The sequence below is a fragment of the Rutidosis leptorrhynchoides genome, chromosome 3 (genome assembly GCF_046630445.1).
Source record: "Rutidosis leptorrhynchoides isolate AG116_Rl617_1_P2 chromosome 3, CSIRO_AGI_Rlap_v1, whole genome shotgun sequence".
In the NCBI taxonomy this organism is placed as follows: domain Eukaryota; kingdom Viridiplantae; phylum Streptophyta; class Magnoliopsida; order Asterales; family Asteraceae; genus Rutidosis; species Rutidosis leptorrhynchoides.
In genome coordinates, this window is record NC_092335.1 from 670193859 (window position 1) to 670265947 (window position 72089).

At 33.7% G+C, this 72089-nt stretch overlaps 1 protein-coding gene across 1 annotated transcript; it reads left to right on the forward strand.

Annotated features, from left to right (window-relative positions):
* Positions 1-40894: 40894 nt before the first annotated feature.
* LOC139902619 (LEC14B protein-like) lies at positions 40895-41611 on the forward strand. Its single transcript, XM_071885227.1, has 3 exons — positions 40895-40971; positions 41136-41196; positions 41328-41611. The coding sequence occupies exons 1-3, from the start codon at positions 40895-40897 to the stop codon at positions 41517-41519; spliced, it is 330 nt and encodes a 109-aa protein (XP_071741328.1). The 3' UTR covers positions 41520-41611.
* The last annotated feature ends 30478 nt before the right edge of the window (positions 41612-72089 follow it).

Consider the following 72089-nt stretch of genomic DNA (forward strand, 5'->3'; position numbering starts at 1 on the left):
TTATCCAGGTATGGCTTGCATACACGATTCATGAGGTCCATAAACACGGCAGGTGCGTTGGTTAAACCGAATGGCATCACGAGAAACTCATAATGGCCATAACAAGTTCTGAATGCAGTCTTCATCACATCGCTCTCTTTCACCCTCAACTGGTGATAACCGGATCGCAAATCGATCTTAGAGTAAACACTCGATCCTTGCAGTTGATCAAAAAGATCGTCAATTCTGGGAAGAGGATACCGATTCTTGATCGTCAATTTGTTGAGTTCACGGTAGTCGATACACATGAGGAATGATCCGTCCTTCTTCTTCACAAATAAAACAGGTGCGCCCCAAGGCGAGAAACTTGGTTGGATAAATCCACGGTCTAGCAGTTATTGTAATTGGCTCTGCAACTCTTGCATTTCGGAAGGTGTGAGTCGATAAGGTGCGCGAGCTACAGGTGCAGCTCCTGGCACTAAATCGATCTGAAACTCCACTGCCCTCGGTGGCGGTAATCCAGGCAATTCTTCCGGAATGACATCGGAAAATTCGTTCACAATTCGTACGTCATCCACACTCTTCACCTCAGTTTCTAACGTTTTCACATGCGCTAAAACAGCAAGACGTCCTTTCTTTATGATCTTTTGCGCTTTCATGCAACTAATGAGATTCAGTTTTGAGCTACATCTCTCTCCGTAAATAATCAGTAGCTCACCGTCTTCGTGTGGTATACGAAGAGATTTATCTCCACAGATAATGTCAGCCCTTATCTTGGTCAACCAGTCCATACTGACAATAACATCAAAGCTTCCCAACTTAATGGGTATCAAGTCAATCTCGAAATCCACACCCGCTATGTTGATAATAGCTCCTCGGCTAATTTGGTCAACTTTCTCAAGTTTTCCATTGGCTACCTCTACAAGCATACTCTCCTTTAAAGGAACTAACGACCAATTTATCTTAGAGCAAAAGTGTCTACATACATAACTTCTATCGGCACCAGTATCAAACATAACAGAAGCTAATAGATTGTTGATAGTGAATATACATGTGACCAAGTCGAGGTTCTCACGGGCATCCCTTGCGTTTACGTTGAAAGCTCTACCACGCGGTGGTCTGCCGTCCTTTCGCTTGTTGGGACACTCATTTCTGAAGTGGCCCGTCTGTCCGCATTCATAGCACTTCCTCGGTCCATTAGGGTTTGTCTTCACATTCAGGGTGGTGATCTTGCAGTCTTTGCCAATATGCCCAGTCCTTTTACATTTTTCGCAAACCACGTTGCAGTACCCGGTGTGATGCTTGTAGCATATCTTGCACTGCAGCAGACTACCCTTGTAGTTAGAGTTCGAGCTAGGGTTTGGGTTGGGGTTGTTTCCCTTGAAACCCTCATGTCGCTTAGCCAGGTTTTGATCATAGACCCTTCACTTGTTGTTGTCCCACTTACGCTTCTCACTACTACCCGATTCGGATTTAGCCTTTTCTGGTTCTTGGCTGGTGATTTGGTTCATCAGGGTATGCACCATGCGCATAGCTTCCGGGACATCAGCTGGTTTTGAAGAGGTAACATTTCCCTGAATGGACTTGGGGAGTCCCCAGAAATACCGTTCCATTCGCTTAAATTCGGGGGTGACCATCGTAGGATACATCAGAGCTAATTCCAGATACCTTCGGTTATAACTATCAAGATCGTTTCCTACCACTTTCAGTCCCCAAATTTTAGTTTCCATCTTCTGTATCTCCGTTCTGGGGCAGTACTCTTCGATCATAGCCCCCTTAAATTCTTCCCACTGTGTAGCATAGGCCTCATCAATACCCTTGGCCTGAGCAAGTGTGTTCCACTAGGTTAACGCGCCGTCTGATAGTGTACAGGAGGCATACTTAGTTTTGTTCATCTCTGAGCAGTTGCTTACACGGAACACAGCTTCTAGTTTCTCAAACCACCTAGTCAGTCCAACTGGCCCCTCAGTACCACTGAAGTTGTGGGGCTTACAGCTTTGAAATTCCTTGTGTGTGCACCCGTTATGATTGTGCTGGATAGCCGGTGGAGCTTGGGGGTTCATTTCTACTATAGCTGCGGCCACCCGTTCGGCTATCATTTCTTCGATCTGTGCTGCTATGGGTGTTGATCTTCCATTGGCCATTGATGTTCTAAACAAAATTTTTGACTCAAGTCAAAATCCAGTATTCAAATAATAATAATACAGTATATGGTAACCAACATGGAATCAACACATCACATGTTAACTAAGCAACGTAAATAGATACAGATACCACAAAATCATCATACAGTAACGTAAATAGAACACCGTACGAAGATTAAAAAACACTAAGTTCCATTCATTAATTAAAAGTTGCATACATCCGCATAAGGTTCGTACAATACATGAGTGAAACATGAAACTACAAACGGGATTACATAAAGAAATCTAATACAAAGGCCCTATGGTGATGGTGGGTAAAGGATGTCCATCATGTGGGACACCTGGTCCTCGAGCTCAGTTACCCTAGCACGGAGGATATGTAGTTCCCTCGTCAGTTCTTCGACGACGAGGGATGATGGTGGAGCAGGCGGTGCTGATGGTGCAGGTGGTGCCGGTGGTGCAGATGATGCTGGTGGAGCTGGTGGTGCAGATGGTCCAGCACCAGAAGTAGATGCTGCGTAACGGGGAGCCTTACGTATGAATGGATCAGCACGATACGGCACAAGCCGCTTACAGGCGGTAACTCTAACCTTCAGTCCATGTGCATTAACGAATGACCTATCTCCGTTAACCCCTGGAATAACAGTACCGTCAAAACGATACTGCTTCTTCGGTGGGGTAGAGGGTGGCTGCACGGTTGCCTCCTCAGGGTCCTCGTCGGAATCATCGTTGCTAGAGTCGTTGGATGATGAGTCGTTAGATGATGAGTCGTCGGAATCATCGGAAGGTGGATGTGCTCGGCCAGTAGTCATCAGTCGGTATCTGCCGGGTGGAATCGGCACAACACGTCCATCAGGAAGGCGTCTAGCCCAATGATTATGCTCATTCCGGAAAGGAACGTCCCCATATTCCGCAGGAATCACAGCACCACCGGAATGGTGTTGTGGCTCCGAGGGTCCTGGGATGAGTGGAGCTGGAATCTCCGGTGGATCCTCATGTCCGTCTGAGATAATCAATGGGTCGGGTGTGTAGCTACTGGCTCCAGAGGACGAAGCGCCAGGGTCGCTGGAGGGTAAAGAGGACGGGATCTGTGAATCGGCAACTGATAACGCCATTTTTATACATATATTTTGGGCGTTATCTTGTTCCATTTGTTGGCATTTTGAAGACTTTGATTAAGATATCGAGTTGTTTGAGTTTAAAATGAAGAAAGTGTCAAGATATGGTTCGTTGGCTCATTATTGTTGATTTTATTGAAGATATAGCCAAAACGAAGTTAGAGTTGAAGATAAACGTGCCTCGGGTGAAAAAAATCAGTTTCCATCGCGTCAGGATGAGGTTTATCGCGTTTTGGTCATCATGATACGTGATGAAGTGCATCAGAACACGACATGGAAAAAGGGAATTCCGACCATTCTGTCGCGTTTCAATGGGCTTTGTCGCATCCTGGTCATCGCGTTACGCGATGGGATGTCGCGGATCGCGACCATGGTTGGTTTCAGCTATTTTTCCTGCTCCTATAAATAGACGAATTTTACCCCAATTTAGGGTATGCAGTTTTATTTACGAATTTTCTTTCACAGCAACATTAGTTACGAATTTCTTTGTCTTTCTTCATTATTTTACAAGGGTTTAAGCTACAATATCATTCTTGGTTAGTTTTGATCTTAAATTTACTTTGTTTGCTTTTAATTTTAATTAAGACAATGTTCATGCTTATTTATTCTTCTTATTTATTTGTTATTTGCTTTGCCATGAGTAGCTAAATATTTAGTATTCGCTTAGATGCATGAACCTAGGTGATGGATTGCGATCTTTTGGATAACGACAATTAATTAAAATTACACAATTTTATGTCTAGCTAAGATCCACCGTTATTTAAGCTTATTGATTGTTAGATCACGGAAGTTATTGATTAACTAATGACAGTTAAATTAATTAATAGCTTTTACTAGATTATTGACCGTGAATAATTTAGGAATACGTGAGATTTTATGAGGGACACCGATAATAAAATTAATCGTATAGTGATTGAGCTTGAAATTAGTTGCAATAATTGTGAGGTTGTAAGGGACACCAAACCAACCTAAGTTAGATTATAATCTTGAATAATATCATTGTGAATTGGTTAGTAACTCTAGGTTAACGACAGTTATACTTAGGTTATTAGTCTTAAACTGTAGGAATCGAAAGATAAATACAGTGTCACATCATTGTAATTGTTTACTTAACGAGTTTAACCGAGCAATCCTAGCCTAGGGAATTGTAGCTAAGTGGATACCTTTGTTTCTTATTGAGTTAAGTTTAATTTACTTTCGCGTTTAATCAGTTTTATAACAAAACTCCCCTTTTAAATCTTAGAATAATTAATAGTTCAAGTTTTCGATTAAAGGCTCTCTGTTGAACGAATTGGTCAAATACTTGTTTAATTACTACACGAACTGGTTATAGTTGCCTGTATTGTGTGATAATCGATAGGTATTTAGCTAATAATTTAGAGTACGAAATTACACATCAACTTTTTTTGGCGCCGCTGCCGGGGAGCGGTGTAATTATTGGGAATTTGGTTAAGCTTTTGATTATTCGATCTTTTTGTGAGAAGCAATTCTTGCAAAAGTTATTTTTCTGTTTTATTATTTTTGTTTGGATTTACGCGCGGTTTTGTTGTGGTGTGATCGCAGGTTAGGTACCAATAACTCTGAAACCGTCTAGAGTTTACTACACACGCAGCAAAGCTAAAGAAGAACAGGAAATCGCCGAGGATTTCGCTGAGTTACCTTTTTATATTCCGGATTTTGAGTATATTAAGGAAGAAGTTAACATGGCTGAAGGAGCAGCATGACAGACTATGGAAGCATTGATGAAAGCCACAAGGGCTGGCAACGGACACGCTATCAGGCAACCACCAGTCACTACAGATTTTGAAGTCAAGGGACAGATTCTTAATATGATAACTCACCAATGCCAATTCAGAGGTACACCGAAGGAGGATGCATTCGAGCATCTCCGTTCCTTCAAAAGCATTTGCAACTTGTTCAAGATTGCAAATATCACGGACACAGTTATCTATTTGAGGGTTTTTCCTTGGTCTTTGAAAGATGATGCCAAGGATTGGTTAGACTCATTGCCTGAAGGTGAAATTGATAGTTGGACTACAATGGAAGATAAATTTTTGCAACGTTTCTTTCTAGCTGCAAAGGCCGCTCAACTTCAGAGCGACATTAATCACTTTGTTCAGAAGCCACATGAGACACTTTATGATGCTTGGACACGGTTTGGAAAAATGTTACGAAATTGTCCTCAACACGGGTTGAACAACTTCAATAAGTCCAAATTTTCTACGAGGGGGTTAATGTGCCGACGAGGAAAGAACTTCATATTGCTGCAGGTGGTTCTTTGATGAAAAAGACTCCGGATGACGCTTATGAAATCATCTCAGATACTGCCACGCATTCGTATGATTGGTATCAAGAATTAGATCTTTCTCGCTCTTCTTATGTTGCTAGTACCGAAACTAGTGACGAGCTCGCTGCAGTTAAGGCTCAACTTGCGACTTTCAAGAGACAGATGGAGTCAATGACTAAAGAGATGCACGCTATGAAAGTGGGTTGTGAATTATGCCAAGGACCGCATCTTACCAAAGATTGTGATCAAGCATCAATGGAGGAACAGGCTAATTATCCGGGTTATGTTAAGAAGGGTGATTTTGACCTTAGTGAATTTCTGGGTGGGAGACAGTTTTTCAATCAGGCGAATAACATGGGTGGTAACAATTATCAGAGTGGTAATCAGGTTTATCAAGGAAATCAGAAGGTATATCCGTACAGGCCGCCTGGGTTTAATAACAGAAATCAGCAAGCACCACCTAGGAATTTCCAGCAGCCTATGCCACCAGTTCAGCAGCCAGAGAATAAGATGCCTCCGTTGGAAGAATTGCTAAGGGGTTTTATCATGAAAACGGACGAAAGTATCACTGCTTTGAGGCAAGATGGGGAATCTACAAAACAGCAAGTTAGAAATTAGCAGGCTTCGATTCAGAACTTGGAACGGGATGTGGGGCGTATTGCTCAATCTCTATCGGAGAGACCACCGGATGCTCTCCCAGCTAATACGCAATCCAATCCCAACAACAAAGTGCCAGCTAGGAATGAGCACATGAATGCTATAACCACTCGAAGTGGTTTGGTTATTAACAAGGAGACTCCGAAGTCTTCTCCTATTGTTTCTTCTAATGTTTTGCAGGTACCTATTAATGAGGAGCAAAAGGAGGAAGAGCCCGAGTTAGAAAAGTCGCCTGACGAAGAGAAAAAGGAAGATGATTTGCCAGAGATCATAACTAAATCACCGTCGTTGAAGGAATACAAAGCACCAATTCCTTACCCGAAAGCATTGAAAAAGGATAAGCTCGCTAGTCAATATCAGAAATTTGCAAACATGATTAAACAGATTAGCGTGAACATGCCACTCGGGGAAGTGCTCCAAGGGATGCCTAACTATGGGAAGTTTCTCAAAGATCTAATCTCCAAGAAAGGTAAGTACCATGAGGTATCCGCTGCATTCCTCCATAAGTAATGTTCGGCCATCTTGAAAAAGAGCAAGATGCCTCCAAAATTGGTCGACCCGGGTAGTTTTCTTATTCCTTGTGTTATGGGTAATTCGGAAGTGTACGATGCACTTGCCGATTTAGGTGCCAGTGTTAACCTTATGCCATATTCGTTATATCTTAAACTTGGCTTAGGAGACTTGAAACCTACAAGAATGGGGATTCGCTTAGTAGACCACTCTTTTGATACCCCCATTGGAATAGCCGAGGACATATTGGTAAAGGTTGAGTCACTTGTATTCCCAGTTGATTTCGTGATCTTAGAGATGAGAGAAGACACTAAGGTGCCCATTATTTTAGGTCGACCATTCCTTAACACCGCGGATGCTATCATCCACGTTCAAAAAGAACAACTTAGCTTAGGAGTTGGGAATGAGAGGGTGATTTGTCACATTAATAATGCCATGAGACACCCTATTTCAACCGATGATGAATGTTTTGCTATTGATGTTATTGACGATTGTGTTGAGCATGATTTGCAGGAATTGTTAAGTGTAGACACGTCGGATGTAATCATGTTGGGTGAAGTCAACGGTGACTTCGACCCGGAAGTTGAGTTGGAGGAGTTGCTTAAAGAGGATGAGCTTAAAGAATCGGAATCATTTGAAACTATCCGGTTGAAAAATGAATTCCGTATCAAAACATCTCTCAAAGAACCGCCCACCTTTGAGCTTAAGGAGCTTCCACCTCACATGGAATATGCTTATCTTCAAGGTACGTCCCAATTGCCAGTTATTATTTCTTCGACACTTACCGGCGACCAAAAGGGTCGGTTGGTTTCTGTTCTTAAATCCCACAAAAGGGCAATAGCTTGGAAAACCTCGGACATACCGGGCATCAATCTGACCTTTTGTACTCATCGAATCCAAATGGAAGATGATTTTAAACCCGTAGTACAAAGGCAACGTCATCTAAACCCGAATATGAAAGAGGTCGTTAAAAAAGAGGTGGTTAAATTGCTCGATGCCAGGTTAATTTATCCCATCTCGGACAGCCCGTGGGTAAGCCCTGTTCAAGTTGTGCCCAAAAAGGGAGGCACGACTGTTGTTCTCAACGAGAAGGACGAACTTGTCCCTACTCGAACTGTCATGGGATGGAGAGTTTGTATCGATTATCGTCGTTTGAACAACGCCACTATGAAGGACCACTTCCCGCTTCCATTTATCGATCAAATGCTTGAGCGTTTAGCGGGAAGGGAGTTCTATTGCTTCCTAGATGGATTTTCAGGCTACTTCCAAATCCCCATTGATCCGAAGGACCAAGATAAAACCACATTTACTTGTCCTTCCGGTACCTTTGCTTATCGACGAATGCCATTCGGGCTATGCAATGCCCCGAGCACCTTCCAAAGGTGTATGGTCGCCATCTTTCATGACATGATCGAGGACTTCATGGAAGTTTTCATGGACGATTTTACTATCTTTGGAGATTCTTTCGATTCGTGTCTTGCTAATCTTGAAAAAGTGCTCAAAAGGTGCGAGGAATCAAACTTTGTTCTTAACTGGGAAAAATGCCACTTCATGGTGAAGGAAGGCATTGTCTTAGGGCACAAAATCTCTCGTGCAGGTATTGAGGTTGATAAGGCCAAAATTGATGTTATTTCGGGCCTTCCCAAACCTACAAACGTTAAAGCCATTCGTAGTTTTCTGGGTCATGCGGGATTCTATAGACGGTTCATTAAGGACTTTTTCCAAGATTGCCTGACCATTGACTAAACTCCTTGAGAAGGACGTTCCTTTCAACTTTAGTATCGAATGCGAGAACGCTTTCAACTTCTTAAAAGAGAAGCTCATACACGCTCCTATCATGGTATCTCCTGATTGGTCTCAACCTTTCGAGCTTATGTGTGATGCTAGTGATTTTGCGCTAGGCACGGTTTTAGGTCAACGCCACGTTAATCACTTTAAACCTATTTATTACGCAAGTAAGACACTTACGGGGGCTCAATTGAATTATACCACCACGGAAAAGGAGCTCCTTGCGGTCGTCTTTGCGTTTGATAAATTTAGGTCATATTTGGTGTTGTCTAAAACGGTCGTTTACACTGATCATTCGGCCCTTAAGTAGTTGTTCTCTAAACAAGATGCTAAGCCTAGACTCATTCGTTGGATTCTTCTTCTCCAAGAATTTGACATTGAGATCAAGGATAAAAAGGGTGCTGAAAATTTAGCCGCGGATCATTTATCTCGTCTTGAAAATCCAAACCTAGAGGAACTCAATGAATCGGACATTCATGATACATTCCCTGATGAGTCCCTTATGGGTATCAAAATTGAATCCGAAACTCCTTGGTTCGCCGATATTGCTAATTATCTAGCCGCGGGCATTCTTTGCAAAGGTTTAACTTACCAACAAAAGAAGAAATTCTCTGCGAATATTAAGTTCTACTTTTGGGATGCCCCACATCTTTTTTGAATTGGGGCGGATCAAGTGATTCGTCGTTGTGTTTATGGGAAGGAAGCTCAACAAATTCTAGAGCATTGTCACCAAGGACCCACAGGTGGGCATCTTGGAGCTAATTATACGGCTAAGAAAATCTTCGATTCGGGATTCTATTGGCCTACCATTTTCAAAGATGCTAGTGCCTTTATCAAAACTTGTGACGCCTGCCAAAGGGCGGGAAACATCTCCAAAAGAGATGAGATGCCCCAAACGAGTATTCAAGTTTGTGAGATATTTGACATTTGGGGGATTGATTTCATGGGACCCTTTCCCGCATCCAACAAATGCAAATACATTCTTGTGGCGGTTGACTACGTGTCAAAGTGGGCCAAGGCCAAAGCTTTGCCTACTAATGACGCAATAGTTGTTGTTGACTTCCTTAAAAATCTCTTTTCGCATTTCGGGCTTCCAAAGGCCTTGATTAGTGATCGCGGTACGCACTTTGCGAATCAACTACTCGAGAAGGTGCTCAAGAGGTATGGAGTAACCCACCGTTTCTCTATGGCTTACCACCCTCAAACGAGTGGCCAAGTTGAGAATACTAACCGCGCACTAAAACGCATTCTTGAAAGAACGGTGAAAAACAATCCTAAGATTTGGAACCGGAAGTTGAATGACGCGCTATGGGCATTTCGAACTGTATATAAAATGCCCATTGGTACCACACCATTCCATCTCGTTTATGGAAAGGCGTGTCATTTGCCGGTTGAAGTGGAGCATAAGGCGTATTGGGCACTTAAACAGTGTAATACGAACCTTAAGGAAGCGGGAGAACATCGGTTTTTGCAAATTCATGAACTTGAGGAATTGCGAAACCATGCTTATGAGAATTCGCTTATTTATAAGGAGAAAACGAAGTTATGGAATGATGCGCATTTGAAGATAAGAAAAGAATTTAAACCGGGCGATAAAGTTTTGTTATTTCAATCTAAGTTCAAATTCTTCGCCGAAAAGCTTAGGTCACGATGGTCCGGTCCATTCGTGGTAAAGAAAGCTTTTCCAGCCGAGCACGTGGAATTGTTAGATAACGAGGGTAGAAGCTTTAAGGTGAATGGTCATAGGTTAAAATTGTATCACGAGGCATTCGATAACACCGAGAGGGAGGACCTCACCCTCTACCCGAAAGACACATGAGCATGGGGATGAGTCGAGAAAATGACTCGTTAAAAAATCAATTCATGTAGAGTTTTGTATTTGTTTTTGTAGGTATTCGTGTAAATTTTTGATTTGTTTGATTAATTTAATGAAAAATCCAAAAACAATATAAAATCTGGAAAAAAAAATGGTCACGGAACGCGACAGACACCCTCAAAACGCGACAGATTGATCAGTTTGGGACCCCATAAGTGTCGCGTTGGAAGCTTCCTGGTCGCGTTGGAATACAAATTGTCGCGAAACGCGACACCTTGTCGCGAAACGCGACACGTACCAGCACATCAGGTTAAATACGTTTTTTCCAGCTTTTTCATCACCACCACTTAATTCTCTTTATCTATCTCGATTTTTTTGCTCTCAATACACCATAACCCATCAATTAAACCTTTGATTTACTCACGAATCTTCATCTAATCCACAATAACAACATGGCTAGGGTATGATTTATCATCTTCTTGCTTGTTTTTCTTTGTTCTCATGCTTAATTTCGAATTTCACTAGGGTTTTTTGTGAAAAAACGAGTGTGGGGGTGTGTTTATGTGTTATTGTTCGATTTTTATTGGAGATTATGTATGCTTAACATGTTATTGCTTCGATTTTCATGCCTATTGTTCTATAAATTCATTCTTTGATTTCTAGGGTTCTTAGGTATGATTAATTGGGTGTTTTGAATTTGTGAGTTAAATTGATATGTTTTGAATGTTGTATGATTGTTAGTTGAGTGTAAATACCATGAATTCATGCTTAAATTGTCTAGATTTTGATTTTGATTTCTAGGGTTCATGTGTAATTGGGGATTTTGACTTGGTTGACTGGGTTTGACTCAGTTTGACTTTTGGATTGTGTTTAACATGTGCTGATGATATGTATGCTTTGATTACGTGTTTGGATTGTTGATTTTCTTAGTTAAAGTTGCATATGTTACTGAGAGGATGACGTTAGTAGATTGATTTGTGTTGATTTAATTTGACATCCATGCTTTGAATTGTTTATAACTGTGAGGATTTTCATGATGATTAAGGATGATACTTGGGAATTGGTTCTAAGTGCATGATAGTTGTTGGAGTCTTATATGATTTATGCTTTTGGCATGTTTTTAAGTGACCATTGACATTGTGTGCCTTAGGTATATTTTTGAAAGAACGCAGGTTATCGTTAACGCTAACATGTCCTTTGGGATATATCTTTTTGTTTGTCATTGTGTTTGTTTTTCAGACAGGAGGACGTGGTAGTGCTAGGGATGCTTCAAGTTCCGGTACTGCACCCGGTGCAGCTCAGGAGGTTCAACCGCAACCTCCAATTCCTCAAACAGAATTACATGTGAATTTAAGGTTTAATGGTCGATCGGAGGTTATTAAGTAAAGAAAGGCGGATGTCCAAGAGTTGATTCGGAAAGAATTTGAACCACATCGGGTGGTTGATTAGAATGTTTTACAACGGGGAGGTTTATATGCTACGGTTATGGAATATTTGCAATAAGTTCTGTGTATAATGATTGGGTTGCTTTCTTTGGTATTCATGAAGTAGTTTACCGGGAGTTGGTTATTGAATTTTACGCTACATATGTGATGAACCTTCACCCTGAAAACGTTGATGATCCAACTTTTATGACTTTTCGATTGGGTGGAGTTAACCGCTCTATGTCATTATTTCAGTTAGCTACTTGTTTGGGAATTTATACCGATGAAGAACGCACACGAGTTAGTTTTCCAGATTATCTTTGGGGTGTTGAAAGGGTAATTGATATGATTGATCCTCGTGAATTTGATGCAGCTAGAGTTTGGGGGGAGATTGCTTCTGATTCTGAATGGAGCCCGAGTAACTGTCCTTGTGTTAACATCATGGATCTCGCTCTTCGTGCAATTCAACGAATGGTTGCGCATGAAAGGACCCGTTCATATACATTATAAACGATTCACAATAGTTGATTACATTGCGAGGTATTTGACCTCTATATGATAAATTATACAAACATTGCATTCGTTTTTAAAAGACAATCTTTCTTTACATCGAAAATTGACAGGCATGCATACCATTTCATAATATCCACTATCCAACTATAAATTGATTTAATAATAATCTTTGATGAACTCAATGACTCGAATGCAACGTTCTTCGAAATATGCTATGAAAGACTCCAAGTAATATCTTTAAAATGAGCAAATGCACAGCAGAAGATTTCTTTAACACCTGAGAATAAACATGCTTTAAAGTGTCAACCAAAAGGTTGGTGAGTTCATTAGTTTATCATAATCATTTATTTCCATCATTTTAATAGACCACAAGAATTTCATTTCCAGTTCTCATAAATATACGTCCCATGCATAGAGACAAAAATAATCATTCATATGGTGAACACCTGGTAACCGACATTAACTAGATACATATAAGAATATCCCCTATCATTCCGGGATCCTCCTTCGGACATGATATACATTTCGAAGTACTAAAGCATCCGGTACTTTAGATGGGGTTTGTTAGGCCCAATAGATCTATCTTTAGGATTCGCGTCAATTAGGGTGTCTGTTCCCTAATTCTTAGATTACCAGACTTTAATAAAAAGGGGCATATTCGATTTCGATAATTCAACCATAGAATGTAGTTTCAATTACTTGTGTCTATTTCGTCAAACATTTATAAAAGCGCATGTATTCTCAGTCCCAAAAATATAAAGGGTAAAAAGGTAAATGAAACTCACCATACTGTATTTCGTAGTAAAAATACATATAACGTCATTGAACAAGTGCAAGGTTGGCCTCGAATTCACGAACCTAAATTAATTATATATATTTATGTGTTGGTCAATATTTGTCTAACAAATTAGGTCAAGTCATAGTGTACCACAATCCTAATGCTCGAGACTAATATGCAAAAGTCAACAAAAGTAAATTTGACTCAAAATAATTTCTAAAAATCTATACATGATTAATATATAGTTTAAATATCGTCGTTTTATATTTTTAAATATTTTTAAAAGATTTAATAGAGTAAATAATATAATTTATTTATTAATAAATAAAGTTTTATATTAAATTTATATAATAAAATATACTTTTATATATATTAAGTAATAAAATTTATAGGGTTCATTTAATATCATAAAGATAATATGATAGGTATTATTAAAGTAAGTTATTACACATAGTAAAATATGTTTGTATCACATATTTATTTGATAAAATAATATCTATAATGTTAGTAAGTAAAAGTTGTATTATTTTGTAATAATAATTATTATTATAAAAATATCAATATTTATAATTACCAAGATGACATTATGATAAAACAATAATTCTAATTATGATAACTTTAATATTTACAATAATTTTTAATATTATCTTTAAAATAATAATTCTATTTAAAATAATAATAATAATGATATTTTATAGTAACAATGACATTTCTATTAAAATGATACTTTTTGTTAAAATGATAGTTTTAATACTAACGATACTTTTAATAATAATAGTAATGATAAAAATAATAAGAATGATAATTTTATCTAAATCAATATCATATAATATTTTAATTTCATCATGATACTCTTACCCATTATTTCCTAATCGTTTCGTTTAATAGCTTTTAATCGTCTTTTATATCGTGTTCATAATAATGATAATAATAGTAATCAAAATAATTAGGTGTTACAAATATTTATTTTAATTACACTAATATTAATAATGATAGTTACTATGACATTATTAAGGATAATACTAATAATTATCTTAATGATAATATAGTAATAATAATAATAACAATAACAATAACCATTTTTAAATAATGATATATATTAATAATGATAATAATAATAATAATACCAATAATAATAATAATAATAATAATAATAATAATAATAATAATAATTGGATAATAGTAATAATACTAATTATAACTTTAACGATAATAACGATAGTAATAATAAAATAAAATAAAAATAACATTTTTAATAATAAATCCCTTTTATTGATAAAGATAATAATAATGATAATAATAAGATAAAACTAGAACGACGATAAAAACGACGATAATAATAATCATTTTTTAATAAAAATATCGAAAATTCAATTGATTATAACTTCTAATCCGTTCATCGAAACCATTCGATATCTAAAGGAAAAGTTCTTAATTTTTCGCTAGCTTTCCAAGGACATGCATATCTTATACCTTATCTCAACCGCAAGTATAACTAATTCAAGATTCAACCTAACCTGTCTAAGGGCAATATCAAAAGTACAAGCATGCATAATCCTAAATACTCGAGCACTAGTTAGGGATACACTATTAGTATGTAAAAGTTAAATTATGAGTACTCACGTATCAATATTGAGATTCAATATTGCAGGAAAGGTACGTAGACGCAACGGAAATGATAAACACTATATTGACCTCACGAGCATACCCATGAACCATACTCAATCACCTCCATAGCTATAACCCATAATTTCCTTAATCCTATCCCACTCGAAAAACAACTTCGAAATCACTCGGACAGCACTCCGTCGTAATATTTTATGTATACTAATAATATCTTGAAATAATACGGAGTAAATATATATATATGTAAATCGATTGAGAGAGTTTAGAGAAAAATATTTTTAAGTTTCTATGAAATAATGAAACCTATTGAATTCTATTTATAATAGATTTTTGAATTATTAAAGTGAATTATTAAAGTATGAATTATTAAATTGAATTATTAAAGTATGAATTATTAAAGTGAATTATTAAAGTATGAATTATTAAAGTAAATTATTAAAGTATGAATTTTAAAGTGAATTATTAAAGTATGAATTATTAAAGTTAAAGTAAAGTAAAAATAAAGTAAAGGTAAAGTTTAAGTATAGTAAAAGTATAAAACTATGTACGTATAATATGCGTATAAATATATATAATATTAATTTAAATCATTATATATACTTAATAAAATAAAATATAAATATCGTTATCTTTATCATACTAGTTAAGTAATGAGTTGTCAAAAGTGGTTCTAGATATTTATATACGTTTTAATAATAAAGTTCTTTTTAAACTGAAAACGTTTTTGTACGTTTGAAACTAAATAGATCAATCGAGTCTTTATGAGATTCAATCTTCCACTATCCTTTGTCTAGTTCTAAATGATTCACAATTTATTCTTATTTATAAATCACTTTACCATTTTCTGAATATTGTTCAAATGGAAAGATTTCTCAAATCAACGTGGGCCTTTCAACAGAGACTTGTAATCATAATTCAATATATCTGATAATTCAATCATTTGATCTTATCTTCTAATTCCATTGATAAACATTTTGAAACAGATACAATCATATAAAGTATTTAATCTAATATTTTTGTTTACATTTCAAGTTATAATATATACACATATGCATATATAATCATATTCATTTAATGGTTCGTGAATCGTTGGAACTTGGTCGAGGTTGAATGAATGTATGAACATAGTTTAAAATTCTTGAAATTTAACTTAACAAATATTGCTTATCGTGTCGGAAACATATAAAGATTAAAGTTTAAATTTGGTTAGAAATTTCCGGGTTGTCACAGTACCTACCCGTTAAAGAAATTTCGTCCCGAAATTTGCGTGGAAAGGTCGTGAATGATAATAAGTATGTTTTCATGATGCATACGGGCTGAAAATTAGAGTTTTATCATCAGCGAATAATTTGGATAAACAATCCATTTATATGAAGAGTACGAATGAAGCTAACATAGAAGAGTGAAATGAGTAAGTGTAGATTCATCTTATCATTTGACGTAGATATGATTGATTCCCAGATTTCAAGGAATTTGAAGAAAATCTTCTTAATAAGATTTGACTCTCCGGTAATCAAGGGAATTAGGATCCGCTTTAAATGCGATCGTCCATTTTAATTGTTCTGTCGGAGATTTTCTTATAAATTCACCTCCTTCGTTTCCTTACAACTCACACCTTCTGTTGATGCATTTTATGCAAGTCCCTAGACATCTACCCACGTCCATTGCAGGTACAACAGTTTACAGGCCACCATGATTGCTCGTTATTATCCTATCCGTGTTTGTATGTGGTTACAGGAACTGCAAGAATGAGATTTAGATGTTTGATTATGTTAGACTTAGTCAGACGTACGAGTGAAGCCTCACTAGTATGGCTGACAGGCTCATACGCACGGTTGATGCTGAGCTAAGTCACAATTACAACCTAAATGAGAAGACACAAGTGAGTGATCACCCGTACGGCTGATGAAGCCAACTCGTACGTGTGATGAATGAATCGTATGGGTGAGTCAACAGCAGAGGTATATAAAGTCTTATGTTCTTCATTTTAGGTTAAGCCTCTCATTTGTTACACACACTCATATCTAGTGAGCTCCTCCGATTCTCTCTCAGTCCAAATCACCCAGGTGGTGAATAATAGCTCTAGGTGTTGATCTAATCACACTTGATTTAGTTGTGGTTTGACTAAATTAATAAAAAAAAACTTAACCTATTCACTAGAGGGTTTGATTCACTTATTCCGCCATTGTGTGAGTTAAATCTGTTGATTTCTAAGTTCCTAGTCATGTTTCATCTCCTTCTATTCTTTCCCCCTCAACTCATATTTTAAAGTATTCATCAATATGCTCCATCCAGTTCTGATTCTCGATATACTTCTAACTTTCATATCGGTCATTCTTCTTTTTCATCTACCGCCGGAAGAATCTATTTACTTCTACTATACTCTTGGGTTTATAGTGTTTCTAGTTCTCCCGTGTCTTTATATTGCTATATACATCGATATATATGGTTTATAATTTCTGGTTTATCATTGGGCTTTATATGTTCCCTTATATTTCAAAGTCTCTGCTTCTGTCTTCTATAATCATTATCATTCACATTTAATGCTCTCTTTTATTTGCTACAATTTATACCCCAATTTCTATTTCGGAGTTTTGTCCTTTCGTTTCTTCTTCTTGCGATTAAGCACCACTTGTAATGGTCCAGAATTCACAGATATGAATTTCGGAATGAACATTGTTAATGTTCTAGGAAGGAAATTGTGATGGCACAATCTTGACTTGTCAAATTACTAGAATACCTTGGAAAAGGCCGAATCATCAAGAAATATTTTCTTGATATTTTAGAGGTTAAATAGAATACAAGAGTCGTATAACACGGCACATGATGATGTTATGATCTGTGAATCATCACGTTCCATTTAGAAACTCATCGTGACTTATTGTAATATAATCACTTTGATCAAGTGTCATTATATTATACTAATTCATGCTTCAGTTCCCAACACTACTTCAAAATATTCCTATTTTAAACTTGAATGTTTCAGAATTTAGAAACTAAAATAGTTTCTTTTATGATGTAATACAGATAGCGCGAAGAGGTAAATGATTTCAAATAAGAAAAATTAAGAAAATATCTTCAGAAATATGGAGGATATTTATAATGAAAGATATGATGATATTTTAGAATTTCTAATATCAGAGGATGATGAAGAATATTGTCCGCAGGGGTTTAGAGTCAGGAGCAAGGTATTCGTTAATGACTTCAGTAGGTACTGAATCATTTGGATCCTTTGAAGTCAGGTTCAGTCTTTGTAATTTGTCCACAGCCTCCTTCCTACTTTGCTCAATCCGTTTTCCAGTTCTAAAACTTCTCTTTTTCTGCGCTTTGCCAGCACACTTCATCATTATCATCCAGCTTTTACCGTTTAAAGTCGTTTATAGTTTTTGCTGCTTCATCAGCATTTTTTTTTCCCATTTTCGGAGAACCAATTCATAGTTCGGAGTGTTTTTCAGAAACTTCACATTCAAATTAAGTCCATAAGATAGACGTTATATATACACATATAACTGTTGGCGTAGACATGCTGCGAGATTTCAAAATACTGATTGCTAATTCCCAATGATTCGTATGGCAATTCTCATTACAAGATGCGAATGAGTAAATGATGGAGTTTCAATAAATAATTATAATGACTTTTTGGAGAGGCTAAAGTCAAAGGGTAATGAAGTTGTTGGTACATCTGCTAATAATGTGGTGGAATGTAAAAGGTTCCCTGGTAACGATGGTGTATATCTCAAGGTTATAATAAAGTTAGTCTGACTGAAAAGTCGAAGTTGACTTGCTGGAGCTGTGACAAAACTGGCTACTTTGAATAGGAGTCGCAAAGTTATTTTTGTTAATAAATGCCAAAGAATCTGACGTGGATACGTTGTTTAAACTTTTACTTTGGTTTCAAGAGTTTTTTTCGGGTACATAACTGTGGGTAACGTGTGGTTGGATCATCATCTCGATTGCTCATCATTCGAAGTGTCTTCAGAAATTTTCGAAGGGTTTGAACACAGATTGTAATCGTTAACATACATTTGATGTTCTAACACAGTTTTGAAGTCAAAATATAGCTTGTGAAAGATGTAAGGATCTAAGAGTGATGATTTTGGTCATATCTCGAGTTGAATTTTGAGATTTCAAAATCAGAATATGTAATTAAATTTTGAATGAGTATGGTTGTTTTAATTTCTATAAAAGAATGTATATTGTTGTGAAAGTAGGGAGTATAATGGATGATTTGCTGAATCAGATTCGAAGAATGTAACATATTATTTGTGAATTTATATATCTCTCGGGTATTACCTACCCGTTAAAAAAAAATTCACAATTAATATTTTGTACAAAAGAATTTTATTACAGTCTTTATGAAAATATATATATATGTATATTTTCTTCAGATGTAACATAGATTTAATGAGTTAATGTAAATTAAACTCATTTGATTTACGGTTGAAACTAGAATTGAATAATCCCTAAAGGCTTTAAAAAGTACATAACTTTTACGCAGTATTTCTTTAATGACATTGAAATTATGAATCAATACTTCGTTATTTGTTGATGTATGATGTTCGGTTCATGAAATTCTTGTGAATTTCGCAAAGTACGAATGATGTTATCTGAAAAGTTTCGGGTACATCGATGATGAAAGTGTAAAATCAAATATATACTTGATTTATTATGAATTGGAATTTGTTGAATTGCAACAGAGATTGTAGTTACCGCTGGTTAAGTTGCGGCCGAAGGACGTACATTATTGCATATTTGTAATATGAATTAACCGAGTAGTTAAGATTCACACACAATAGCTTAGCACGGAAAGATTTATTTCAATATATATATATATATATATATATATATATATATATATATATATATATATATATATATATAATATACATATAATTTCTTCAGAGGGAATGAGTTAATTCTTCATAACTCGTTGATACAATATACACGTTATTGATTCGTAATGATGTCCACAGTGATTCTTGAACTGACGGAGTTTGTGATGTTATCGGTGTTGTTGATTCGGATGTTGACTGTACCGACGATGCTGGTAACGCTGACGGTACTGTTGATGCTGTTGGTAAAGCAAGTTTAGCTTGTTAATCACACACTATTTTTGTCAGGGTTTCTACTCTTCCTTCTATCATTTTGGTTCGCTTAACTGATTTATGGTTAGGGCTAGATTAGATAATCTCTAAGACTTTAGAGATTACATAATCGCCGCGGAATGTTTCTCCAATGAAGTTATGAATTAATACTTCGTCAGTTATTGTTGTTGGTACTCCTTGGTATCTATGGTGCGTATGACGTTGATGCTCGTGGGACAGATTGTGAAGTTAAGGTTTACGACGCGGTTGTGGTTGGAGGTGGTAATGGTACTGTTGGCGTTGATGATGGTGGTACTGGTTATGCTGCTGATGCTGCTGCTGGTGTTTGTAATCTCTGCACCATATTCTCCAAAGCCACTACCTGAGCGCGAAGCTCGTTGACTTCTTCTATTACACCGGGGTGATTGTCGGTTCGGACGAGCGAATAAATATAATCTAAAATTTGATGTAATATATAATCGTGATGATATACTCTGGAAATGAGCGAGAACATGGTATTTCAGACAGGTTCGCCGGTAAGTGCTTCAGGTTCTTCGTCAAGAGGGCAATGTGGTGGATGGAAGGGATCACCTTCTTCTTGTCTCCAATGATTGAGGAGGCTACGAACCCATCCCCAATTCATCCAGAATAGGTGATGACTGATAGGTTGATCTATTCCGGTCACACTGCCTTCGGAGCTTGAATGGGATTCCATTTTGGAATCTGAGTGACCTGAACTGATGATGAATTCCATTTCGTACGATTGGATAAAGGATTTTTTTTTGATATGAAATGATTTTGGCTAACGGATGGTATTCTAATTACATAGAATATATATATATATATATATATATATATATATATATATATATATATATATATATATATATATATATATATATATATCAAAAGATTTTGTAGATTACAGAGGACTTTGCGGGATATGTCAGGCAAAGTTTAAAGTAACAGATACGATAAGTTATGATTTAGCAGATATGCTAAGATATGAATTTTTGTCTATGCACTATTCATGCAATCAATGCAGCAAGACGTGTCTTAGACTAAAAATGATAAGCAGGTAATTTCCTGAGGATGATAAGTAGTTAATATTCGACACAAAATGATAAGCAAAACTTTTGACATGCAGACACGGTCGAAGTCCAGACTCACTAATGCATCCTATCGACTTATCAGTTAGACACACTAATGCAGACCTGGTTCGCTAAGACCACCGCTCTGATACCAACTGAAAGGACCCGTTCATATACATTATAAACGATTCACAATAGTTGATTACATTGCGAGGTATTTGACCTCTATATGATACATTATACAAACATTGCATTCGTTTTTAAAGACAATCTTTCTTTACATCGAAAATTGACAGGCATGCATACCATTTCATAATATCCACTATCCAACTATAAATTGATTTAATAATAATCTTTGATGAACTCAATGACTCGAATGCAACGTTCTTCGAAATATGCTATGAAAGACTCCAAGTAATATCTTTAAAATGAGAAAATGCACAGCGGAAGATTTCTTTAACACCTGAGAATAAACATGCTTTAAAGTGTCAATCAAAAGGTTGGTGAGTTCATTAGTTTATCATAATCATTTATTTCCATCATTTTAATAGACCACAAGAATTTCATTTCCAGTTCTCATAAATATACGTCCCATGCATAGAGACAAAAATAATCATTCATATGGTGAACACCTGGTAACCGACATTAACTAGATACATATAAGAATATCCCCTATCATTCCGGGATCCTCCTTCGGACATGATATACATTTCGAAGTACTAAAGCATCCGGTACTTTAGATGGGGTTTGTTAGGCCTAATAGATCTATCTTTAGGATTCGCGTCAATTAGGGTGTCTGTTCCCTAATTCTTAGATTACCAGACTTTAATAAAAAGGGGCATATTCGATTTCGATAATTCAACCATAGAATGTAGTTTCAATTACTTGTGTCTATTTCGTCAAACATTTATAAAAGCGCATGTATTCTCAGTCCCAAAAATATAAAGGGTAAAAAGGTAAATGAAACTCACCATACTGTATTTCGTAGTAAAAATACATATAACGTCATTGAACAAGTGCAAGGTTGGCCTCGAATTCACGAACCTAAATTAATTATATATATTTATGTGTTGGTCAATATTTGTCTAACAAATTAGGTCAAGTCATAGTGTACCACAATCCTAATGCTCGAGACTAATATGCAAAAGTCAACAAAAGTAAATTTGACTCAAAATAATTTCCAAAAATCTATACATGATTAATATATAGTTTAAATATCGTCGTTTTATATTTTTAAATATTTTTAAAAGATTTAATAGAGTAAATAATATAATTTATTTATTAATAAATAAAGTTTTATATTAAATTTATATAATAAAATATACTTTTATATATATTAAGTAATAAAATTTATAGGGTTCATTTAATATCATAAAGATAATATGATAGGTATTATTAAAGTAAGTTATTACACATAATAAAATATGTTTGTATCACATATTTATTTGATAAAATAATATCTATAATGTTAGTAAGTAAAAGTTGTATTATTTTGTAATAATAATTATTATTATAAAAATATCAATATTTATAATTACCAAGATGACATTATGATAAAACGATAATTCTAATTATGATAACTTTAATATTTACAATAATTTTTAATATTATCTTTAAAATAATAATTCTATTTAAAATAATAATAATAATGATATTTTATAGTAACAATGACATTTCTATTAAAATGATAATTTTTATTAAAATGATAGTTTTAATATTAACGATACTTTTAATAATAATAGTAATGATAAGAATAATAAGAATGATAATTTTATCTAAATAAATATCATATAATATTTTAATTTCATCATGATACTCTTACCCATTATTTCCTAATCGTTTCGTTTAATAGCTTTTAATCGTCTTTTATATCGTGTTCATAATAATGATAATAATAGTAATCAAAATAATTAGGTGTTACAAATATTTGTTTTAATTACACTAATATTAATAATGATAGTTACTATAACATTATTAACGATAATACTAATAATTATCTTAATGATAATATAGTAATAATAATAATAACAATAACAATAACCATTTTTAAATAATGATATATATTAATAATGATAATAATAATAATAATACCAATAATAATAATAATAATAATAATAATTGGATAATAATAATAATACTAATTATAACTTTAACGATAATAACGATAGTAATAATAAAATAAAATAAAAATAACATTTTTTAATGATAAATCCCTTTTATTGATAAAGATAATAATAATGATAATAATAAGATAAAACTAGAACGACGATAAAAACGACGATAATAATAATCATTTTTAATAAAAATATCGAAAATTCAATTGATTATAACTTCTAATCCGTTCATCGAAACCATTCGATATCTAAAGGAAAAGTTCTTAATTTTTCGCTAGCTTTCCAAGGACATGCATATCTTATACCTTATCTCAACCGCAAGTATAACTAATTCAAGATTCAACCTAACCTGTCTAAGGGCAATATCAAAAGTACAAGCATGCATAATCCTAAATACTCGAGCACTAGTTAGGGATACACTATTAGTATGTAAAAGTTAAATTATGAGTACTCACGTATCAATATTGAGATTCAATATTACAGGAAAGGTATGTAGACGCAATGAAAATGATAAACACTATATTGACCTCACGAGCATACCCATGAACCATACTCAATCACCTCCATAGCTATAACCCATAATTTCCTTAATCCTATCCCACTCGAAAAACAACTTCGAAATCACTCGGACAGCACTCCGTCGTAATATTTTATGTATACTAATAATATCTTGAAATAATACGGAGTAAATATATATATGTAAATCGATTGAGAGAGTTTAGAGAAAAATATTTTCAAGTTTCTATGAAATAATGAAACCTATTGAATTCTATTTATAATAGATTTTTGAATTATTAAAGTGAATTATTAAAGTATGAATTATTAAAGTGAATTATTAAAGTATGAATTATTAAAGTGAATTATTAAAGTATGAATTATTAAAGTAAATTATTAAAGTATGAATTTTATAGTGAATTATTAAAGTATGAATTATTAAAGTGAATTATTAAAGTTAAAGTAAAGTAAAAATAAAGTAAAGGTAAAGTTTAAGTATAGTAAAAGTATAAAACTATGTACGTATAATACGCGTATAAATATATATAATATTAATTTAAATTGTTATATATACTTAATAAAATAAAATATAAATATCGTTATCTTTATCATACTAGTTAAGTAATGAGTTGTCAAAAGTGGTTCTAGATATTTATATACGTTTTAATAATAAAGTTCTTTTTAAACTGAAAACGTTTTTGTACGTTTGAAACTAAATAGATCAATCGAGTCTTTATGAGATTCAATCTTCCACTATCCTTTGTCTTGTTCTCAATGATTCACAATTTATTCTTATTTATAAATCACTTTACCATTTTTCGAATATTGTTCAAATGGAAAGATTTCTCAAATCAACGTGGGCCTTTCAACAGAGACTTGTAATCATAATTCAATATATCTGATAATTCAATCATTTGATCTTATCTTCTAATTCCATTGATAAACATTTTGAAACAGATACAATCATATAAAGTATTTAATCTAATATTTTTGTTTACATTTCAAGTTATATATATACACATATTCGTTTAATGGTTCGTGAATTGTTGGAACTTGGTCGAGGTTGAATGAATGTATGAACATAGTTTAAAATTCTTGAAATTTAACTTAACAAATATTGCTTATCGTGTCGGAAACATATAAAGATTAAAGTTTAAATTTGGTTGAAAATTTCCGGGTTATCACAGCGCATACTATTACACATAGAAGAAGTGGGAACGAGAAGGTCTCTTTATCGGACCTTTGGTATGTGAACCAATTTCGAACCAAGACACCTACTTCGGTTGCTTATGGAGTGGCTTATTTTCTTAAACATCAGGGTAGTGGACTTCGTTCTGCGGGAAGTCCGATTCGAGGTGGTCATTTTATCACGAGGATTGCATCGGTTTTTGAAATTGATAGATCGGATATGGAACGAATTGTTTCTGAAGCGGTTGTGTTAGGAGAAAATGTTTTTCGAGGGGCAAGAGTAATATCTATTGAGCACGGTCAGGTTATTCCATATAGGGTTCGTCATCGTCGTCCCCGAGATGCGCAGGGGGCACAGGAGGAGGATGAAGAGATGGCCGAGGGTGGTCAAGATGCGGGTCAAGGTGTCGGGGGTCAGCGTTTTACAAACCGGGATTTAATGGAACAGATGCGTAATATGCAGCTTTATAATGAGGAAACCCGAGCACGCTCGGAAAGTCAGATTGCATATGGTATTAGTGAGGTTACGTATCATCACGATTGGCATCGACACAACATGGAGCTTGTTTCTCCTAATACCATCTTTACTCCTTATGGCACTCGTATTCCATGGACTCCGGAGTCGACAGGTCCTTATCGTGTGTATGATCGCACAGCAGCTCAGGAAGTTTAGGAGGATATGGTCCGACGAAGAGGAGCAGGTTCTAGTTCTCAGCATGATGAAGGTAACCAGGGAGGTCAGTCAGGTGGTGGAGGTCCTTATGGTGGGCAGTATGATGGATCTTATGGAGGGTATAACCCTTGGTGATTGGATGAGGTGGTGATCGTGTGGTGACAAGAAAAACAAAACTTTTTAATATCGTTTATTTGTTTTTATTTGGGATGACTGTAATCTTAATTAGGATGATGGTAATTGTTAGTCTTAACTTAATACTTTGGATTTTAAATGGGGCGTTTCGGTACCGTGGTGGTACCACCCCATTAGTTATGGTTGTGGTATGTATGTTTTCGTTTCAGGTTCCACGGTGGTTGTGCTTTATTATTTTTCAAAGTCTGGCATTAAGTTCAGCACCTTACTTGATTATGATGTTTTGGTGATTGAGTGGATGCCGATGTTCTTATGCTGGCAGTAAGTTCAGCGCCATCGTGCACCGTGTTTTCGCGATCTACGGATCTAAAAATCCGGGTTTTTCTTTTCTTTTCTTTTCCCTTTTTCACTATTTTGTCCTCTCGAATTTATTTTTAATTTTCTGATTTCATGTAAATGAGGGCATTACATGATCTTAAGTGTGGGGGGAGAGATAAATTCTCGCGAATTTTTGAAATTTTTGCATGTTTTAATTGCCTAGTGGTCAAAATTTTTGGAATTTTTAAACTTTTTAAGGTTATAATTGAGATGTTTACCCATGAGAGCACCCGTAGTGATTAGGGATTGACTTGAAATTTTTGGTTTTGGCCGGTGAGGTTTATTAGTTTTAAGCAAATTGTTAGTGGTTTGTTATTTATTAATGAAATTTTTGACCATGACTTCGGAATTTTGAGTATATAAGTGCTTGAGGAAAAACAATTGATGAAAGGTGAAAGTTGAAAAGGGATAAATGTTGGATAAATTTGGTTAAAAATGTTAAAAATTTAATCTTATTTTATCTAGTTTAATATTTGTTTCAAAGATGACAATGCAACTTATTTGTGTCAAGAAATGAAGAATAACGGTATTTAGGGCTTTAGGGTAAAATGCGAGAAAAATGGTTTAATTAGAGATTAGGATATAAATGGCTTCATATTTTGTGTTTATGGATTTTTGACTCTCTTAAAGAAGTGTTATACTCATAAGTGCTAGGTATGTAAGCTTGAAAAGGAAAAATCACAAATCTCTGACTCCAATGGACCCTTTAAGGGGTGGCTGTTGCTGACTATGGTGTGAATGGTATTGCTTTATGTCATGAGTTAAAGACTTCCTACAACAAATCATTCATTATCATCGATCACATCATTATCCATCCGCTACATCATACATTGCGGGTTCTACAAAGTCACAAATTGAAGACGAGGAAGACATTCAACGAGAGTATTATTGTTGGAAAAAAAAAAGAGAGGAAAAAGCAGAAAAAAAATGCTTATGAGATCCGAGCTTAAGTAGTAGTTTCTAAGACTCGAGCCGATAGATCTTTTGGGGTGCTAGATCACCTAACCACCTAAGACCTTTTTCCGGTTTGGGATCGGTTGGTTGAAGGTTCGCTACACGGGTCAAGGACGTTACTATCTCAAAGCAAGGTGATCATCTTTAGGTAGTTTTAATTTGTAAGTACTCGTCTCATACCTATGCAGCAGTGATCACCTTTGGCTCATGATGTGGGAAATGCCTAGTAAGACTAGACCTTGGGGAGAGTTACCTTTGCGGGGTACGTTGGATAAGAGAGATGTGACCAGTATGTGAATAGCTTGCATATTTAGAAATTATAAGCATGAAATGGAATCAAGAGAGTTAAAAAGTTAAACGAATTTCCCTACATAAACACATGTATGAATCTATTTATAACTGGATCTTTGATTAAATTGTGAAGTATTGGTATTTGCAATAGCGCCTTAAATATTGTTAGTAGGCTATCTTGATGCGAATAAGGGTCATGCTTACAAATACTAAACCTTATAACGTAAGATTGTTTTTATCATTTGTAATCATTTTACACCAATTGTATTTGAATGTTTATTGGTGATTAGTTATTGAGGTTGGAAAGTTAAGTCTTAAGGGTTGATTGATGCAAAGAAAAGAAGTATATTGAAAGCCTAGTAATGTGATTTTTAGGGGAAGTTAAGTGAAAAGAGTTTAGGCTTTGAGATGAAAGGTTTGTGTTAAGAAGTAAAGTTGTGAAAATTTTTGAAGTTTGAGTTCTCAACCCAAATTGTCTTTACATCTCAATTCATGACCTAGAAAGAATGTTTTATGAAAATTTGTTTGCGATAAGGGCCACTTAGGATATTGTTTTTGAAATGTGTTTGAATGAAATTGGGGGGAAAAAGGGGGTGCGTTTGATGGTTTATATGTTATTTTTTTTATAAGTGACAGGAATGTGAGGAATTGTTTTGCGAGGAAATAAGCTTATTTGTGAAAAGATGAAGAGTGCGAGAGCTTGTGGATGATTGACTTGAAGGCTTGAATCTTGCGAAATTTTGTTGAAGATTATACTACAATTATTGGTTCGAGATTGACTTGCTTGAGGACAAGCAAGGTTCAAGTGTGGGGAATTTTGATAACGCCATTTTTATACATATATTTTGGGCGTTATCTTGTTCCATTTGTTGGTATTTTGAAGACTTTGATTAAGATATCGAGTTGTTTGAGTTTAAAATGAAGAAAGTGTCAAGATATGGTTCGTTGGCTCATTATTGTTGATTTTATTGAAGATATAGCCAAAACGAAGTTAGAGTTGAAGATAAACGTGCCTCGGGTGAAAAAAATCAGTTTCCATCGCGTCAGGATGAGGTTTATCGCGTTTTAGTCATCATGATACGTGATGAAGTGCATCAGAACACGACATGGAAAAAAGGGCATTCTGACCATTCTGTTGCGTTTCAATGGGCTTTGTCGCGTCCTGGTCATCGCGTTACGCGATGGGATGTCGCAGATCGCGACCATGGTCGGTTTCAGCTATTTTTCCTGCTCCTATAAATAGACGAATTTTACCCCAATTTAGGGTATGCAGTTTTATTTACGAATTTTCTTTCACAGCAACATTAGTTACTAATTTCTTTGTCTTTCTTCATTATTTTACAAGGGTTTAAGCTACAATATCATTCTTGGTTATTTTTGATCTTAAATTTACTTTGTTTACTTTTAATTTTAATTAAGACAATGTTCATGCTTATTTATTCTTCTTATTTATTTGTTATTTGTTTTGCCATGAGTAGTTAAATATTTAGTTTTCGCTTAGATGCATGAACCTAGGTGATGGATTGCGATCTTTTGGTTAACGACAATTAATTAAAATTACACAATTTTATGTCTAGCTAAGATCCACCGTTATTTAAGCTTATTGATTGTTAGATCACGGAAGTTATTGATTAACTAACGACAGTTAAATTGATTAATAGCTTTTACTAGATTATTGAACGTGAATAATTTAGGAATACGTGAGATTTTATGAGGGACACCGATAATAAAATTAATCGTACTAGCTTAAGACCCGCAAAAATTGCGGGTTTCGGCAATAAAATGTGCAAATGTAATTAGTTATGAATGATCGCCCAAAATTAAATTTGACCAAAATTTCTCACTGGGTTCAAGGAATGACGAAAAACAGAGAAGACATATCAGACTTAAAATGTAAATAGGTTTCGTCTTCACCGGCACAACAGGAAAGACATAAATTTAGTTTCACTTGAAATAAGTCAAAGAGGACAAAGTCGCTCCAAGTGTATTAATACCGCCTAATCAAACAATTTTCTTCAAATACATATGTTATTTTTGTAATGTACCAATATGACACACTTGATGTTTATATAGACACAGAATTCGGACAAAAGTAATTCTGGTCAACCCAATTGTAGCCGACCAATTCAACCTCCACCAAAGTTACCCGTTTTAAACCGACAATTTTTTGACCGATTACCCAACACCCCTACCCTCCCATTTTTCTTACTCTCATGAGAAAATGTTGGTGTATAAACAATAATGTACAACACTATTTGTAACCAGAAAGCAGAATTTTCTGAATCACAGGCAATACAAGGGTATTCAAAGCTTGCAGGTTCAGACACTTCATATATTCTCTATAGTGTTAACTCCACAAAACCATACATCTGCAGACTGAACAAACACAAAACCATAATTTGACAATGACCAAAAGTCACAAGCATTATAATATTTGAAAGTATTGGTATTCTCCGACAAAATGGGTCATGGGCTCATGGCAAACAAAAACGAATTAAAAAAATAATGTTTGAATGTGCTTCAGTTACTGATCAGAAAATCAGTTGTTTAAATGTCACATATATGATGATTTATTTAACAACAACAACAATATCGAGTCTCGCTTAAATGATTCTATTTAAGAAACTATTAAGTAGAATAAACACTAAACACTCTTTTATAGTTTTTAATATATTGAAAAAGTAAAAAAAAAAAAAAGGTATATCAGTATAATCTCAACTAAATCGATTGAAAATTACCATAGCAAGACCACCAGTCTTCTTCGTTTCTTCACATCATGTTTTCGATCATTTTGGTGATTCAATCGGACTGGATGTATGATTACTATTTCAACAATTTGTATCTGCAATTAATTTTATATAAACTACAATAACTAAAATTAGGTTAATAATCATATATCTTACTAATACAAAATAAGAAATTTTCTAGAGCTATAAGCATAATACATTCACCACAGCAGCTTAAAAAATTCAAAACAACATAAAAACACATTAGTTTAAGTGTTTAACACAAAATTTCCTACAAATATATAAACCACTAATGGTTATACAAATTAATAAGACTAAATAAGACAAATTAATAACACTAATAGTTCTTCATCTCACAACTAATGTATGACATTGCCATAAAGTTAAGCAATATTTATAGCATAACATAAGTTTATAAAAAAAGGCTATTCAACAGGATAAATTTCTAACACAAAAAGTGTATGCTGTTTTTAAGATAATATTTCCACAACAAAAGCTGATATTTAAAGAATCGGTTCAACTTATAAAATTGTAACACGCAAGACGGCTAACAATCGAGAATCCGATCACCACAGAACAAAATTGAGAATCAAAAAACTAACAATCAAAACAATTGAGAATCAGATCACTAATGTGCGAAGGCTTAAATCAAAATTACTCACCCGCGAATAATGTGCGATTTTCGTATTCAAAAGTACTGCAAAACCTAATGATCGAAGTACAAAATCAAAGATGATATGTGAAAAACATAATGATAGAAGGCTTAATCAAAAATACTCACCCACGATATCTAACGATGATAACAGCGATGATAACAGCGAAGTTCTTCTAGCGATGATAACTATTGGGTATCAATTTGTCCATTCTATTGTTATTTACGTTTACTGGTACATCAATATAATCTCAACTAAATCGACTGAAACTTACCATAGAACAGCATAAAAAATCTAATCCTAGAACAGTTTGCCAATTTGAATAATAGATAAAACATACCAGTGCAGGAAGGTGCAAATGCAGATATAAACTATGAATAAAAGGTCTCAACTTGAATGCAACATAAGTTGATATCGACAACCTGGAGATAAATAAAAAACTAAAAACACAATGAACAAAAAACGTGCTATAAATAATAAAACTTTTAAAATGAAACTTATCAAATGGTATGTACTAACCGCAAAGCAAGAAAAATACTAAATCAAAATCAACAACTTCTGAAATGTTGTAATGTGAACGCATATATATCGCCCATTGCCAAGAATGATGTTCTGCAAAATCAGGACCACATGTGTACATTAAAGGCACAATTAATTGATATTTCTCAATAAAAAATAAATAAAACCACATTAAAAAAACAAAGCGATATTTTGATGGATTCTCGTTAACGATTGCTAGAATAACATTGTGTTCTCAGATGAATTAATGACTTTTAATTACCTCTTTTCCGCAGTTTGCAGGCAATGTACTTTACTTAACAAATCGACACGGTCAGAATAATCTTTTTCAACAAAATCTAACAGCTTTCGTGACTCCAACCACTCTGATAGCTGCAGGACTAATCGACTACATTAATTAACATTAGATCCTTAACCAATACTAATTGAATGACATGATGAAATCTAGAAATTTCAATTTTCATATGATCAAGCACTCTAATCTAACATTTTTAGATCTTTAAATCAGTGAAAACTTGGAGATATTGTAGTCGAAATACCCATCTACTCACCAAACACATACTTCAATGGATAATAGCATTTACACATACTTAAATGACATCTTAATAACAATTTTACAAAAAATTATATAAATGTATGTTGCAAATAACTCAGCAAGAGAAGTAATCATTTAAATGGCTTATTATTAAAAATGGCTTAGATTACTATCACCCAGCAAATCACTCAGTGGAAAAATAAACATAAATTAGCATTTGCTCCTTACTGCATGTAACTCTCGATTATTCACACTGTGATCTTCTATATCTATATATCTATATTCTATATTAAAATTTAAAAGAAAAAATTAATACGCTCGTAATGTTCTTTATGAATTATAAAGATGTTGTCAAAATAATTCACAATGACATATTTTTAGGCTTGATCTTTAAAGAGTCTCGAGCACATTTCACTATCTAGATGAATATCTACTATCAAGTAGACAACTTTTAAGTACCTTTTGTCCACATCAATTTAAAGAGTTCTCCAGCACATTTCACTATCGTTAAAGAGTTCTCCCTTTCAAGAGAGGCCTCCCCACCACCTTCATTAGCAATAAACTCCTGCAATTGACCAAAATAAACATTGACTCTGTTTACCTAAAGAAAAGTATTTTGTGAACATAAAAAAATATCGGTATACCTTTGATGCTGCAACCATTACCCAAAAACATATCAGAGGAATCACTGGCGTATAAAGCTAACAATACACAACATAATGTATCAACCATCTCAATCAAATAAATAATAACAGCAAAATAACCCATGAACAGTGATCGTAAGATAAATTAATGAGACAAAATATCTTAGCACCAACAAATTCACCTAATACAACCACATTCGGACAAAAAATAAGCATCCAACAACGATTCAGAAACTTACCAAAAAAAATTAACAAAAGAATATGAAAAAAATACCTGTTCACGAACAAAAATCACAAACGCAAATCTTAAACAGTAATCGAAATGAAATCAACAAAGCACCGTTTTTAGAATCCTAAATCAATTCGATGACCCAACTATGAATCAACCCTACAAAAATGAATAGTCTTTAAAGAAACAAAATTAGGGTTTTGATACTAAATCTGATAAAGTAACGAACGGAAATCAAATTTAGGGTTTTGAATCATGTAAATGGTATCTTCAAAAATCGCTTGAAATATTCATACATTGGTCTTCATTCTGTAGATTTCAATTTGATTGTAACAACAAAAATCCCTATTCATCCATCCACGATGATAACAAATCGTTTTTAGTGAGATGAATGGAATGGAGGGTTCGCAGGCTCGATTTTGTTTTGGGGATACAATAGATATCGGCGTTAGAGAGTTGGAGAGGTAGCCCTACTCGATGATGATATAGCTAGGGTTGATCAACGAAATCTACCCACTATCCTTGTTTAGATATTGATTTTTGAGATAGATGTTTGAAGAAGATGGCAAGTAGAAGGAAGGTAGCTGAGAGATTTTTCCCTAGTCTGTGTGTGTTCTGCGAGTTAGAACCCTATTCAGATCTCTTCACCCCCGTATTTTTTCTTTAAAAGGGTATTATGGGGAGTTTTTTGGTTTCAGAAATAATTATAAGGTTATCGTTAGATCCAATGGTTGATAAGGAAGGGCATTTGAGGTCATTTTTTTAATCTAAAGGTTCAGATTCAAAGTTGCTAATAAAGTATACCTCAATTTTTCTTTTCTTTTAATGTATAGTATAGATAGTGATTGAGCTTGAAATTAGTTGCAATAATTGTGAGGTTGTAAGGGACACCAAACCAACCTAAGTTAGATTATAATCTTGAGTAATATCATTGTGAATTGGTTAGTAACTCTAGGTTAACGACAGTTATACTTAGGTTATTAGTCTTAAACTGTAGGAATCAAAAGATAAATACAGTGTCACATCATTGTAATTGTTTACTTAACGAGTTTAACCGAGCAATCCTAGCCTAGGGAATTGTAGCTAAGTGGATACCTTTGTTTCTTATTGAGTTAAGTTTAATTTACTTTCGCGTTTAATCAGTTTTACAACAAAACTCCCCTTTTAAATCTTAGAATAATTAATAGTTCAAGTTTTCGATTACCTGCTCTCTGTAGAACGAATTGGTCAAATGCTTGTTTAATTACTACACGAACTGGTTATAGTTGCCTGTATTGTGTGATAATCGATAGGTATCTAGCTAATAATTTAGAGTACGAAATTACACATCAGCAACAATGGCAGGTGATGTGGCAGATGAGTCTGAGTCGCTCTCCAAAATGATAACAGGCTGGATATCTGACATATGAACAAGAAAAAATAACTTTTTCCATGTAAGTAAGTCATAAAGCAAGCACGTATTAGGCAAAGTAACTACGACAGTCTAGATCATCTATAGCAGTAAGTAGCATGGCAATAAGGACAAGTATCATGCAATCGAAAGCAAATAATAGCATGCAGTAGTGAAATCATGTAGTAGCATACGACATATAGCAGTAAAAGTAAGCAGCAGCATGCAGCAAGTTCCGCAGAAACAAGTAAACTAGCAAGTTATAGATTAGTCCTATTAGTGAATCCTACTCAGTCCGGTCTAGACTCACTAATGCAACCTAATTCCCTACAACCAATGCTCTGATACCAAATGTGACGCCCCGTACAAAACCATCGTGTACGGATCATCAATAACAGGATCATTACAAGGTCAAACACTATATGCTGTTTTAAAATAAGTTTGCATTCATAAAATGGAGTGACGTCTTAACCGACATTAAAAGTTTAACATACGATAGTGTGCCTCTACGAATAGAAGGCGATAATAATAGTACGTGACCCAATGGTCGTTACAAATTCATTGTTTCAAAAGTAACATAGTTTGAATGCAAAATAAACGTTTCATGCGAAGACATCTCTAATAAGCCCAGCGGGAGTCTACAAAGCATGACAACTACAGCGGAAGCAATCAAACCTTAAGCACCTGAGAAAAACATGCTTAAAAATGTCAACACAAAGGTTGGTGAGCTATAGTTTAAGTATAACAGTAATGTAAGTTAGGCCACGAGATTTCAGTGTTTCAAAACAGTATGAAAAGTATATGTATAACCGTGGGCACTTGGTAACTAACTTAACGTAAATAACACCCCCTAAAAGTACACTTGGAGAGTGCGTAAGTTTACGAAGTATTAAACACCCGTTAAATGCTAGCGCTACTAGCCCGAGTGGGGATGTCAAACCCTATGGATCGATATCTAAGATTCACGTTCACCGGTTCAAAGACCAATGACTAAACGTTACCGAGCTAAGGGGAAAGTTTATGCCGTTGTATAACCCACACATATATAAAGTTTAAGTACTCGTGCCTAGTATGTAAAACGTAAAATGCGCATGTATTCTCAGTCCCAAAATAGTTAAAGCAAAAAGGGATGCTATAACTCACAGTGAAAAGTAGTAAAAGTCGATACGCGGGAAATAGTAAGCAAGTGGTTGGTCCGGAAGGTCCTCAACCTAAGTCAAAAGTTACTAAGTCAGTAAATCGTTCCCAAAGGTTTAAAAGTATGTAAATTAGGTCTTAAGTATCATCATCATTCATCATTAATCAAAAAGTGTAAAGTAAGTTTCAATCAAGAATTGAGTTTGAAATAAAGGCTGACTTCGTTCAGTCGCCACGACCACTGTACAAACTGAAATGAGGTGAGACCAGTGGACATGGCTCCGTATATGAGTCCCCTAGAGGCTGACCAATTTCCAGAACCAAAATTGTCTTCATTTGACCGTGGAGATGGTTTATGTGCGAGTAGGTCAGAAATTTCAGCACAACGTTAAAAGGGTGTAGTGACTTTCGGATGGCCATAAATCCTAAACCGTAACTCGGATTAAGACGAGGTCTAAACGGAAAATCATCTAATCGAACCGAAATAGCTGGAAATAAACTTTTCCAGTAGCCCAGGTTAATGATCAGTTCCATAAAATAGTAAGTAAGGTGTTCTGGTGGGTTCTTGGTGCTTGATGCTCATCACGGTTCTCATCCTTGATGCTTATAGCTTCAAGTGTACAACTCGTTGATGTGTTTGCATCATCTTAACCAAGTTTTGACCATAATAATACTAGTTTAAGTCTAAGATATGTAGCACAACTCACTTAAGAGTTGTAAGTAGTTTGATGAACCAAAGTTACATCAAGATCTTAGATCCGACACATACATGAGTTCTAATAGTAATATTAAGCTACAAACTTGAAAGTAAACTAAATAATCAAGATCTTAAGTTGTAGAACTTAGATCTTAGCTAGATCTTAAAGATCCTAGACTAGAAAGTCTAGATCTAGTGTTCTTAAGTTAGATCCTAAGTTATAGAACTTGGATCTTTACTTTAATGAAACCATAAGTTATGAAACTTAGATTTTCAACTTGTAAAATGTATATAAACTTATAAGCTCTTGTTTACAACAAAATTAGAAGACCATAAGCTATAGAAACTTAGATCCAACACAAGTGTATGAAGTTATAACTAGAAAGTTAAACTTCCATGTTCTTGAACTTACAAAGTTTACTTTAGTTTCAAGAAATATGAGATCAAGTTTAACTAGTAATACTTGACCAAATTAACAACATCACAACTTTAAAGTACTTACAAAAGAAAGAAATAAACTAAAGTTACAAGTATTATGTTCATGTTTGTTTCATACTTAAGAAGATTCAAGTCAAGCTTGGATCTTAAGAATTTAAGTCTACAAAACATGAACACAAGTATGATTATAAAGTTTATGAACTTTAAATCTTATAACATTTAAGTGTAGAACCATAAACTAACAAGTTTAGATTCGTGTTCTTGGTTCTTCATCAAACAAAGATGGAAGTAACCAAGATTACATGAAGATACAAGCTAGATAACTTGATCTTTAACAACAACAAACAACAAGTAAGTAAACAACAAACAAAGAACAAGTAAATGATGATGATTGTGGCAGTTTTAGAACAAGAAAAACAAGAAGAAATAATGTTGTTACTTACAAAGTTTTGAGAGAAAATGTGAGAGAAAGCGAAGTGTAAAATGAAGTGTGTGTGTGTGTGTGGAGTGAAGAATACTAGTAAATAAGTAACACACAAAAAAAAGATTTGAACCTCCCTTTCAAGCCCGCCGACGGTTTTGCAACAAAAAAGGGGAAGCCAAATGGTGCTTTCAAGTGTTGGAGAATGGTGTAAGCTTAAAATGGTATTAAAGTTAAATGTATGGGAGCTTGGTGCTAGCATGCTTGTGACAAGTCTCTTCATACTTAACTTAATTAATCTAGTTCTTAACCTTAATGAGTCATTAGCATGATGTTGGGCTCCTAATAGTCCATTAAGAAAAGTAGGGTGGGCTTCCAAGTCCATTAACATGAGCATGTAAGTATGCAACAATTAAATAAATAAAGCCCAAGTAATTAACTACAAACATTAGTTAATTAAAAATGATTAATAATAATTAATCATGTACGTAAATAATATTCGAAATATTATTCATGAAAAGTACGTGTCTCACAAAGACAAGTTGGGACATGTAAAGTCAATTACGATAACAAGTAAATGTATAAAAATACATTCATTAAAGCGCAAGTATTAATAATAAATATTAATAAATAAAGTCGGAAAAATCCAGGGTCGTTACAAAGGATGCTCAAAAGGATGCTCCAAAGGCTGCACAGGTTGTATGATTGTTATTACTGTTTAAATACTAATTAATTAATTAAGTTGTGTATTTAAAAGTGTGTAATTTTTTGTATAATTAATAGTCTGGAATGGGCGCAAGGATGGATTTGCGACCGTGCATATGGTTCAATGTGGTCGCAAGGTCTATATTGCGACCTTGCGTGTTGGGACAATGTGGTCGCAAGATCTATCTTGCGACCTTGCGTATTGTTTTGAGTACGCAAAGTGTGTATTGCGTCTTTGCGTATTTTCTAGCTAAACCTTATTGTAGATTATCACACATAAAATAGATAAACTTCGAGAATTTATTACAACGATCGATATGACATAAAAAACATACAATAGAAAAATAAACAGACACTTGGATATTGGTTTACTAATTATCGCTCGCTAGATTGCACGTTGCATAAAACTGAGACTGATAAGCATTAAACGCTTCTTTGTCAGTGAGTTTCTCCTTACCCTTCTTCGACTTTGAAGTTGAGGCCGATGTTTTTACTACCCTTTTCGTGGTTGGTTCACCAGTTCGATCAACTGAAGATCTGCACGTATCCCTACTATGACCTGCTTCTTTGCAACGAGTACATGTTCTTACTGTTTTTCAGTGTCTTCACCCGTTGATGGATGACGTTTTGTTGATTTTGGGCGTCCGGGAGCTCTTTTCGGCTTAATGGGAGGGTTTACAATTGGTAGGACATTGGGCCCCGGATCCGACCATTCAGACCGTTGGGGTAAAGGAAGGATGTGTTCCATATACGTATTTATATAATTTTCTGTCGTGAACCAATGAGATACAAATTGAGTAACATCAGCCACTCCAAAGAGTCGTGCTGCTGCAATAACATGTCTGCAAGGTATGCCTGATCCCTGCCACTGCCCACATGAACAAACTTTATCTGCTAGATTAACGAGGCCATTTTTTCGTCCATCGCGCACTTCTACTAGATTGTTTGTCGATGGAATTGCTTGCCATCTTCTTGACTTTTTCATCCTCTTGGCTAGTTTATGTTCAGCATATGGAGTAACAGTTGAAATAAGACTAACCGATTGGTTGCGATGTTTGAAATACCAATCTTGTACCGAAGCGCGAAAAAAATTCCAATAACATGCAAACAGGTAGTTTTCGAGCATGTACGGATAGTGCATTAACAGACTCTACACTGTTGCTAGTAAGGTATGAATACCTAACATGTTCAGCTCTACTTCTAGACCATTTGTGGAACCCAACATCACTTAAAATTTTGTAAGACGCTTTCAATCTTCTTCGAAATACATTAAGATGATCCTCAAAATCCGACGCACGATAAGCTTTGACCATTTTCCAATAATGTCATTCAAAATATTTGAATTTGTTGGATTTACTTTTAATGCTTGCAAACAAATGACGAGCGCAAAAACAGTGAAATGCTTCGGGGAACACGGTTGAAACACCATGTGCTATTGGCAAACCTCGATCAGAAATAAAAGTAAGCTCTGACATACGATCACCCATTCCACAAGTCATTAAATGGTCTCATAGGTTGCCCAAAAACCAATCCAAAGACTCGTTTGTCTCGCCGCCAGGAATTCTATAAGCCAATGGCAAAATTCCATTATTGCCATCCATCGCAACAGCAACTAAATTTGTACCCAAATATCCTGCCTTCAAATGCGCTCCATCGACGATGATTATCGGGCGATAATGTTGAACAAATGATCGAACCTGCAGGAATGAACAATGTTAAAACAAATATTTTTTAATAGATACGCAAGGAACGCAAGGGCGCAAACAAATGGTAATAGTGATACTTAAACTACGCCAAGGGAATAATAACACATCAGAAATCTATTTTCTTTGTCTGTGATCAAATTCGTTACGCTTCCGGGGTTGTGAATCTTAATGTTATATAGGTAAATAGGAAGCATTTGGTACGACTCTTCACTACTCCCACGAAGCATCTGTAATATATGACATTTGGCCCTCCATGCTTGATTGTAAGATATGCTGACACCGAATCGGTTGCCTATATCCGCACGTACATCGTTTGCTTTATATTCCCGATTTGCAGATTTGAATGAATCCACAAGCATACTACCCAACACCTTTTTGGTTGCATGTTTATTGTTTCCCATAATTAGTGTGCGTGAGCATGTGTGTACGTCATGCAGTTTCTTTACCATAAAGTTTTCAGTGAATCGTATTCTGTAAGCACTACATTTCCACTCACAGTTTGGCAACACACATTTAGCGGTGCACCGAGATTTGTCTGACTTTACAGGCTTTATTTGGAAGTTTTCTTCAAGACATTTTGTAAATATGGTTTTTATAAACTCTTCTTTGTTCAGGAAAGTTTGACGAACTTTTATTAAATCTGACACCCTATACGTGGTTGGTATTTCAGTCGTATGTTCGCGCTCTTCCTCATGCTGACTCAAAAGAGTTGGCATATTCCAGAACGGATCTTACTTTTCTTCTTCATATTGGAATTCCGCGTCTCCGTCTTTTCCTCCATCTGAATCACTATCTTCGACCAGAGGTACCTCAAACAGGTGGTTTAATTCTTTAATTTTACATACATTTTCAAGACCATAGTTATGCAAATCAAACTCTTCTGTGTTTGGAAGTGGCAATTCAGGTTCTTCCACTTCGAAATTGTTACTTGCGATGTTTTCTTCGGTATCATGTTGTAGTAACAATTGTCGTGGTTGGTGTTTTGGTGGTTTTGGTTTTTTTGGTGTTTTGGTGGTTTCTTGGTTTTGTTGTAGTAGTGGCTGGTTTGTCGAGTATTTTGTTTCTGGATTTCGTTGTGGCTGATGCATTATTACTCTATCGACAATATAAATATCAATAGGAGCATTTACAATTGCATATTGTAAAAACTCTTGAAAGTCTTCATCATCATCAGTAATATCAAAAACATGATTATTAAAAACGTATCTCATTGAAACAGCTGCATTGAGTGGGAATTCAATATTTTTAAGAACATTTTTTAACAATATTCTCCGATTCATTGGTTTTACGGGCGCAATTGGGAGTCTTAACCGAATTCTAAAACAATCTCGTGGCATATATATGGGTATGTTGTTAATGTACTCAAAATAACCCCCACCACATATATTAACAACAAATTTATCATCATTAACACAATTCATAATGACAAAAATTAGTGAAAAAATGGTTAAAATAGTACCTTAACGTGGGTATAAGCTCTGCATTGAAAACTTTTGAAATTGTTATGAGACTGTGATTTCAAAGTCTCAGGGTCAATCTAAATATATGGACAAAATATTATCCGTAAAAATCTAGGATATCTGACGAAATTTTATCCACAAAATCGTATTTCTGATCAGATAAGGTCGCAAGCTCGCAAGACGCAAGGACGCAAGCTTGCGCCTTGCGAGGGCAAGACGCAAGTCTTCTTGCGTCTTGCGAGGGCAACCTGGCAATTTTTTTTTTGGGCTCCAGCGCAAGAATTTGTTTGGGAATGGTCATTTTCGCTATAATCCCTTTTCCCTAATCATAATCATAAACAGAGAAGGGAAGTTTAAAATGACATAATTTTTACCATGCTACATGAACAGTAGGACACGATATGTTCATAATAGCATTATACAGGACACCCTCATAGTATTACATATAAAAAAAATATATAATATATGCCTATGAAAAGAACGTTATCAAATATAAGTTATATACGATATACAATATATAATATTTTATGTGAAAATAGAAAGACAAATCACTAGTGTTGGGTGTATTTAATGTATAATATTTTATGTGAAAAAGAACATTCAGTATTGCGCATACTCATACGATGCTACTTTTCTCCCGAATATAGGCAAGTACATATATCATGTTTGGCACAATCTTACCATATGATAAACACATTAACCTTATGACCGTTTACTAACATCGAAATTGGATTCTTTGTTGTGTATTGCGATATAGAAATATAGATTATAGATTATGAAGGATTAGTAATCCTTGTTTATAATGTTGCAGTACTGGGCAGAGGTACATTTATACTGGATCTCATGATTCATGTGTTTATGTGTACGATTTGGTACGTATCCACATTCTTTAAACTTATTCTATAATTACAAAAGTTTATTACCTCAGTGAAAGTCTAGTTTATCGAATAAATGATTTGGGCGGGTTTTTGCTATTATAATAAATTCATTATAACAATTTCAGGTGAGTGGAGCGATAGTTGCAAGACTTGCACACCGTAAGTCAACGGTACGTGATTGTAGTTGGCATCCACATTATCCGATGCTCGTTAGTTCGTCATTTGATGGAGAAATCGCAAAATGGGAGTTCCCCGGTTATGGAGAGACTCGTATTCCCGTTAATACGACTAGGCCCCGAAGACAACATTTTGATTAAACACACTGCTTGTTCTTTCCTGGAGTAAGAAAATAAGGAAAAGATAGAACAAATTTGATACTAAAATTGACTTTTTGTTGTTGTGCAGTACTATACATTATACACCCAACACTAGTGATTTGTCTTTCTATTTTCACATAAAATATTATATATTGTATATCGTATATAACTTATATTTGATAACGTTCTTTTCATAGGCATATATTATATTTTTTTTTTTTTTATATGTAAAACTATGAGGGTGTCCTGTATAATGCTATTATGAACATATACTGTTCATGTAGCATGGTAAAAATTATGTCATTTTAAACTTCCCTTCTCTGTTTATGATTATGATTAGGGAAAAGGAATTATAGCCAAAATGCTCATTTCCAAACAAATTCTTGCGCTGGAGCCCAAAAAAAAATAAAAAATTGCCAGGTTGCCCTCGCAAGACGCAAGAAGACTTGCGTCTTGCCCTCGCAAGGCGCAAGCTTGCGTCCTTGCGTCTTGCGAGCTTGCGACCTTATCTGATCAGAAATACGATTTTGTAGATAAGATTTCGTCAGATATCCTAGATTTTTACGGATAATATTTTGTCCCTATATTTAGATTGACCCTGAGACTTTGAAATCACACTCTCATAACAATTTCAAAAGTTTTCAATGCAGAGCTTATACCACGTTAAGGTACTATTTTAACCATTTTTTCACTAATTTTTGTCATTATGAATTATGTTAATGATGATAAATTTGTTGTTAATATATGTTGTGGGGGTTATTTTGAGTACATTAACAACATACCCATATATATGCCACGAGATTGTTTTAGAATTCGGTTAAGACTCCCAATTGTGCCCGTAAAACCAATGAATCGGAGAATATTGTTAAAAAATGTTCTTAAAAAGATTGAATTCCCACCCAATGCAGCTGTTTCAATGAGATACGTTTTAAATAATCATGTTTTTGATATTACTGATGATGATGAAGACTTTCAAGAGTTTTTACAATATGCAATTGTAAATGCTCCTATTGATATTTATATTGTCGATAGAGTAATAATGCATCAGCCACAACGAAATCCAGAAACAAAATACTCGACAAACCAGCCACTACTACAACAAAACCAAGAAACCACCAAAACACCAGAAAAACCAAAACCACCAAAACACCAACCACAACAATTGTTACTACAACATGATACCGAAGAAAACATCGCAAGTAACAATTTCGAAGTGGAAGAACCTGAATTGCCACTTCCAAACACAGAAGAGTTTGATTTGCATAACTATGGTCTTGAAAACGTATGTAAAATTAAAGAATTAAACCACCCGTTTGAGGTACCTCTGGTCGAAGATAGTGATTCAGATGGAGGAAAAAACGGAGACGCAGAATTCCAATATGAAGAAGAAAAGCAAGATCCGTTCTGGAATATGCCAACTCTTTTGAGTCAGCATGAGGAAGAGCGCGAACATACGACTGAAATACCAACCACGTATAGGGTGTCAGATTTAATAAAAGTTCATCAAACTTTCCTGAACAAAGAAGAGTTTATAAACACCCTATTTACAAAATGTCTTGAAGAAAACTTCCAAATAAAGCCTGTAAAGTCAGACAAATCTCGTACACCGCTAAATATGTGTTGCCAAACTATGAGTGGAAATGTAGTGCTTACAGAATACGATTCACTGAAAACTTTATGGTAAAGAAACTGCATGACGTACACACATGCTCACGCACACTAATTATGGGAAACAATAAACATGCAACCAAAAAGGTGTTGGGTAGTATGCTTGTGAATTCATTCAAATCTGCAAACCGGGAATATAAAGCAAACGATATACGTGCGGATATAGGCAATCGATTCTGTGTCAGCAAATCTTACAATCAAGCATGGAGGGCCAAATGTCATGCATTACAGATGCTTCGTGGGAGTAGTGAAGAGTCGTACCAAATGCTTCCTATTTACCTATATAACATTAAGATTCACAATCCCGGAAGCGTAACGAATTTGATCACAGACAAAGAAAATAGATTTCTGATGTGTTAATATTCCCTTGGCGTAGTTGTAAGTATCACTATTACCATTTGTTTGCGTCCTTGCGTTCCTTGCGTATCTATTAAAAAATATTTGTTTTAACATTGTTCATTCCTGCAGGTTCGATAATTTGTTCAACATTGTCGCTCGATAATCATCGTCGATGGAGCGCATTTGAAGGCAGGATATTTGGGTACAAATTTAGTTGATGTTTGATGCGTTGAAACGTACCTTTATTTATGAACGGATTTGAATTGTTTTGTTACACGAATTGATTTATTGTATATGTGGTGTTTTAATGAATTCAGGTTGGTTTCACACATATAGGCAACTAGTCCTATTCGCATAGTTTAGTTTTATAGGTAAATCCGGTTCGTTCCACAGGGAGACAGTGTTTAAATTATTTTTAATAGTCTTTGAAGTTAAACTTATTTAAAGGGGGTTTTGGATTAGGAGTTTATATTACTACATAATAATAATAAAATATAACTTAATCTTAACTTAATTATATTACTTATTAATTTATACGAATACATTATTTATAATTATTAACTTAAAAATGAATTAATTGAAACTATACTAATTGTGATCTAAATAAGTTTATTACTAAATGATAATTAATAAAATAATAACTTTTAATAAAACTAATTGATTAGAATTTTGTTTTGAGAAATAAATTCTAATATATAAATTTATTTAAATTAACTAAATAATAACCCAAATTAAATATAAATCTGACTTATAGAAAATTACAATAATTAAACTAATTATAAATTATTTACTTTAAAATAATAATAAAAGATTTATTTTAAAACTTAGAAAATAAATAAAATACGTAACAGTGATATTTTAATACGTACGCGTTTCGCGTAGATTAATACGTGTTTCGCGTACAATTTAGGAAGTACGCGTTTCGCGTAGATATATACACGATCCGCGTATGGTTTTGAACGTACGCGTTCCGTGTGGTTATATACACGATCCGCGTAAGGTTTATACGATGTGACAAAACAGTAATGTTTAATACTGAAAGAGATTTAAGTATAATTTTTAGTTTTGCTGAATAATAATACGTAAATAATAATAATAATAATTTGCAAAATATAATTGGGAGTGTTTACTTAAATGTTCACCTCTAGATCCATGGATTGTTTTGAGTTTAAGCTCTATTAAAACGTTTTAGTATAAAACTTTATATTTTTCTTTCGAAAAAATATAAAGTTATGACTAACTAAATTAAATCTAATTTTCATCGGATTTTATTTTAGATAGTTACTATTCCCCAAGTATTTAAATTGAGACCCAACCCAGTTTTGACTTTCGCCAAAACCCAAATTATAACGGTTTCCCTTTTTACAATTTCACTATTATATGACTAGTGATATTACCCAAACCACCGAACCTAATTTCTAATTTAGTGTTAATAAATTATTCATAAGTTCGTCTAGATCACTTTTAATGTTGAAGCTTAATTTATAAAGATAAACATAACTTTCGTTATTTAAATCTAATAAAATAAGTGACAAGGGTTAAATATCCGGGTACATAATAATGGTTCTTTTAATTAGGCTCAATGTTAAAAATACTTAAGTTACATTTTAATTTTTACAAATGATAACAATCCATTTCACTAGGGGCTCTACATCTAAGCAAACACTAGGGAAATTTAGCTACTCATTATACTAGGGTAAACATAAAAATAAAAACATACAAACATAATAATAACGATAAAAATTGATAACGATAATTTTAATGGAATATACTTACGAAAATCTTCACTTTCATTAACTTCAAAACGGTAGAAAAATTACAATAACAACACCCTTGCACTCGCACAATAATACCCTTAATCACGAACAATACACCCCTAATATTGAAACTATCCTAAATATTGAACCTTGGAAATTAATTGGAACTGTACTTAAAACTAAATAAACTGATACGGAGTACTTTGAAATTTATAAAATAAAAAAAACAATGAGAATAATATTTTTCAATGTATCTTGATATGTGTCCATTCTCCTCTGAACTGGTCTCCGTATTATAGCATTGAGAGTTGAAGTAGTAGGTCAAAAGTCTCTGTAATATTCCTCTTTTTATGCTGTAAAGTGTAAAGTTGTAGTATAAAACTAAAAAGCAACCGTCCCATTTGCAATTCGGATCTGAATCTGGACTCAAGATTACGCGTTTCGCGTAGATACCCACACGATCCGCGTAAGGCAAAAATACTAAGCATTTCGCGTAGCTTTGCACACGTTTTGCGTAGGAGTATTTGACAGTTTTCTTATTTTTATTTTTTCGTTTGTTCTTTGTTCATCCCTTGTTGACATATATCGACTTGGAACTTTCTTTTGAACTCTTCTTCTTCGATTATCTTGAACTTGCATTCGGGTAAACATTATCTTGATATATATTTGGTTTAAATCTGTCGTTTTATTGTTGTTTTATCGTCGTTTCTTCAAACTTTAAGCTTGCATTTACTTTTGTCGTTTTTCTCGTGAATTATGCATTTGAATGTCTTCGTTTCGGTAAAAGCCGATGAAATATAAATGATATTGCGTCGAAATATATGTATGTTTAAAGCAATATCAAAATACCCCACACTTGAACGTTGCTTGTCCTCAAGCAATTACATCTTCTAAATAGAATCGGAACATTACATATTTTTCCATATCGAACATTAAATCACACAAAACACGCTACACGAAATGAAACACATGCTATATGGAATAAGTTGGAAACACTACACAATATTTATTGGATCGCACACACACCACACGAAATGAAATTCTGGCAACAGAAACAAAATAGAAACTCGTGATTAAAGTTTAAAAATTTGGATCCTTAGGGAAAATTGGACCTTGTGAAAACGTTTTTTGATTTTTTTAAAATGTCATGCTAGTTTTTACACTAGACACGTTTTCCGGTTTTAACCTCAAATTCCGGTTGAGGGTAACTGAAAACTGTAGTCTCAATCGGCGATAAGCAAGCTATCCGCCCCCATAATTGAAGTATCATGGAACTTGAAACCGAATGTCCTAAAAATGGTTTTACACAATATAATTCATAAAATAGCATAAGTTTTAGAATAAAATTATATCGTGTCCAAATATCATCGGTGAACCATGAGTTTGCACACCTCAATTTGTTATGGCATATGTATGTTGACCGCGATCAAACATAGATGCGGTTGATCTTTACGGAGATCATCCATCTGGGGATTAGATTCATTAGTCGTAAAAGCTAATTTGCAATGTGCCCCCCCATTGTACGAGACAGATTCATCTCATGTTAGGATAAGTCTGACCACCAAAAACCCTGTTTGATGCTGAGGTGAGGTGGATTTCCAGCCGATGATAGAGAAGACTTTTCAAGATTTTTCGCCAACCTGCAGCTGTTCTGGACTACATCTTCTAACATAAGTTAGCAAGTGTGTCATTTTGGAAGACTTTACTTCCTTAATGGGATATTCAGGTTTATACATTCCAAAGCAATGATATCTGCAATAAACTTCATAGAAACATGTGATAAATGGTTCTAAACATATGGGTTTATAAATTCTGTTATACTTGGTTTTCTTTTATATGTTTTAATCAAATAAACTTTATGTATTTTTAATGTATTGAGACAATAATTTCGGTTTTTGACACCTAATCTTTAATTGCTCGTTATTACCTTAAAAATTGATTAGTTATATTTGTTTAAATATTTATGAACGGAATTTGAGTTATTTTGTTACACGAATTGTTTTATTGTATATGTGGTGTTTTAATGAATTCAGGTTGATTTCACACATATATAGGAAACTAGTCCTATCCACGTAGTTTAGTTTGTTGGTAAATCCGGTTCGTTCCACAGGGAGAATGGAGTTCGAGAGATTAAATTACCATAGTTAATCTGGTAGAAAAGGGAAGTGATAATAAAATGTTTTAATTAAAACTTGGAATTTAACAAAAATCGTAACAGTACTGTTATTACACTTACGTGTTCCGCGTGTATATCTACGCGTTACGCGTACGAATTGGAGACACACGTTTCGTGTAAAATTATACGCGATCCGCGTATGTTATGTTTGATGTGACAAAACAGTACGTATTTGAACTGAAGAAAATCTATTTGTATTTTAATTTTCTGAGTAATAATAAGTAATAATAATAATAATAATAATAATAATTTGCAATAAATAAATGGGAGTGTTCACTTAAATGTTTCACCTCTAGATCCATGGATTATTTTAAAGTTAAGCTCTATTAAAAGGTTTTAGTATAAACTTAATATTTTTCTTTCGAATAAATAAAGGTTTAACTAGCTAAATTAAATCTCATTTTCATTTGACCTTATTTAGGTAGTTTACTATTTCTCAAGTATTTAAATTGAGACCCAATCTAGTTTTGACTTTCACCAAAACCCAAATCATAACGGTTTCCCTTTTTACAATTTCACTTTTATATAACTAATGATATTACCCAAACCACCGAACTTTATTTCTAAATTAGTGTTAGTAACTTATTCATAAGTTCGTCTAAATCACCTTTAATGTTGAAGCTTAATTTATATAAATAAAAATAACTTTCGTTATTTGAATCTAATAAATTAAGTGACAATGGTTAAATATCTAGGTACATAATTATGGTTCTTTTAATTAGGCTCAATGTTAAAAATACTTAAGTTACATTTTAATTTTTACAAATGATAACAATCCATTTCACTAGGGGGCTCTACATCTAAGCGAACACTATGGGAATTTACTAACTAATCATGATAATAGTATGGGAGTAAAAATAATAATACATAAACATAAACATAATAATAAGTAACAATAACAATAATAAAAATGAAAGTAACAAACTTACAAAAGGTCTTCAATTTAATGATTATAAATGGTAAGAAATGGAAATGACAACACCCGTGCACATGAACAATAATACCCATACAATACTGAAACTATCCTATTTGAACTTGAAATTTAATTTGGTACGGAATGAAAAATAAAAATAGATGATACGAATTGAAGTTTTAGAATTGAAAATGGACAGTATTCTTTCTCTACTATCCTAAGTCCTACTCTACTAACTCCTAAAAAATGGAAATTTGAGGAGTGTGTATCTTGTACTGTGTCTCTTCTCTCCCTCTGTACTCCATAATATATCATATTTGTTTGAAGAGTGGATCTAATTTTTTATTTTCTTAAATCTGCACCTGCTCCTCCTTATGATAAAAAATACATAAAATATTTCGAGGGGTGCTGTAAAGTAGCCGGCCCACGTACTTTTGAATCTGAATCTCGTCCAAACATTATATGTTTTGCGTAGATTGGTACGCGTTTCACGTAAGGTTCCTTCTTGAAAGTTGTAGATTTTTGAGTTACGGACGTCTAGACACCTGATTCGCCTTTTTTCGAGTCCGTATGATTTAGTTATGATTTTTTTCGTGCAGGCGCGCAGATTTCGTGATTTCGATCATTTTAACTTGTAGTCTTGAGGCGCGATGTTGTACTCTTTTGTTGCTCATTAGAAATCTTCATTTTATCTTCATTTTGATCTTTATATCATTGAAAATTCATAATAACATTTCATTCGACGCTTTGGACATTTTAACTAATTACAAACCTGAAAACTACTCGAATACACATAAAATCATAACATTTGGGACTGATATTGCGACTAAGAATATGCATATATTAAACAATATCAAATTACCCCACACTTGAACATTGATTGTCCTCAAGCAATAATATCTTTTTAATAGACTAGAAATACTACATATTTTTCCATATCAATTATTCATCAGACACACACGTCACACGAAACGAAAACACACGCTTAATGAAATGACTCGAAAACACCACACAATATTTATTGGATCACACACACCACACAAAATGAAATTCTGACAACAGAAACGAAGTTGAAATTTCGTGATTAAAGTCTCACGAAAAGTTAAAAATTTGAATCCTTAGGGAAAATTGGACCTTGTGAAAACGTTTTATGATTTTTTTTAAAATGTCATGCTAGTTTTTACACTAGACACGTTTTCCGGTTTTAACCTCAAATTCCGGTTGAGGGTAACTGAGAACCGAAGCCTCAGTCGGCGATTAGCAAGCTATCCGCCCCCATGATTGAAGTATCATGGAACTTGAAACCGAATGTCCTAAAAATGGTTTTACACAATATAATTCATAAAATAGCATAAGTTTTAGAATAAAATTATATCGTGTCCAAATATCATCGGTGAACCATGAGTTTGCACACCTCAATTTGTTATGGCATATGTATGTTGACTGCGATCAAACATAGATGCGGTTGATCTTTACGGAGATCATCCATCTGGGGATTAGATTCATTAGTCTTAAAAGCTAATTTGCAATGTGCCCCTCCCATTGTACGAGTCAGATCCATCTCATGGTTAGGATAAGTCTGACCACCAAAAACCCTGTTTGATACTGAGGTGAGGTGGATTTCCAGCCGATGATAGAGATGACTTTTCAAGATTTTTCGTCAACCTACAGCTGTTCTGGACTACATCTTCTAACATAAGTTAGCAAGTGTGTCATTTTGAAAGACTTTACTTCCTTAATGGGATATTCAGGTTTATACATTCCAAAGCAATGATATCTGCAATAAACTTCATAGAAACATGTGATAAATGGTTCTAAACATATGGGTTTATAAATTCTGCTATACTTGGTTTTATTTTATATGTTTTAATCAAATAAACTTTATGTATTTTTAATGTATGGAGACAATAATTTCAATTTTTGACACCTAATCTTTAATTGCTCGTTATTACCTTAAAAATTGATTAGTTATATTTGTTTAAAAATTGTAAAATTTTTCATAAAAAGTTATTTAAAATGTTATGATTTCTAATGAATCGTAACCTTTATTTATGAACGGATTTTGAGTTATTTTGTTACACGAATTGTTTTATTGTATATGTGGTGTTTTAATGAATTCAGGTTGATTTCACACATATATAGGCAACTAGTCATATCCGCGTAGTTTAGTTTGTTGGTAAATCCGGTTTGTTCCACAGGGAGAATGGAGTTCGAGAGATTAAATTACCGATAGTTAATCTGGTAGAAAAGGGAAGTAATAATAAAATGTTTTAATTAAAACTTGTAATTTAACAAAAATCGTAACAGTACTGTTATTACACTTACGCGTTCCGTGCGCGTACGAATTGGAGATACACGTTTTGTGTAAAATTATACGCGATCCGCGTATGTTATGTTTGATGTGACAAAATAGTACGTATTTGAACTGAAGAAAATCTATTTGTATTTTAATTTTCTGAGTAATAATAAGTAATAATAATTATAATAATTATTTGCAATAAATAAATGGGAGTGTTCACTTAAATGTTTCACCTCTAGATCCATGGATTGTTTTAAAGTTAAGCTCTATTAAAAGGTTTTAGTATAAACTTAATATTTTTCTTTCGAATAAATAAAGGTTTAACTAGCTAAATTAAATCTCATTTTCATTTGACCTTATTTAGGTAGTTTACTATTTCTCAAGTATTTAAATTGAGACCCAATCTAGTTTTGACTTTCACCAAAACCCAAATCATAACGGTTTCCCTTTTTACAATTTCACTTTTATATAACTAATGATATTACCCAAACCACCGAACTTTATTTCTAAATTAGTGTTAGTAACTTATTCATAAGTTCGTCTAAATCACTTTTAATGTTGAAGCTTAATTTATATAAATAAAAATAACTTTCGTTATTTGAATCTAATAAATTAAGTGACAAGGGTTAAATATCTAGGTACATAATTATGGTTCTTTTAATTAGGCTCAATGTTAAAAATACTTAAGTTACATTTTAATTTTTACAAATGATAACAATCCATTTCACTAGGGGGCTCTACATCTAAGCGAACACTATGGGAATTTACTAACTAATCATGATAATGGTACGGGAGTAAAAATAATAATACATAAACATAAACATAATAATAAGTAACAATAACAATAATAAAAATGAAAGTAACAAACTTACAAAAGGTCTTCAATTTAATGATTATAAATGGTAAGAAATGGAAATGACAACACCCGTGCACATGAACAATAATACCCATACAATACTGAAACTATCCTATTTGAACTTGAAATTTAATTTGGTACGGAATGAAAAATAAAAATAGATGATACGGATTGAAGTTTTAGAATTGAAAATGGACAGTATTCTTTCTCTACTATCCTAAGTCCTACTCTACTAACTCCTAAAAAATGGAAATTTGAGGAGTGTGTATCTTGTACTGTGTCTCTTCTCTCCCTCTATACTCCATAATATATCATATTTGTTTTAAGAGTGGATCTAATTTTTTATTTTCTTAAATCTGCACCTGCTCCTCCTTTTGATAAAAAATACATAAAATATTTTGAGGGGTGCTGTAAAGTAGCCGGCCCACGTGCTTTTGAATCTGAATCTCGTCCAAACATTACACGTTTCGCGTAGATTGGTACGCGTTTCGCGTAAGGTTCCTTCTTGAAAGTTGTAGATTTTTGAGTTACGGACGTCTGGACACCTGATTCGCCTTTTTTCGAGTCCGTATGATTTAGTTATGATTTTTTTCGTGCAGGCGCGCAGATTTCGTGATTTCGATCATTTTAACTTGTAGTCTTGAGGCGCGATGTTGTACTCTTTTGTTGCTCATTAGAAATCTTCATTTTATCTTCATTTTGATCTTTATATCATTGAAAATCCATAATAACATTTCATTCGACGCTTTGGACATTTTAACTAATTACAAACCTGAAAACTACTCGAATACACATAAAATCATAACATTTGGGACTGATATTGCGACTAAGAATATGCATATATTAAGCAAATTCCTTTTTATGAAAATTTTTATATATACATTATGGATATATATTAACTTTTTGTGCTTAATATATACATATATTTAAAATTATTTCTAATTTAGTGTTAATAAATTATTCATAAGTTCGTCTAGATCACTTTTAATGTTGAAGCTTAATTTATATAGATAAACATAACTTTTGTTATTTAAATCTAATAAAATAAGTGACAAGGGTTAAATATCCAGGTACATAATAATGGTTCTTTTAATTAGGCTCAATGTTAAAAATACTTAAGTTACATTTTAATTTTTACAAATGATAACAATCCATTTCACTATGGGCTCTACATCTAAGCAAACACTAGGGAAATTTAGCTACTCATTATACTAGGGTAAACATAAAAATAAAAACATACAAACATAATAATAACGATAAAAATTGATAACGATAATTTTAACGGAATATACTTACGAAAATATTCACTTTCATTAACTTCAAAACAGTAGAAAAATTACAATAACAACACCCTTGCACTCGCACAATAATACCCTTAATCACGAACAATACACCCCTAATATTGAAACTATCCTAAATATTGAACCTTGGAAATTAATTGGAACTGTACTTAAAACTAAATAAACTGATACGGAGTACTTTGAAATTTATAAAATAAAAAAAATAGTGAGAATAATATTTTTCGATGTACCTTGATATGTGTCCATTCTCCTCTGAACTGGTCTCCGTATTATAGCATTGAGAGTTGAAGTAGTAGGTCAAAAGTCTCTGTAATATTCCTCTTTTTATGCTGTAAAGTGTAAAGTTGTAATATAAAACTAAAAAGCAACCGTCCCATTTGTAATTCGGATCTGAATCTGGACTCAAGATTACGCGTTTCACGTAGATACCCACACGATCCGTGTAAGGCAAAAATACTACGCGTTTCGCGTAGCCTTGCACACGTTTCGCGTAGGAGTATTTGACAGTTTTCTTATTTTTATTTTTTCGTTTGTTCTTTGTTCATCCCGTGTTGACGTATATCGACTTGGAACTTTCTTTTGAACTCTTCTTCTTCGATCATCTTGAACTTGCATTCGGGTAAACATTATCTTGATATATATTTGGTTTAAATCCGTCGTTTTATCGTTGTTTTATCGCCGTTTCTTCAAACTTTAAGCTCGCATTTACTTTTGTCATTTTTCTCGTGAATTATGCATTTGAATGTCTTCGTTTCGGTAAAAGCCGATGAAATATAAATGATATTGCGTCGAAATATATATATGTTTAAAGCAATATCAAAATACCCCACACTTGAACGTTACTTGTCCTCAAGCAATTACATCTTCTAAATAGAATCGGAACATTACATATTTTTCCATATCGAACATTAAATCACACAACACACGCTACACGAAATGAAGCACACGCTATATGGAATAAGTTGGAAACACTACAAAATATTTATTGGATCACACACACACCACACGAAATGAAATTCTGGCAACAGAAACAAAATAGAAACTCGTGATTAAGGTTTAAAAATTTGGATCCTTAGGGAAAATTGGACCTTGTGAAAACATTTTATGATTTTTTTAAAATATCATGCTAGTTTTTACACTAGACACGTTTTCCGATTTTAACCTCAAATTTCGGTTGAGGGAAACTGAAAACCGTAGTCTCAGTCGGCGATTAGCAAGCAATCCGCCCCCATAATTGAAGTATCATGGAACTTGAAACTGAATGTCCTAAAAATGGTTTTACACAATATAATTCATAAAATAGCATAAGTTTTAGAATAAAATTATATCGTGTCCAAATATCATCGGTGAACCATGAGTTTGCACACTTCAATTTGTTATGGCATATGTATGTTGACCGCGATCAAACATAGATGCGGTTGATCTTTACGGAGATCATCCATCTGGGGATTAGATTCATTAGTCTTAAAAGCTAATTTGCAATGTGCCCCCCATTGTACGAGACAGATCCATCTCATGGTTAGGATAAGTCTGACCACCAAAAACCCTGTTTGATGCTGAGGTGAGGTGGATTTCCAGCTGATGATAGAGATGACTTTTCAAGATTTTTCGTCAACCTACAGTTGTTCTGGACTACATCTTCTAACATAAGTTAGCAAGTGTGTCATTTTGAAAGACTTTACTTCCTTAATGGGATATTCAGGTTTATACATTCTAAAGCAATGATATCTGCAATAAACTTCATAGAAACATGTGATAAATGGTTCTAAACATATGGGTTTATAAATTCTGTTATACTTGGTTTTCTTTTATATGTTTTAATCAAATAAACTTTATGTATTTTTAATGTATGGAGACAATAATTTCAGTTTTTGACACCTAATCTTTAATTGTTCGTTATTACCTTAAAAATTGATTAGTTATATTTGTTTAAAAATGGTAAAAATTTTCATAAAAACCACTAAATTATAAGTTTTCGAGAATTTATATACTCCTACCCCACACTTAAGATTATGTAATGCCCTCATTACATAAAATCAGATTAAAATGTATAAATTTGGGAGGACAAAAAGTGTAAAGTATTTAGAACTTCCCTTGTTAAGCAATTGGAGATTGTAAAATGCTTATTGTATGAACATAACCAATCTTTTTTATCACAATAATGCTTTCGTGTTTCGCTATGTTGAATCTCATCATCGTAAGTACCTGTCAACAAAATGTGTTAATCACACACGAGATGGGGTTGTACATTTATAGTACAAAAATTTTACCCCACACTTAAAAGTTTTGTATATATATAAATAAACAAAAATATAATAAACTAAAAACACAATTATTTTATTAATTTTTTTTTAACTATTTAAATAAAATATCATTTATAAATTTTATATTTCTCATAACGGAAAGTTCGGTTGTTAAACCTAGTCTTTATCCGTTTATAAATTTTAAAATTCAATTTTTAAAAATTAATGTATTAAAAAATTAAATATTTTTTTAGATTTTTAAAAATCACATAAATTTAATAAGAATTAAATGCACTCTATATTATATTTTATTTTATTTTTCTTTTATTTATAAAGCACATAATGAATAAAAGGCACACAAAAAAAGATTTTTTTTTTACAAGTCGTTTTCTCGACTCGACCCCACACTTTATTGCCTAGCGGGGTCAAATTTTTCTATATTTATCGGACGACATGTAAAATCAGTGGAGAAAGTTCCATGAATCAGAAGAGTGAGCCATTCATTTACATCTCGGGTGGTATATAATATATCAGATAAATCCTTTTTCAGTTGACCGAAAAAAGATGACTCAACCCGAGAGTCAACGCACAACTCTTCTCTAAGTGTGGCTTGCAATAAAAATTTTATTCTCCTATGTGGATCCTGCCCAAATGGATCATCTTTCAAGGTATTCCAAGTGTTAACCTCTTGAGGATATACGAATTCAACATGAGAAGGTGACTCCTCATGTGGTTTTAATATATTAAACTCCTCATCCTCAATGATCCCTGATGATTTCATAAACTCGACCTCCTCATTATCACAATTATACCCGAGTGAATTATTATAAACTGAACATTTCTCGGGTGTATGAATAACCGGTTCTACCACTTCGACCTCAGAATTAGAATCCTCGTCATTATTCTTTCCATTCACTACATATTCATTTTGACTTATCCTATTTATGTATTTCATAGAGGTTTCATATTCTTTTAATTCAAGAGGTTCCTGTGAATTTATTTTTACAATTTCAATTTGCACCTTGTCCTCTTGTTTAACTGTTTGTTCATTTGGAACCTGTAAAATAGGGTTAGGATAACAATATGAAGACTCAACCGATGAATCATTCGATTGTCTTTCCGAAAGAATAGTAGACAAATGCTCCATTTCTCTTTCTAGATTTTGAATAGATATTTGATTTTGTTGCCATTGTTGATTTAGTAATTCCCTAGTTTCGGTTTGACTTTCAATAAAACTCATCATAATATTTTGAAAATCATACGAGTAATTTTCTTCATTTTGAGTTTGTTGAAAATTTTGTGGCATTTGGTTAGAAAATTGGTATTGTTGATAATTTTGTGGGGAATCATAATAAGGTTGGTTTGGATAATAAAAATCTGAATTCGAGTTATTCTCTTGATATTCATTCCATATATAGTTCATGGGTTCATAACTCTCCATTTGATCCATGGAAATATAATAATCACATTCCCAAGTCAAATGGTAACCTCCACAATTTTCACAAATATATGTAGTTTCAACCCTATTAAACATAGATGAATCGCACCAATTATAATCAAAACTTGTTTGAGAGTATTGATTAAATTGTTGGGCATTAAAAAGATTTTCCATGGTCATATTCTCAAAATCATCCATATTATAGTATGACTGGAACCTATTTGAAATTTAAAAAGAACAAAGAGAAAAATAAAACAGAACTTTCGTAGGAAAATAAATCCCGACGAAAGGATCAAATAACTAAAAGTAATTAAATTCCTGAATGAACAATTTCTCTCCGGCAGCGGCGCCAAAAAGTTGATGCGTTGAAACAGTACCTTTATTTATGAACAGATTTGAATTGTTTTGTTACACGAATTGATTTATTGTATATGTGGTGTTTTAATGAATTCAGGTTGGTTTCACACATATAGGCAACTACTCCTATTCGCATAGTTTAGTTTTATAGGTAAATCCGGTTCGTTCCACATGGAGACAGTGTTTAAATTATTTTTAATAGTCTTTGAAGTTAAACTTATTTAAAGGGGGTTTTGGATTAGGAGTTTATATTACTACATAATAATAATAAAATATAACTTAATCTTAACTTAATTATATTACTTATTAATTTATACGAATACATTATTTATAATTATTAACTTAAAAATGAATTAATTGAAACTATACTAATTGTGATCTAAATAAGTTTATTACTTAATGATAATTAATAAAATAATAACTTTTAATAAAACTAATTGATTAGAATTTTGTTTTGAGCAATAAATTATAATATATAAATTTATTTAAATTAACTAAATAATAACCCAAATTAAATATAAAATTGACTTATAGGAAATTACAATAATTAAACTAATTATAAATTATTTACTTTAAAATAATAATAAAAGATTTATTTTAAAACTTAGAAAATAAATAAAATACGTAACAGTGATATTTTAATACGTACGCGTTTCGCGTAGATTAATACGCGTTTCGCGTACAATTTAGGAAGTACGCGTTTCGCGTAGATATATACACGATCCGCGTATGGTTTTGAACGTACGCGTTTCGTGTGGTTATATACACGATCCGCGTAAGGTTTATACGATGTGACAAAACAGTAATGTTTAATACTGAAAGAGATTTAAGTATAATGTTTAGTTTTGCTGAATAATAGTACGTAAATAATAATAATAATAATTTGCAAAATATAATTGGGAGTGTTTACTTAAATGTTCACCTCTAGATCCATGGATTGTTTTGAGTTTAAGCTCTATTAAAACGTTTTAGTATAAAACTTTATATTTTTCTTTCGAAAAAATATAAAGTTATGACTAACTAAATTAAATCTAATTTTCATCGGATCTTATTTTAGATAGTTACTATTCCCCAAGTATTTAAATTGAGACCCAACCCAGTTTTGACTTTCGCCAAAACTCAATTATAACGGTTTCCCTTTTTACAATTTCACTATTATATGACTAGTGATATTACCCAAACCACCGAACCTTATTTCTAATTTAGTGTTAATAAATTATTCATAAGTTCGTCTAGATCACTTTTAATGTTGAAGCTTAATTTATATAGATAAACATAACTTTCGTTATTTAAATCTAATAAAATAAGTGACAAGGGTTAAATATCCAGGTACATAATAATGGTTCTTTTAATTAGGCTCAATGTTAAAAATACTTAAGTTACATTTTAATTTTTACAAATGATAATAATCCATTTCACTAGGGGCTCTACACCTAAGCAAACACTAGGGAAATTTAGCTACTCATTATACTAGGGTAAACATAAAAATAAAAACATACAAACATAATAATAATGATAAAAATTGATAACGATAATTTTAACTGAATATACTTACGAAAATCTTCACTTTCATTAACTTCAAAACGGTAGAAAAATTACAATAACAACACCCTTGCACTCGCACAATAATACCCTTAATCACGAACAATACACCCCTAATATTGAAACTATCCTAAATATTGAACCTTGGAAATTAATTGGAACTGTACTTAAAACTAAATAAACTGATACGGAGTACTTTGAAATTTATAAAATAAAAAAAAACAATGAGAATAATATTTTTCAATGTATCTTGATATGTGTCCATTCTCCTCTGAACTGGTCTCCGTATTATAGCATTGAGAGTTGAAGTAGTAGGTCAAAAGTCTCTGTAATATTCCTCTTTTTATGCTGTAAAGTGTAAAGTTGTAGTATAAAACTAAAAAGCAACCGTCCCATTTGCAATTCGGATCTGAATCTGGACTCAAGATTATGCGTTTCGCGTAGATACCCACACGATCCGCGTAAGGCAAAAATACTACGTGTTTCGCGTAGCTTTGCACACGTTTCGCGTAGGAGTATTTGACAGTTTTCTTATTTTTATTTTTTCGTTTGTTCTTTGTTCATCCCGTGTTGACGAATATCGACTTGGAACTTTCTTTTGAACTCTTCTTCTTCGATCATCTTGAACTTGCATTCGGGTAAACATTATCTTGATATATATTTGGTTTAAATCCGTCATTTTATCGTTGTTTTATCGTTGTTTTATCGTCGTTTCTTCAAACTTTAAGCTCGCATTTACTTTTGTCGTTTTTCTCGTGAATTATGCATTTGAATGTCTTCGTTTCGGTAAAAGCCGATGAAATATAAATGATATTGCATCGAAATATATGTATGTTTAAAGCAATATCACTGTTACGATGGATGGCAATAATGGAATTTTGCCATTGGCTTATGGAATTGCTGGCGGTGAGACAAACGAGTCTTTGGATTAGTTTTTGGGCAATCTACGAGACCATTTAATGACTTGTGGAATGGGTGATCGCATGTCAGAGCTTACTTTTATTTCTGATCTAGGTTTGCCAATAGCACATGGTGTTTCAACCGTGTTCCCCGAAGCGTTTCACTGTTTCTGCGCTCGTCATTTGTTTACAAGCATTAAAAGTAAATCCAACAAATTCAAATATTTTGAATGGCATTATTGGAAAATGGTCAAAGTTTATCGTGCGTCGGATTTTGTGGATCATTTTAATGTATTTCGAAGAAGATTGAAAGCGTCTTACAAAATTTTAAGTGATGTTGGGTTCCACAAATGGTCTAGAAGTAGAGCTGAACATGTTAGGTATTCATACCTTACTAGCAACAGTGTAGAGTCTGTTAATGCACTATCTGTACATGCTCGAAAACTAACTGTTTGCATGTTATTGGAATTTTTTCGCGGTTAGGTACAAGATTGGTATTTCAAACATCGCAACCAATCGGTTAGTCTTACTTCAACTGTTACTCTATATGCTGAACATAAACTAGCCAAGAGGACGAAAAAGTCAAGAAGATGGCAATAAATTCCATCGACAAACAATCTAGTAGAAGTGCGCGATGGACGAAAAAATGGCCTCGTTAATCTAGCAGATAAAGTTTGTTCATGTGGGCAGTGGCAGGGATCAGGCATACCTTGCGGACATATTATTGCAGCAGCACGACTCTTTGGAGTGGCTGATGTTACTCAATTTGTATCTCATTGGTTCACGACAGAAACTTATATAAATACGTATATGGAACACATCCTTCCTTTGCCCCATCGGTCTGAATGGTCAGATCCGGGGCCCAACGTCCTACCAATTGTAAACCCTCCCATTAAGCCGAAAAGAGCTCTCGGACGCCCAAAATCAACAAAACGTCATCCGTCAATGGGTGAAGACATTGAAAAAACAGTAAGAACATGTACTCGTTGCAAAGAAGCAGGTCATAGTAGGGATACATGCAGATCTTCAGTTGATCGAACTGGTGAACCAACCATAAAAAGGGTAGTAAAAACATCGACCTCAACTTCAAAGTCGAAGAAGGGTAAGGAAAAACTCACTGACAAAGAAGCGTTTCATGCTTATCAGTCTCAGTTTTATGCAACGTGCAATCTACCGAGCGATAATTAGTAAACCAATATCCAAGTGTCTGTTTATTTTTCTATTGTATGTTTTTTATGTCATATCGATCGTTGTAATAAATTCTCGAAGTTTATCTATTTTATGTGTGATAATCTACAATAGGGTTTAGCTAGAAAATATGCAAAGACGCAATACACGCTTTGCGTACGCAAAGCAATACGCAAGGTCGCAAGATAGATCTTGCGACCACATTGTCCCAACACGCAAGGTCGCAATATAGACCTTGCGACCACATTGAACCATACGCACGGTCGCAAATCCATCCTTGCGCCCATTCCAGACTATTAATTATACAAAAAATTACACACTTTTAATTACACAACTTAATTAATTAATTAGTATTTAAACAGTAATAACAATCATACAACCTGTGCAGCCTTTGGAGCATCCTTTTGAGCATCCTTTGTCTGCTCTTTTTCCTTTGGTGGTGGCGGTAGTGTATCAAAACGTGCACGGAAGAATGTCCTTGCCATTCCGTTCCTATATTCCTGTGCAACCTTTTTTGGATCTCCAATATCATCACGCCCTCCCATGAAAACACCAGTCTCTCCATATGGATGCACACCCAAACACCACAGTCACCGGTTTCACCTGTCTGCACTGGCACATTACGACCAGTTTCAATCATCAACTCCATACTCTCATTGTTTTGGTAGTAATCTTCAAGCTGTGATTCTGGCATCTTGTTATAGTAGTCAATCGTGTGCAAGTAGACGGGCGAGTTTTCACACAACATTGTGACAACATGTTGTAGCTGTTCACTTGCAAGACCGGGTAAACTGTCGTACATATAAACTTTCATTTCTTCTAACTTTAATGATAGCATCAAGAAATGTTCTGGGTGTCTAAAGTGTACTGGGATAAAGATCTGAAACAGAAAGAACATTTAGTCACAAATCAATCCATTCGCAAGGACGCAAAATGTACCTTGCGTCCACAATCACGAAGACGCAAGGACGCAAGATGTACCTTGCGTCCAAGCACCTTAACAGATGCAAGGACGCAAGATGTACCTTTCGTCCAAGCACCTTACAAGACGCAAGGACGCAAGATGTACCTTGCGCCTGTTCCAGATTACAGAAAAAATAGTTCTGATCTCTAATTAATAAACAACACCAGATTGAAATTATAAACATTTTAAGAATGTAAGTACCTGATCACAGGAAGACCAAGCTGGATACATTTCATCACTACCATCCCCAAGAGAAATTATATACGTGTAATTTGGTTCCCTAAAGGCAGTGATTCCTTCATTTTCTTGGAAATTAGGATCTTTGGCCTTGGCCTGCTTCAACTTCTCCTCCTTTTGCTTCAACTTCTCTTCCTTCTCCTTCTGACTTAATCCCCAAAAATTTTTAAAATTTGCAAGTTGTGCCAGGAATCTTGATTGCATAATCGTCCATCGAGAACTTGCTTTAACCACCTCATGTGGAAACTCAGGAGTGTTAAATATTTGGCTTGCTCTGGGGAGAAATCTCTGACAATATCTCAAAAGAAATGTAGCCCAACCATCAATGTGCTAAAAATTAAGAAGACAGATTAAGATATTAACACAAATTAATTCATGAGATAAACACAAAATTAAGAAGATCACTCACCAAGTTCTCCAAATACCCAGTCTCTCCTAACCCCAGCAAGCGAATCCAAAACTCCGTACCAAGGTAAATGAACTGATCACTTTGAAAGATGAACATGCAACGGGCCTCTTGCTTGCTCTGTATAATTGACATGGGATCTTTTGCAGGGGGTGCATGCTTTCTCTGATCTCTCCAGGCTCCAGTTGGTGTTGGTTTAAGACAACCTTCATCATTTATAAGTCTGTCGATAATGGCCCAGATTTATTCTTCACTAGCCCAGTTGGTGGTGGTTTAAGACAACCTTCATCATTTATGATAATACGTATCGTCCTAAGCAAATAACAAATAAAAAACAAAAAATATATAAATTCAGATGAGAACAAATATTCAAATGCAAAAAATAATTAATAAATTCAAAATAAAAATATACCGGATACTCTTGCTCTGAAAAAGGGTTTTCTTCGTATTCCGACAATTTCCTTTTACATTCGGTTAATTCATTTTCAACTTTTTCCACCCGCTCTTTAAATTCTTTTTCACTTTTGTCCACCCGCTCGATCAACAACGTTACCAAACGATGTAACTGTTGTACCTCGATATTTTGATGTGTTGGTGTCTGTGTCTGTGTCTGTGTCTGCTCTACAGTTTCTGGTACGACTTCGGTTTCATATTGCTGGATCTCCTCCTCTTCAACTAATGTTCCAAGAAATAACGCGTCACTATCAATCCACCATTGACACTCCTTTTCTGTATCAGTGAGGAAGAGACCACGTAGAGGTTTCTTGTTCTTGGGACAATCATCCTGCATAATTAAACACGACTTTATACGCAAGATTACAAAAAATACTTGGGACTATTCTGATCAACGAGCCGCAAGGACGCAAATCGAGGTTTGCGTCTCCTATGTAGCACGTACGCAAAGCCGCAAGTACAACCTTGTGTCCAATCTTAAGAGAAACGCAAGGATGCAAGAATGGTCTTGCGACCTTTCCATATCCTCCCTGTTTACAACAGTCAAAGGTAATTTCAAATATTAAATGCAACTAACCTGAATATCTAAGAGTTTAATGTAATCAGAGATTCCAAAGTCTCCGCTGTTGTACGCTTCCAAAAAAGAGCCCTCGGTACTCCATTCTTGTCCGTTTTTGTAGCAAAGGATTTAATGGTACGACGGTAAGCCTCGAGGATCCAAGTCTACAAATTGTTTGTTTTAACAATATCATATATATATATATATATATATATATATATATATATATATATATATATATATATATATATATATATATTATCTTTAAATAATAAAAGTATTTGAAATCAAACATGTCGTTACCTTAAATGCACACATAAATCCCGCCAAAGTGTACGCCTTGCCGCTCTCTAATTGGCTTTCCCGAACACCAAACCCTTCACTAACCGCTTCGTAAGTCGGTTCCCATATACGAGACCCCCATGGGTACTTATTAACACTTGAAAAATCTTCAACTAAATATAAATACTTCTTGTTCACCACATGGGCAGATTGTTTACCCATAAAAGCTCTCTCTACAACTAAAATGATTGCTAGTCGAACCACATCATCATCCAAAACACCAACCCGACTACTTTTTAGAAGCTTCTTTTCAATATCACCAATCAAAATGTTTGTGCTCTCTTTAATGGACGGAAATAAACGTCGTCTAATTGGAGCGGTCTCTTTTTCATAATCTTTAGGGATGTAATGTGCCATATCCGTACGGGTACCAAACAAAAACCCCGTTACTAGAAAAAATTCACGTCAACCAAATCTAATAGCAAAATTAGGCTTAAATCTAAACCATATGTCATCTTGCTCCTCGGGGTACTTAGCATCATAAATTCTTTCCGGCCGTACAGTTTTACGTTGGAGCATTGCATGTACAAGTCCGGGATCGTTACCCATGTATTCAAGATCTAACCATACACCAAAACACGTTTCTTTAATTTTTTTATTTGATTTTTGGTCATAACTTTCTTCACATCACCTATAATAGTTAATTTATTCTTCATCGTCAGTTTACCTTCAACCCATCCCTGTAAAATTAAGAATAACAACATCAGCATAGGATACGCAAAGGCGCAAGATTGGTCTTGCGTGTCAAACCATTCGGACGCAAGGTCGCAAATTTGGTCTTGCGACCACATTGTGACCAGAACGCAAGGGCGCAAAATGATCATTGCGCCTTGACAGTCAGGTAAGTTTGACGAGCAATAAATAGTTGTTTCACCAAATAACTATACAAAACAAGAGATAAGCTATACCCCATTATTAAAAAAAGCAAGTTGAAAGGACCCGTTCATATACATTATAAACGATTCACAATAGTTGATTACATCGCGAGGTATTTGACCTCTATATGATACATTTTACAAACATTGCATTCGTTTTTAAAAGACAAACTTTCTTTACAATGAAAGTTGACGGCATGCACACCATTTCATAATATATCCAACTATAATTGGCTTAATAATAATCTTGATGAACTCAATGACTCGAATGCAACGTCTTTCAAAATATGCCATGAATGACTCCAAGTAATATCCTTAAAATGAGCTAATGCACAGCGGAAGAATTCTTTAATACCTGAGAATAAACATGCTTTAAAGTGTCAACCAAAAGGTTGGTGAGTTCATAGGTTTATCATAACAATCATTTCAACATATTAATAGACCCCAAGATTTCCGTTTATAAATATATGTACACTCGCAAGTGTATAAAAGTATTCTATAAGTTGTAGGCACCCGGTAACAAGCCTTAACGTTCATGTTTTACCCTCTGAAGTACACCAGATCAGGTGTGTTTAATATAACCTCGAAGTACTAAAGCATCCCATAGTCAGGATGGGGTTTGTCAGGCCCAATAGATCTATCTTTAGGATTCGCGCCTACCGTACATAGACAAGTAGTTTAATGTTACCAAGCTAAGGGTATATTTCTGGTTTAAACCCACATAGAATTAGTTTTAGTACTTGTGCCTATTTCGTAAAACATTTATAAAACATCGCATGTATTCTCAGCCCAAAAATATATATAAAAAGGGAGTAATGAAACTCACATTACTGTATTTCGTAGTAAAAATACATATAACGTCATTTAACAAGTGCAAGGTTGGCCTCGGATTCACGAACGTATCAATATTGAGATTCAATATTGCAGGAAAGTACGTCGACGCAACGGAGATGATAAATACTAGATTGACCTCACGAGCATACCCATGAACCATACCCATCACCTCCATAGCTATAACCCATAATTTCCTTAGCTTCGAATCATTCAAAAAAACTATTTTGAAATCACTCGGACAGCACTCCGTCGTAATATTTTATGTATACTAATAATATCTTGAAATAATACAGAGCAAATATATATATATATATATATATATATATATATATATATATATATATATATATATATATATATATATAAATCGATTGAGAGAGTTTAGAGAAATATATTTTCAAGTTTCTATGAAATAATGAAACCTATTGAATTCTATTTATAATAGATTTTTGAATTATTAAAGTATGAATTATTAAAGTGAATTATTAAAGTATGAATTATTAAAATGAATTATTAAAGTATGAATTATTAAAGTGAATTATTAAAGTATGAATTATTAAAGTGAATTATTAAAGTATGAATTATTAAAGTGAATTATTAAAGTATGAATTATTAAAGTGAATTATTAAAGTATGAATTATTAAAGTGAATTATTAAAGTTAAAGTAAAGTAAAAGTAAAAGTAAAGGTAAAGTTAAAGTATAGTAAAAGTATAAAAAACTATGTATGTATAATACGCATATAAATATATATAATATTAATTTAAATCGTTATATATATTTAATGAAATAAAATATAAATATCGTTATATTTATTATACTGGTTAAGTAATGAGTTGTCAAAAGAGATTCTAGATATTTATAAAAGTTATATACGTTTTAATAATAAAATTCTTTTTAAACTGAAAACGTCTTTGTACGTTTGAAAATAGATTAATAGAATATTATGGAAACCAATTCTCCACTAACTTTTGTCTAACTTTCGTAAATGACACTTTTTGTTTTTATTTATAAATAGCTTTACAAATTATTCTGAATATCGTTAAGATGAATAGATTTTCTCAAATCATAGTGGACCTCTCAACAGAGACTTGTAATCATAATTCAATGTTTCTGATAATTCAATCATTTAATATATTTTTTTTTGTTGAAAATCATATTGAAACAAATACGTTCGTGTAAAGTATTATACGTTTAATACTTTATTAATATTCTCAAGTTATAATATATATATACATATACATATCTATTTATATATAACGGTTCGTGAATCGTCGAAATTTGGTCGAGGTTATAATGAATGTATGAACACAGTTTAAAATTCTTGAGATTTAACTTAACAAACTTTGCTTATCGTGTCGGAATAATATAAAGATTAAAGTTTAAATTTGGTCGAAAATTTCCGGGTCGTCACAGTACCTACCCGTTAAAGAAATTTCGTCCCCGAAATTTGATAGAGGTCGTCATGACTAACAATGAGAATGTTATTATAACGATTATAGAGTTTTATCATGTTCAAGAAGAATGGATAAAATAATTCGATTACTCGAAGCGTGTGAGTGAAGTTATCGTAAATGAATGAAATAAGATAATAGTGATTCGTCGTATCTTTTGACGTCATCACGATTGATCTCCGAAAAGAAAATCTTTGCAATCTATATTGGATTTGATTATTCAGCGATTAAGGAAATTATGATCCTCTTCGAATTAATGCGATAATCCATTTTGATTTCTCTGTCGGATATTTCACTATAAATCCACCTCATTTGTTTTCTTACAACTCACACCTTCTCAACTCATATTTTAAAGTATTTGTCAATATGCTTCATCCAGTGCTGATTCTTGATATACTCCTCACTTTCATATCTGTCGCTCTTCTTTTTCATTTGCCTCTGGAAGAATCTATTTACTTCTACTATACTCTTGGTTTTATAGTGTTTTTAGTTCTCCCGTGTCTTTATATTGCTATATGCATTGATATATACGGTTTGTGATTTCTGGGTTGTTGTTGGGTTTTATATCTTCCCTTATATTTCAAAGTCCTTGCTTCTTCTATAATCATTGTCATCCACAGTTAATGCTCTCTTCTATTTGCTATGATTTATACTCCCATTTCTAGTTCGGAGCTTTGTCCTTTCGTTTCTTCTTCTTGCGATTAAGCACCGCTTGTAATGGTCCAGAATTCGCAGATATAATTTCGGAATGAACATTGTTAATGTTCTAGGAAGGAAATTGTAATGACACGATCTTGACTTGTCAAATTACCAGAATACCTCGGAAAAGGCCGAATTATCAAGAAATATTTTCTTGATATTTAGAGATCGAAGAGAATACAAGAGTCGTGTAACATAGCACATGATGACGTTATGATCTGTGAATCATCATGTTCCATTTAGAAACTCAGCATGAATTACTGTAATATAATCACGTTGATCAAGTGTCATTATATTATACTAACTCATGCTTCAGCTCCCAACACTTCTTCAAGAATATTCCTATTTTAAACTCGAATATTTTAGAATTTAGAAACTAAAATAGTTTCTTTTATGATATAATACAGATAGCGCGAAGAGGTAAATGATTTCAGATAAGAATAATTATAAAAATATCTTCAGAAGTATGGATGATATTTATAATGAAAGATACGATGATATCTTAGAATATCTAATATCAGAGGATGATGAAGGATATTGTCCGCGGGGGTTTAGAGTCAGGAGCAAGGTATTCGTTAATGACTTCAGCAAGTACTGAATCATTTGGATTCTTTGAAGGCGGGTTCAGCCTTTGTGATTTGTCCACAGCCTCCTTCATACTTTGCTCAATCCGTTTTCTAGTTCCAAAGCTTCTCTTTTACTGAGCTTTGCCAATATAATATCCTTTATCATCCAACTTTTTACTGTTAAGGTCGTTTACAGTTTTTGCTGCTTCATCAGCATTTTTCAAAATTTCGAGAACTGGTTCGCAGTTTAGGGTGTTTTTCAGAAATTTCTCATTCAAAGAATGTAAGTCTTGGAGGTAGACGTTGTGTGTATATGTAATTGTTGATGTAGACATGCTACGAGGTTTCAAAATACTGATTGCTGATTCTCAATAATTGGTATGGCAATTCTTGTTATAAGGTACGAATGAGTATATGATAGGGTTTCGATAATTATAATGATTTTTTTTTTTTGGAAAGTCAAAGATCAATGAAGTTGTTGGTAAGTTTATTGCTAATGTGGTGATAATAAACGATTCCCCGGTAACATTGGCGAAAGGGCAACGTATCTATCGAGGTTATAATAAGACTGTTTTGATTGAGAAGTCGAAGATGACTTGCTGGAGCTGTGACAAAACTGTCTATTTTGAAACGGAATTGAAAAGTTATTTTAGCTAGTAAATGCCAAAGGGTCTAACACGGATACGTGTCGAACTATGACTTGGGTTTTGAGAGTTTTTTTTTCAGGTGTATAACTGTGGGTAACATGTGGTTGGATCTTCATCTCGATTATTCCTTAGTTGAAGTGTCTTCAGGAATTTCGAAGGGTTTGAGCACATATTATAATCGTTAATACATATGATGTTCTAACACAGTTTTGAAATCAAAGTATAGCTTTTAAAGATATAGGAATCTAAGAGTGATGATACTGGTTATATTTCGAATTGAATTATACGATTTCAAAATCAGAATATGTAATTGAATTTGAATGAGTATGATTGTTTTGATTTATATGAAAGAATGGATATTGTTGTGAAAGTAAGGAGTATAGTTGATGATTGCTGAATCAGTTTCGAAAAATGTAATATATTAATTGTGAATTTATATATCTCTCGGGTATTACCTACCCGTTAAAAAAAATTTCACAATTAATATTTTGTACAAAAGAAGTTTATTACAGTCTTTATGAAAATATATGTGTATATTTTCTTTAGATGTAATATAGATTTAATGAGTTAATATTAAATTAAACTCATTTGTTTTATGGTTGGAACTAGAATTGAGTAATCCCTAAAACTTTATAAATTGCATAAGTATTTCTTCAATAATATTGAAATTATGAATCATTACTTTGTTATTTGTTGGTTTTCGTGAAATTCTTGTGAACTTCGCAAGGTACGAATGATGTTATTTGAAAAGTTTCGAGTACATCGATGATGAAAGTGTAAAATCAAACATATATTCGAATAATACACTTGATTTATTATGAATTGGATTTTTTATTGAATTGAGACAGAGATTGTAATTAACGATGGTTAAGTTGCGGACGAAGGACGTACATCATTGCATATTTGTAATATGAATTAACTGAGTAGTTAAATTTCACACATAATAGCTTAGTACGGGAAGATTTATTATGGTTTAAAAATTTATACATATAAAATATACATATAAATCTTTCGATTGGAAATGAGTTAATACTTCATAACTCGTTGATACAATATATTTGTTGTTGATTCGTAATGATGTCCACAATGATTCTTGAACTGACAGAGTTTGTGATGTTACAGGTGCTGTTGATTCTGACGATACTGAAGGCACTGACTGTGTTGATGATGCTACGGTCCTGTTCATGCTGTTGGTAAAACAATTCTAGCTTGTAAATCGTACACCATTTTTGATCAAAGTTTCTACTCTACCATCTCCGTTCACTCATCCGATTTACGGTCAGAATTAAATAATCTCTAAGATTTTGGAGATTACATAACTACCGCAGAGATATCTCTTCAATGAAGTTTATGAATTAATACTTCATCGTTTATTGTTGTTGATATTCCTGAATATTTACAGGGCGTATGACGTTGATGTTTGAGATACAGATTGTGATGTTGCGGTGTGGGATGTGGATGTTGTTGTTGGTGGTGGTGATGGTACTGTTGGTGTTGCTGATGGTGGTACTGTTTATGATGCTGGTGCTGCTGCTGGTGTTTGTAACCTTTGCACCATATTCACCAAAGCCACTACCCGAGCGCGAAGCTCGTTGACTTCTTCTATTACACCGGGGTGATTGTTGGTTCGGATGAGCGGATAAATAAAATCTAGAATTTGGTGTAGTATGTAATCGTGACGAGATACTCTAGAAATAAGAGAGAAAATGGTATTTCGGATAGGTTCGCCGGTAAGTGCTTCAGGTTCTTCGCCAAGAGGGCAATGTGGTGGATGGAAGGGATCACCTTCTTCTTGTCTCCAATGATTAAGGAGGCTACGGACCCATCCCCAATTCATCCAGAATAGATGATGACTAATTGGTTGATCCATTCCGGTCACACTGCTTTCGGAACTTGAGTGGGATTCCATTTCGGAATCCGAGGGACTTGAACTAATGACGAATTCCATTTCGTACGATTGAATAAAGAATTTTTCGATATGAAATAATTTTCCGGCTATCGGGTGGTATTCTAATTATATAGAGCAAAAGGTTTCGTAGATTACGGAGGAATTTACGGAATATGTCAGGCAAAGTTTACAGTAACAGATACGCTAAGATATGAATTAGCAGATACGTTAAGATATGAATTTTGTCTATACACTATTCATGCAATCAATGCAATAAGATGTGTCTAGACTAAGAATGATAAGCAGGTAATTTCCGACAAGAATGATGAGAAAAACTTTTGAAATGCAGACACGGTCGAAGTCCAGACTCACTAATGCATCCTAACGACTATCAGTTAGGCACACTAATGCAGACCTGGTTCGCTAAGACCACCGCTCTGATACCAACTGAAAGGACCCGTTCATATACATTATAAACGATTCACAATAGTTGATTACATCGCGAGGTATTTGACCTCTATATGATACATTTTACAAACATTGCATTCGTTTTTAAAAGACAAACTTTCTTTACAATGAAAGTTGACGGCATGCACACCATTTCATAATATATCCAACTATAATTGGCTTAATAATAATCTTGATGAACTCAATGACTCGAATGCAACGTCTTTCAAAATATGCCATGAATGACTCCAAGTAATATCCTTAAAATGAGCTAATGCACAGCGGAAGAATTCTTTAATACCTGAGAATAAACATGCTTTAAAGTGTCAACCAAAAGGTTGGTGAGTTCATAGGTTTATCATAACAATCATTTCAACATATTAATAGACCCCAAGATTTCCGTTTATAAATATATGTACACTCGCAAGTGTATAAAAGTATTCTATAAGTTGTAGGCACCCGGTAACAAGCCTTAACGTTCATGTTTTACCCTCTGAAGTACACCAGATCAGGTGTGTTTAATATAACCTCGAAGTACTAAAGCATCCCATAGTCAGGATGGGGTTTGTCAGGCCCAATAGATCTATCTTTAGGATTCGCGCCTACCGTACATAGACAAGTAGTTTAATGTTACCAAGCTAAGGGTATATTTCTGGTTTAAACCCACATAGAATTAGTTTTAGTACTTGTGCCTATTTCGTAAAACATTTATAAAACATCGCATGTATTCTCAGCCCAAAAATATATATAAAAAGGGAGTAATGAAACTCACAGTACTGTATTTCGTAGTAAAAATACATATAACGTCATTTAACAAGTGCAAGGTTGGCCTCGGATTCACGAACGTATCAATATTGAGATTCAATATTGCAGGAAAGTACGTCGACGCAACGGAGATGATAAATACTAGATTGACCTCACGAGCATACCCATGAACCATACCCATCACCTCCATAGCTATAACCCATAATTTCCTTAGCTTCGAATCATTCAAAAAAACTATTTTGAAATCACTCGGACAGCACTCCGTCGTAATATTTTATGTATACTAATAATATCTTGAAATAATACAGAGCAAATATATATATATATATATATATATATAAATCGATTGAGAGAGTTTAGAGAAATATATTTTCAAGTTTCTATGAAATAATGAAACCTATTGAATTCTATTTATAATAGATTTTTGAATTATTAAAGTATGAATTATTAAAGTGAATTA

Coding starts and splice junctions, on each gene's coding strand:
- LOC139902619 (XM_071885227.1), top strand. CDS start 40,895: ATGTATAATATTTTATGTGAAAAAGAACATTCAGTATTGCGCATACTC. Junction 40,972..41,135: donor TACTTTTCTCCCGAATATAG/GCAAGTACATAT, acceptor ATAATGTTGCAG/TACTGGGCAGAGGTACATTT. Junction 41,197..41,327: donor GTGTTTATGTGTACGATTTG/GTACGTATCCAC, acceptor TAACAATTTCAG/GTGAGTGGAGCGATAGTTGC.